Here is a 70,179-nt window from a genome sequence, read left to right on the forward strand (position 1 = left end):
GTGGCCCGATGGAGCCTCGCTGCCCCAGAGCAGGTGGTGGTATTTCTTTTGGTTTTCACACACGTTTCCAGGTTGCCGCCAGGGAAGCCCAGCCCCCTCCCACCCCAAGTGCACTAAAGCTCCAGAGGGCTCTGGCTGGCATAGATGGGCAGTGGCTGCACACGGTGGGGGGCCTTGGGGCCGCCACACAGGAATGTCGGGGCCTGGCGCAGGTTCTGAACCTGCCAGATGGCCCTGCATCCTGGGACCCAGGCTGGTAGCCAAGGAGGAGCCCTGGGGCTGGGTCCACAGCCCTCCAGGCCTCTGCACAAAGCCATTTGTCAAAGGTGTTTCCCAAACGTCTCTCGAAGGAGCTGCCCTTTGAGAGGCTGGCTTGGGCTCAAGCCAGGCAGAGCCGTCTGGGGCTCTTGGCAAGAGTACCAGCCGTCCTGAGATCCAAAGCCCCTCTCCTGCTTGTCCCCGCTTCTCTGGGCCAGGTGAGCGAGCCGCAGGGCACCAGGGGCCGGCGAGGCAAGGGTTGTCTGACCCAGATGACCACACGGGGGTGGGGTCCCCCGGACCCATGCAACCCCCCGTCACACAAGCTCCACGGCGGGGCCCCCTCAAACAGGAGCTTTCCCAGCACCCCACTCTGGGTGGGATCATTAGCTATTTGGCAGAGAGGCCCGGAGCGAGGGGGTGTGAAGCCAGAGGGAAGGGAGACCCTGCCGGCTGACGTGGCGTCGGCATCGAGAAGGAAAGACGGTCATGCAGGCAAGAGGGGTCCCATAAAACCAACAAAAAGTGAACTCCTCTCCACGGGGCCCCGTTTCTGAACAAGGAGGCTAGGTGCAAACAGATGCATGCTTTTCGCCATGCGGCAGGGGCGCTGGCAGCCTGGTGGTCACACTGCCCACATTTGTCTTCTGCTGGTGGACACCGCACGGCCCAGTGTCCTAGCAGCCCAGCATCCGAGGAGAGACTCTGGGATGTCGCTGATTCTGAGAAAGCCTGCATTTCCCACTCCCAGCGTCACCTGTGCCACCCTTCTAGGACAACTCATCTCTAAAGGTGTCTGATAATTATAATAGTTTCCCAGGTTCGTCCTGTTGGCACTCACCATTAATAATGCCAATAAAACCTATGCTGGACCAAAGCATTCAGGAGAGAGACAAGGTACGCGAGACCCCTCGACCACCTCCAGGGGCCGGGACCCAAGCCACACACTCAGCGAGGCTGGTCTGTGCTGAGCGCCGACCCTGGGCCAGGCACTGGGGGCCGTGGCGAGGAGGGGGCTTCCTGCTGGTCTCTGGTCCATCCTCACTGCAGGCCGGCCAGGTGGGCACGATCGTTATCCCATCCTGCAGATAAGACAACCGAGGTACAAGGGGTTTGTGCAGCCACCGGGCGGCAGGACGGGACCCGTGGCCGTTCCCGAGGACGCTGCTCCTGGTCCCACAGTAACCGTCTCTTCTCTGTCCTCTCCATTTCCTTCAGAGAATCAGGCACTGACGTCAGTGTGGTGGTGACGTCAGCAGACCCATTTTACAGATACAGACACTTAGGCCAAGCAGGCTCAGTAACTCACCAAGACCAAACAGCTACCAAACGGCAAGGCCAACATTGGAACCCAAACTGGGCACCAAACTCCAGCCCTGATTCCTGCAGCCCCTCCACGTTGAGTCCCCTTGTGCCCAGCATGCAGCCACTGGAAGTTCTGCTGGGTTCATTCACATCCCCCAACTCTGGAACCTCAGCACGTGACCTTATTTGAAAACAGGGCCTTGGTGGATGTAACTAAGATGAGCTCAGCTGGGTTAGGGTGAGCCCTAAAGCCAATGAGTAGCATCCTTATCAGAAGAGAGAACACAGGGCTTCCCTGGTGGTGCAGTGGTTGAGAGTCCGCCTGCCGATGCAGGGGACAATGGTTCATGCCCCGGTCCGGGAAGATCCTACATGCCGCAGAGCGGCTGGGCCCGTGAGCCATGGCCGCTGAGCCTGCGTGTCCGGAGCCTGTGCTCCGCAACGGGAGAGGCCACAGCAGTGAGAGGCCCACATACCGCAAACAAAAACAAAAAAAAAAAAAAAGAAGAGGGAACACAGACAGAGGGACACCCACGTGAAAACAAGGCAGAGGTTAGGGGGATGCAGCCACAAGCCAAGGATTGCCGGTGGGGCCCCAGAAGCTAGAGAAGGCAGGGAGGATCATCCCTCAGCGCCCTCGGAGGGAGAGTGGCCACCACAACACCTTGACCTAGGACTTCCGGCCTCCAGGCTGTGAGAGGAGAAACCTCTGTTGTTTAAAGCCACCCAGTTGTGGTGCTTTGCTCCAGCCTCCCAGGAAGGTAGTACTTCACCCCAGCACCCTGTGTTCCGGGGGGAGGAGTCATGCAGGTCAGCTTCCACGCTGCCACGTGACCTTTCTCTTCCTGCCACGTTACCAGTTGACTGGCGATGTGGGTGAGCTTGGTTCTGGAAAAAGAGAAACAGGTGCCAGAACTCTCCCCTAAGGAGCACGGGTCCCAGGCCACGAAGGATGGCCGATCCTCCCACCAGGACGCAGGAGGGGCCCTTCTCCAGCCTGGGTGGCCTCACCCCCATGCCCAGCCACCCTCCCCCGCTGCGGTCCACCCGACAGGCAGGGGCAGAGATCCGTCCTGCACACCTTCGCGGCCATGTGGTCAAGCAGTCACTGCCCTTGAGTTATGCGGCAGAATTACGTACCCGGTGGAAAGCGGGGCCATCCGGTCCCAAGCACCCCCCAAACACGTTCCTCGTGTCTCAAAACAGTGCCAAAGGCATCTGATCAGGGTGAGAGCCGTCCCAGAGCGGGGTCTCCCAGCCCTGCGAAACCCTCCTCGAGGCCCCAGTGCCGGCCGGTCTCCTGCCCCTGCCAGCGCGCGTCGGGCTCTGGAAGGGACTCGGCCCGTTTCCCTCAAGCCCCTCACCCCACGACACCTCTGGACACCTCTGACGGTAACAGTACCCCCCTCCTTCTGAGCTAAAATCAGTCTCACTGGGGTGACCTCTAACCCTGGACAATCCCCAACATAAGCAGCCAACACTTTGGTTTCCGAAAGCAGCCAGCCAGGCACACACAGTGGGTGGGGTGTGGATGTTGGGGGGAGGTGTTCTGGAATGTTCTCAGCCCCAGTTCCCTCCTCTATAAGACAGAAATGAGGACGCATGAGCCTCTGGGGGCAAAGAGAGACGCCCTTGGCAGGCACCCGTGTGCCCTGATGCTGGCCGAGCCCCCAGAGGTTTATTTAACCGTTTTTCCAAGGATGTGAGCTCGGGTCCCTTTCACTCCCCTCCGTGTTGATTTCCCTGGAGCACAGATGGCGAGCCAGAACCTCTTCCAGCCTCTGGGGCTGGACAGAGAAGAGTTGGGATCTGTCCCCTTGTTTCCTCGTGGTCCATCGTCCTAGCTACATCCTGGTACCTCCCAGGCACCACGGAGCCACGCCTCCAGGGCCTGGGCCCACCTCACGGAGCCCCATCTTTCGCTCCAGGGGGCAGGAGCAGGAGTTGGGCCAGAGACAGTCAGCCCCCAGGGGTCTCTGGGCCCAGAGTAGACAGACTTGAGTCCCTCTGCCAACCAGGTGTGACTCGGCCCCGGTCCAGGTGACAACAAGCCTCTCCAGCGAAAGGCAGAGCAGATCCCACATCTGAGCACAGGACACACGGCCCTGGCAGACGACCAGGGACCTCTCCCCGCCTGACCCCGCCTGACCCCACCCGGGGCCAAGTGGCCACACCTCCCACAGTGGGGGACCCGGGCAGGACAACGGGGTGCAAGGAGGGGGCTTCGTCCTCTCACCTCACCTCGCCCCCCTCCACCCAGCCCCGCGGCTGCTCAGAAGTGGGATGCGGCAGCCCTGAGGGCGGGGCACGGGGTCAGGCCGCCATTCATTCAGTCAGTCAACAGATGCTTACACAGCACCCACTACGTGCCTAGCAGTATTCTGGGCACCGGGGACTTGGCAGAGGATACAGTAAAGTCCTCGCCCTTGTGGAGTTTACATTCCGGTAAGGAGGGCAAACAACAGACAGATACCACACTCAAGACACAGTGGGGAAGGGTCCCACCGAAGAGACCTGGGGAGGCGGGGGGCGCCCACCCGAGACCCAGGATCCTGGGAAATATGGCTGCACGAACCGAGCATCCATAGAAGCGCGAGGTCTTTCCAGCCACGACAGTGGGCCCCTAACTGCCCACCTCCAGCACCCAGACTCTCCCTGTGGGCAGCTGAGGCGGACACCTCCGCTGCCCCTGCGGGGGAGACGGGGCTCCACGGTGCCACCGCAGCGGCCGGCAGGCGGGCCCGGCACCGGGGTCACTCCAGACCCATCCAGAGGGGTTCCTGCGGCCAGAGAGGCCTGGGCCACCACCCTGCGGCCAGACGGCGCCACCCGCCGAGCGTGGTCACGCCGTTCCCCCACTTTCAGGCCAGATTGCCCTCCGTCGCATAGCCTGCAATTCAGCAGGTGTTTACTGTCGGCCCAGACACATCACTGCCACCACCCGGGTCCCCTGGCGTCCCTCAGACCAGCTAAAGCAGTGACAAGTGAGCGCTAAAGGAGGTAATGCCCGCCAGAGGACGTTCCCAGCACGGGCCTGGGAGCCAGGAAGGCTGCAGGAGGAGGAGACCCTTTGCAGAGAAGGAAAGAGAGAAAGTTCCAGACTGGGGCACCTGGCCCCGGGCTGAGTGGGGCAGCGCTGGAGTTGGGGTGGGGCTGGGGGTGGTCTAGGCCAGGCCTCCGGGGACCCCCGTCGCTGGAGCTCTGCTGCCCTCTGCTGGCCAACTCTGGTACTGCGTACATGTCAGGGAGCGTCTCCGGGCGTGTCCTACCTGGCCCTCTACCGGGCCTTGCCTCTGGATGCCCAGGGCCTCTGTCTCCAGCCCCCACCTGTATGCAAATCACCTGTGGGACCCCCAGCCCACTGCCAGCAGGGGCAGCAGGAAGAACCTGCATTTCCTGTCACCCGAGTGTCTGGTGGATTGACAAGGTGCCCGCTCCAGGCTCACAGGCAGCCCTTCCATCCTATCTCGCACACCAGGCAACTAAGGCCAGAGGAGAGAAGGGGCCCCATCACAGAGCAGGGTCCTACTGGGCTGGGGTCAAGCCCTGGCCTGTGTGACCTCCAAGCCAGATGGTCACCTGTGCTCTGCCGTGGGTCAGCAAATCTCCCACTCAGTCAGTGGGCCTCCTGGGAGGTCCCCTAGACCCTGTGGCTTATGGGGCCACACTAGGATGGCTGGTAGCCCACGGGTGGCTGGAACGTCCACCTCCATCGCGCAGCCGCAGGCCTGACACGTGGACCCATGCCTTAGAGCCCAGGGCAGGCTGTTCGGATTATTCCCGTGGTACCTGGACCCCAAAAGTCACAACGTGCATCTTCTTCCCAGCTCACCCAGGCTTACCCTTGGGGCCAGACCCAGGCTGCTTGGGCCTAGATGTGTCCCAGAAGCTTCTTTGGGTCACCTCACTAAGAACAGCAGGAAACAGGACAGAGCGTCATCTGTTTTGCCTTTTTTCCCTTGAGCACTGGCCCCACTGGACGGGTCTGGGCCACCTGGAGCCTGTGATCTGAGGTCTCAACGAGCTTAGCAAAAAAGAAAAGCTGCAGCCGCTTCGCACACTGTCAGGGGCTGCGTGAGTGCCCTAGGGTGGCCATGACGAGGTATCACGAGGGGCGCTTTGGGGGCTCCTCCCAAAGGATCTAGGGGAGGGTCCTTCCTCCAGGGGCTCCAGGCATCCCTGTGCTTGTGGCCACGTCCCTCCAGCCTTGCTTCCGTGACCACGTGGCCTCTTCTCCCTGTGTCTCTGCATCCTCTCCTCTTCTTGTACAGACACCTCATCCTGTTCAGGGTCCACCTTCAATCCAGGGTGACTTCATCTCAAGATCCTTAATACAATCACATCTGCAAAGACCATTTCCGTATAAGCACACCTTCCCAGGTACCAGGGGTAAGGACTCGGACATATATTTTGGGAGGGGTCACCATTGATTTCCCTACAGTGGTGCCAGGGAAGGGAACACCCCCAGTGGCTCCCAGAGTCCTGCCCCTAGCCAGCAGCAAGAGCATCCCCTAGGAACTGGTTAGAAATGCAAATTCCCAGGCCGATCTCCCCAGGCCTGCTGAATCAGAAACTCCAGAGTGGAGCCCAGCAAGCTGTGTTCCGTAAGCCCTCCAAGCATCCTGAGATGTGCTCAAGTTTGGGTACCACCTAAATGATACCAGAAAACATCCCTTCCTGCCTCACTAACCCATACGCACAAGAGTCCTGCTTGGGGTTGCACTGGGTGCCATGTTTACTGGGACTCATTTTACTTACTGGGATTGAGGAGACATGAGACATCTCGTTCCCAGGCCCACACCCACCTGTGACTTAGGGGTGGGGTCAGTGGTGGAACAGAGAGAAAGGGCAGTAGGAACTGGGGAGGGGGTTCATTCCTGCGGGGGGACCAGAGAGGCCTCCCGGCAGAGGGGACTAGGACGGCCCCCCCAGCCACGGCCAACATCAGAACTGAGCTACTTTCACCATCCTAATTCAGCGACCACGGGGAAGAATCCTGCCACGGTTCCGCCTGTGAGCGTGCGTGGGAAATATCAAACTCTGAGGGCTTCCCTGGTGGCGCAGTGGTTAAGAATCCTCCTGCCAATGCAGGGGACGCGGGTTCAATCCCTGGTCCGGGAAGATCCCACATGCCGCGGAGCAACTAAGCCCGTGCGCCACAACTACTGAGCCCACGTGCCACAGCTACTGAAGCCCGCGTGCCTAGAGCCTGTGCTCCGCAACAAGAGAAGCCACCACAATGAGAAGGCCGCGCACCACAACGAAGAGTAGCCCCCACTCACCGCAACTGGAGAAAACCCATGCGCAGCAACAAAGACAAATAAATAAATTTATTTTTTAAAAAAAATCAAACCCCATTGTGTCATTCCCTTCTATATGAACACAGGCCACAGGCCAGGGTGACGGTAGGACCACCGGCCTGTCATCAGCAGAAATCACAGGCACATTTCTCACTGTGGCCACTGTTGCCCATGTCTCAAAACAGGCTGTGGGTCTGCTCTGTCACACGTGTGGGTCTGTTGCTGTTTTGTTGACAACTTTTCAATATCATTTCCTTGCACCCCGTGTTTTTTAGGTTATGTTTTTGGCAGGTGCCCAAGGGCCACTGGCATCACGAGGGCTATAGGCTTTAACCCTCTGTCCAATCTAGAACTTTCTAGTTCATTTTAAAGCAGTTTGCCCCTCCTTTTTCCACAATCAGGACATAGTATGGAGGGAAGGGTGGGCATTCAGTCCTTTCTTTAAACATCTCTCACGTTCCTGCCATCCAGAGGAAAGACCCACCAGCCCGAGACTTTCTGGGTTTGCCTCTGTGCAGACACACCAGCGGGGGATGCTACAGATGATGTTTCCACCTGCACCCGAAAGGCATGACATCCGAAGGTCGGAGCCCTTTGGACGTAAAAAGTATCGACAAAGGAGAGGGATAAAAACCAGCTCCCCGATTCTTAAGCCCCCTTGTCCACTTGAGACTAGAAAGCGCCCAGAGGGGGGAGTAGGTGGGATTTGCACCGCTGTGCTGCACCCCTTCCCCACATCGGACAACACCACACCTGTACTGGGCTCAGGGTCCCCTGGAGGGCTGCACCCCACAACTGGGGACCAAGCACCGAGGCCAAAGCAGCACGGCAGCACCCGCAGACTCCAGTCAGTGGGGCCAGGACCACCTGAGGCTTCCCGGGGCCAGGTGTGGGTGATGCGGGAAGGGGAGAGGATGCTGGGATGGAGCCGTTTGAAGACCTGTCCAAAGGGACCTCTGGGAGGACAAGGGTCTCCAGCGGCGAGTGACACCCCCAGGGATAGGCATGGCACCTGTCACAAGAGGCACTGGACGGGTAGGAGGGACCCAGCAGAGCCCCAAGGAGTCAGCTCTGAACTTGTAGCACCTTCATCCACCCGGGAAACCGTGTCCTTCACCTGGAGCCTCCTCTCCCCTGAGCCCCACTGCAGGGCGGGGCCTCCGTCCGCAAATCAGGGAGGAAGAGCCGGGGCGGGAGAAAGCAGTGACCACGTACCGGAGCTCCAGCACGGACCGCGGGACGTGGCCAGTGGAGCTGGGAGCACCCCAGCCTCCTCCCTCCCCCTTCCCTCTGCTGCGCACTTCTCCAGGCGATGCTATGGGGCAGGAGAAAGCAGGGCACGCGAGCCTGTGCTCGTCCACATCCTCGGACACAAGGTCCTCCGTGCCTCCCTCCCTTGAACAGTGGGACACCTGTGTGGACTTCGGAAACTATCAGAGCCAGAGTTTTACTTTCTTTTTGGTTTTTTTTTCTGGCTGGTTGGTTTTTTCTTTTTCTTTCTTTTTTTTTTTTTTTTTTGGCCGTACCACGCGGCATGCGGGATCTTCCCCGACCAGGGATCAAACCCGTGCCCCCTGCAATGGAAGCACAGAGTCTGAACCACTGGACCGCCAGGGAAGTCCTATTTCTTTTTTGTTTTACATTAAGAACCTGTGAAATTTTGGAGAGGCTAAATTGACCGTGTGCCCTGGGTGTGCCTCACGACCCCGTCTGTGTCCAGGGCTGGACCCTGTCTTTCTCCTAAGTGAGAAAGGGAGCTCGTGAAAGCTCACAGGTGGGGCGGGTGAAACTCCCAGACAGAGGGAGCCCACTGGCCTCAGTGACCCAGCCCAGGGGCCTGGACTCTGTCCCCAGGTGGAGGAGGCGGGGCTGACGGGGCCTCTGAGGATGCTCCTAAACAGCCAAGTACAGGTGATACACTAGGTATCACCGGGTACCCGGCACTGGGCGGGGGGAAGGGAGGGGGATCCCCAACGGAAGGTTCAGCCCTTCCAGGTGGGGCCCACCCAGAGACCCTCCCTGCCTCAGCCACTGCCAAGCTCAAGGTGACAAGGTGCTCACCGAGTGGCCCGTTGACAGCTGAGGACATGAGTACAGAGAAGCCAGTGGTCCACTAAGACCCACAGTCATTGTGGTGGAGCCAAGGGCTGGAAACCCAGGAGCCAACACATGGGGAATTCATGGCCACAGCCATGGGGACAGCAGGCTGAGAGAGCACCTGGCCTCCCAGACAGCCCTGAGCTCATACTCTGCCTTGCCGCCTGTGGGCTTGGGCCCCTGAATCTCTTGTGCCTCAGTTTCCCCACTTGCAAGATGAGGACAATGACCCCCACCTACAAAGAGCTCAGAAGTGCTATTTGCACATGTCTGAAGTGCAAATACTGCACCTGAGCCAGCACAAGGGCTTCCTAGATGTCATTTCTCCAGCCGCCTACCCATCTCCTTTTCCAGTGAGGGAACCAGTGCCCAGGAAGGCCAGCCACGCATCCCGGCGTGCAGAAGTCAGGATGCAGACCCAGACCTAGATTTCGGGTGCCCTGGGCTACTTTGGATAGTGGCTAAGATGGGAGAAAGTCACAAGAAGCCCAGCCTGCACCCTGAAGGTCACCTCATCGTGCGTGCCACCTCCCACCTCCTGTGGTGACACACGGAGCCCACCAGGGCCTCAGTGACTCTGCCAGTCCCGCAAGTTACACCTGATGCTCCAGCACGTGCTCTGTGAATTCTCCCACTGATGCACAGGGGGACGGAAACAGAGACAAGCCTGGGCCAGGAGAGAAGGCAACGCCATCACCAGCTGTGTGGCCATGAGCAAGTTACCCAACCTCTCTGTTGCCTCAGTTTCCCCACCTGTCAGGGGTGCCACAGCTGGGGACTTCTCAGGATTAAACTAGCCAGTGTAAAGTGCTCAGAAAAGCACCCGCAGAGAGCAAGCACTCAAACCGTGGTTTTTATTGTGACTAATTATCACTGTAACTATTATTCTCCCGAGGGTTCCCTTAAGGGAAATAAAATGCTGACACCTTCTGTGTGCGCTGCTTCACAGACTTGAAAGGAGGTGTTTTCACATCCTTACCTCGTGGGGCCCCCACGATGAGCCCTGAAACATGCAGATGACAAAACCAAGGCTAGGGAGGCTGCTGTGGGTAGGGGCTCATTTCCCTTTTCCCAGAGGCTGCCAGGAAGCTCGGAGCTGGCCTGCAGCAGCAGAAGGTCCTCAGGTGTGTTTGCAGTCCCTTCTCTTCCTCCTGGCCCCGCCTCTTCTGTGTTCACCCCCTTTCACTTCTCTCTCCCACTTCTCTTGTTGGCTGCCAGCTCGAGTGTGGCTGCCCAGGCTCCCTGCTGCTCCGTTTGTGTTCTGGTATATAGTGGCCCCCAGGACATATTTGTAGAGCAAATGCTAGTGTTTGACGCGGGACTCCTTGTGTCCTCTCCTGCATTAGATGGTGTGAATAGCTGCGGATTCTCTCACGCACAGATGTTGGCTGCGCGCCAGCTACACACTAAGCACCGCAGGCCCTGGGGACAGAGGAGGGAAACACCCCACTGTGGGCAGGGGGAGTGCAGGGGGGCAGCGTGAGAACACAGGACTGTGGGCCAGGGAGCGGGTGGCTGGACCCCCATCTCTCCCCACTTCTAGCCCGGGGGCCCTTGGTGCTGTCCCAGCACACTACACGCAACCCACCCGAGACTGGGTGGGGCCCTCAGGGTCCAGCCGGCTCTCCACAGCCAGTCACGCAGTTAGGGCACAGACCCTGAGCCGAGGATGGGCGGCACCGTCTGCCTGGACCCTGCTGACCAAGACGTGCGTCCTGCTGAGCTGACATCTTTCCCTGAATCCTCTTCCCAGAGCAGACAGTTTGGGCAATTCTGACCCCCCAGAAAGGGGTCCTTTCTGTCATAGCCCCCTCCCAAAACGTTACTTTTTAAAAATTTACCAACAGCAGCTATGTGTGCTCGTTACATACGTGCTAAAAGAAAGCAAACAAGGGAAGGGGTGGGAAGTTCTCTACCTGTGGCCTCTGGACCGGCAGCAGCATCACCTGGGAACTATTAGGAATGCAGGTTCCCAGGCCCCAAGATGCTGTGTGGTTGGGGCCCAGGACTAGTGTTAACAAGCCCTCCTCCAGGGGATTCTGAGGCTCCCGCAGGTCAGAGCCAATGGCAGAGACTCCTGCTGGATGCCCAGCCCTCAGCCGGCACCAGGCTTCAGCAATGGGTGCGGCTGTAGAATGGCCTCAGCCGTGGATTCTGGCGTCAGCAGCTCCCGTATCCCCACACATCTTCCTCACCATTAACTGCGATGAAAAAGCAAAGGCCAGGCAGGTCTGGCTCACCTGTCGACAGGTGTTGCAGGGCCCAGGCACGGATTAGCCAACTGCTGTAGGACCCAGGGGCCCAGGCGCGGATTAGCCAACTGCTATTGGACCCAGGGCAGCAGCCGGGCCGCCCAGGTCCCGCAGGTGTGGGCCGGCCGCCCTGGGGCGGCTCCGATTGTTTCCCAGGAGAATAGCTCGGCCAAACGTGAGCAGAGGGCCGGGGGGACGCAGCATCTGCCGGCCACTTTGATGTGAGGGGCGTTGTGAGCCCCACGCCCCCTTCTTCGGTTTTCAAGAGTGGCACAGCGTGCCTGCCTTCCACTTTTTTGGTTTAAGCGAGGAATTGTTCTCACGTTTTAATAAGAACCACCAATTAGCAGCAAGGCAGGAAACCAAACCCTGGCTGCTTTGGTGAAAGACAAGGTTCGGAGGAGACCACATGAAAGACCCATACCCGCTTGCTGGGACTGCTCCAAGGTCCCACCGACAGATCGGGCCCCGGGCCTGGACCCTGCCCGGCTGCCAGGGCTGGGGGGCGGCACGTGAGAGGGGGCCCGGGAAGGGACCTCGGTGGCCGCTGTTGCTCCCACGAGGAACCTGGGCCTGTGGGGCCGGCAGAAACCCCACACATAGATGCTGCTGGCTGCCTCTAGGACGCACAGAACCCCCCAGCCTGCCCCACGCCCCCGCTGCTGCCCACTGCCCTCGTCCAGGGGGCCGCGCCTGTCCCCCACTCAAAGCCAAGGCTACAGCCACTCCCCTTCTCACCCCTGCGTCCCTGGATCTTCCCCATAGTCCACACACTTTCTCCCACGTAAATAACCGACGTTGTCTGGACCCCCCTGCCTTCCAACCATCGCTCCCATGTCGCTGCTCCCCTGGGCAACAAAACTCCCAGGGGGAGCTGCCCATACCCTGTGTCTTCAACTCCCCTCCTCTTGTGCTCTTCCGTTAGTATATTTTAATATATTACATTTTGGTATGTACAAAAGAATATACGGTAAGTCCCCTACATACGAACGAGTTCCATTACGAGAGCGCATTCGTAAGTCCAATTTGTTCGTTAAGTCCAGCGAAGTTAGCCTAGGTACCCAACTAACAGAGTCGGCTATATACCGCTGCTTTTACACTTGCTTCTGGACATCCTGGGCTTGAAATAAAAATACTGTACTACTGTACTCTATAAAGTACACAAAAGCACAGCCACTTGTAGAGGATGCATGCACGTGACAACATACACCAGACACATGAACTAACTTATGTGATTGGACATGTGAACGCACATTCGCATCTTTGAAAGTTCGCAACTTGAAGGTTCACTAGTAGGGGACCTACTGTATGTAAATGTGTGTCCATTAGAAAGTTTAATTACACACCCGTGTCACCCAGATGGTCCTTCTCACCCTGGCCCCCTGCCCCCGTCTCCCCAGCGCTGACCCCTCTGCTGGATTACAGGCTGCCCCTGTGTTTCACTTTTAAGTAATCCTACTGCCATTGTGCACATGCCCACACTATAGGGTTTAACTGTGGTTTTGAATTTTATACATAATATGGTGCCACACGGAGTCTTCTGGAACTTGCTTTGTTCACTCGACATTGTGTTTCTAAGACTTGGTCATGTAGTTGTTTGTGGCTGGAGATCGTCCATGTTCACTGCTGCATAATATTCCACTGCATGAATAAACCTCAGCGTATGTGCATTCTGTTGGGGACATCTCTCTGCAGGGCTCACTTTGCTCTTTTGGACATTTTATCACCTGGCACACGTGGGCAGGGGGTTCTCTTGAGTGTGTACCTTGCAGGAGAAAAAGGTATGTCATATTCAACTACAATAAATAAAGCCAAATTGTTTTCCAGAGAGATTGAGTCCATTTAAATTTCCTTCAAGTATATATAAAAGTTCTAATCATTCAGTTGGTTAGACTTCAATTCTGACCTTGTAGTAACAGTGAAATTATTGCCACGTGGTTTTACTCTGCGTGTCACTAATTACTAGTGAGATCGAGCATCTTTTCACATACTTGCTGGACTTGGGAGTTTGCTTTTCTGTGAAAAGCCAGTTCAAGCCCATTTTTTTTTCGTTTGTCTTTTCCTTGCTAATTTGTAGGTGCTCTATATGTGGTCTAGATACAAGTCCTTCATCAGTTATATCTGTTACAAATATCTTCTCCCAGGTTGTGCCTTGCCTACCTCATGGCATCTTTTTATTTATTTGGCTGCGTCAGGTCTTCGTTGCGGCACGCGGTTTTAGTTGCAGCCTGCGGGATCTTAGCTGCTTCTCTCTGGTGTGGGCAGCCCCGGGCCCAAGGTCCAGGCCACGGGCACCCACACCACCCTGCCCCACCGGTGCCCCTGTGCTGCCCCACAGCCCTGCCCTCCTGCTCCAGCCATGCTCCCAGGTGGGTGCCAACCCCTCCCCCCTCCCCCCGGGCCTGCCCCCGCCACCAGGCCATCTGTCTCCAACCTACTTCCTGCCAACACCCAGCCCAGGGCTCCTCAGTCCCTGGAGACACAGGCCCCACCTCACACCCTAACCCCAGGCCCCAGGGCTCCTCCAGCCACAGCCACCTCCCAGCCCGCTTCCTTCTGTCTTCATCAGGGCAGACACAGCAGCTCCCGGTGTCCTCAACTCCTGCCACTGTGCTGGGCAATCCCAGGGTCCTACAGGGCTGAGCCCCCTGCACCTGGCACTCAGCCAGAGTGCTGGGGGGTGACCAGAGCCGCTGCAGCACAGGAAACAACAGGAGGCCTCACCAGGGCCTCAAGGGTGTAGTGAGACATGCGAGCACGTGTTCTTTGTCAAACGCATCTTTGGTGTGGCCGTGATATCTTCCTGAGCTCCACGGAGCGCCTGGCTGGGGACAGAGGACACCGGGAGCACGGCAAACCAGGGGACCCCCACCAGCCCTGCCCCCCTTAACGAGCAGCCGAGCCCCAGCTCAGCCTTGAATTCGGCCCTGGTTCTCGTTCAGACAAAGGTTCAGAGGCTGACATCACTTGACACAGGGAACTGACGCAGGGACGGGTGCCCCAGCTTGTGTTCAGAAGGCACAGCAGGCACCAGCACCGGCTTCAGTCGTGCCCCCCACCCCCCGAGGGCAGAGCCCGCATCTCCCAGAGCCCAGCGTGGGCTGTCCGGAATTATCTGCCACAGGACAGCATAATCAGAGGGGGCCTCTTTGCACACAAGACATGGAACGTGGACCCTCTGAGGTGGACCCTCAGCTGGGACCGGCACAAGGACAGGGCAGAGGGCACGTCGCCCACGAGAACCAGGCTCACTCTGGGTGGACAAGCTTGCAGCCCAGTGAGGCCGGGCTCCCAGCCTCGGATCACAGGTGGGTCACAGGGGAAGCAGGCCTCCAGGGGGCCTGGGAAAAGCAAGGAGCTATCCCCTGGGGATCCCGGGGTCCAGCTTACACTGAGTCAGGTCAACTGAACCTGAATCCACCACTAGATGGCGCTCAGACCTGGGTGGGGGGTGGACATACAGTCAGAAGGCACAGCAGCTGACCAGAGAGGCCTCACCCTTGTCCCCAGAAGAGCAGGGCCTTGCTGAGGCACGCTGGGTATCGACTTCTAAACCATGCTCCATGAGAGCCTCCCCACCCAAAACCAGCCCTCCAGGAAGGCAGCTTGCACAGGGGGGCAGGTCTGGGAGAGTCCTGTCTACCTCCAAAAGTCCCCAAAACCTGAGGAATATTGGGTGAATGCCCACAATTTCAGAAAAATTCCAGGATTAGAAACCCAATGTGCTTGGATACACAAAACGTTACCAGCAGTTAGAAAACCTCAAGCAGTTGGATTTCGTGACATTTTAGAAGTGCCGGTTTTTAGTTAAGCTGTCCTCTCATCCCATTTCCCAGACAAGCTGGGGAAGATTGAGATCACTTCCTGCAGTGGAGTCAGCATCTGTACCCTAATTTCCCCTTCGGTGCCCACAGCAGACATCACTAATAGATCCCAGCACCCCTCCCCATGAAGATTCCAATCCTTCTCAACAGAACCACCAGGAGCTACCACCAACCACTCGAACTGGCCCTTGAAATGAGAAACCCATTTATCAACCTGGAGCGATGGCAGACCAAGTGGCAACGTGGCCTGCCACGCACTGCTCACTTTCCCCTCCGCCCCACCCCAGCCTCATCTGTCACACACCCTGAGGACACACAAAGTAGGGCCACCGCTGACTTATACATGTCTTTATGCAAATTAGAAAAAGGTGTCCCCTCCTGAGGTAGACAGTCAATGCCAGGACACAGCCAGGTACCCTTGTGCAGTTCACAACCTCCACAACCATACCCAGGGTAGTGTTAAGCCCCGACAGTTGTTTTCTTCTTTTCTGTAATGCAAGTACCTGTCTTCAGCTTTGATTGCAGAGGCGTCCACTTCAAACACGGCTATCTCAAATAAACACATTGGCAGCCGCTCGATGAGATAAAGAGCCAGGCCACCTTCCTCCACTGAGGCTCCTTTATTTTAGAAATCTTGGTTGATTTTGATAACTGACCATTTGGACCACTTTTTTTTTCTTCCTTGGCTTTAAATTCCTGCTCTTATGTTTTCAATTCACCAATAAAGAGTGAGCCCCTGAAACTCTCGATCCCAGCAAAAGCATAACCCCAGGCCCACACTCTCTCTCTACCCGAGACCTCACTCTGTGGCCCCAGGTGTACTATGTAATTTCCAGGTCTTGTAAGTAATAAACCTTTATTTTTTCAAAGTTTCCTGATGGTGGTTGCTGAAAGGCATCTTGCTAACACAGTATGAACCACAAGGGCTGGTCCAACCACAGCACTGGCTTCTGACAGGCTGAGACCTGGTGGCCCCGTTCCAGAGCAGCACAGTCGTGTCGGAATAAGGACCACCTCCTTCTTTGCAAGACTTATTGATGAAGATGATTGGCGTTCTCACCCACAAAAACACGCACCCAATCACACTCACACGAGACATAAAATAGTAAAACACAGTCCAGATTCTTATCACGTAAAACCAGGATCCCAAGCTTAACGCCCTGGAAAGCTGCCGGTTGGCCTGTGCGGGCCTCACGTGGGCCTCTGGTCCCTGAAGGCCACCAGCAGTGAAGGCACCACGGAAATCACAGGGCACAGGGGGAGGGCTGCTGCATCTCCCTTTCACACTGTCTCAAAGGTCTCTGTGGAGTCACCCTCTTTCCACATTTAGAAAAATAAGTCTCAGGGAAGCAGCTTATAAAAGAAAGTGGTGTGGGGCTTCCCTGGTGGCGCAGCGGTTGAGAGTCCGCCTGCCGATGCAGGGGACGCGGGTTCGTGCCCCAGTCCGGGAAGATCCCACATGCCGCAGAGCGGCTGGGCCCGTGAGCCATAGCCGCTGAGCCTGTGCGTCCGGAGCCTGTGCTCCGCAATGGGAGAGGCCACAACAGTGAGAGGCCCGCGTACCCAAAAAAAAAAAAAAGAAAGTGGCGTGGACAGCGCCCGAGGGGCCGCGGAGGTGGTCCAGCTCGGCTGCCAACCAGGGCCTGCGCGTGTCCCAGCGTCGGTGCGCACGGTGGTTCTGCCCAAGGGAGAAGCCTCTCCGGTGGGCCACGGCCACCTCCTCCCCCAGCCGGCGCCCATCCTGAGGCCGCATCACCTGCCGCCGACCCAGCCAGGAAGGCGTCTGGACGTCACCTGCACAGCTGCAGGTGCGGGTGGTGGCTCAGCTTCTCTGTCAGCTCTTCCTCCGTGGGCTCCTCCAGGACATCCCTGCGGGATGGGGGACAGCATGGATGGGGAGCCCTGGGCACCCCCAAAGGAGGAGGTGAGCAGAGCTGATGCAGAAGGCCCGTCAGTGCTCGGGACGAGGGGCCCCTCGGAACCACCCCCCGGGGACTCTGGTCCACCTCTGGGATGCTTAACGTGGTGTCCCCCAAAGCCCGGGAGGACACCTCTCCACGTGGCTGTAACAACACAGCAAACGCTCAGAGACGGCAGTTTGACCACCCGGGGCTGACTCTGGGACGACTGTCACTTCTCTGCACCAGCAGAGGGACAATCTCCAGGTTACCGTGGAGAAGAGAAGGGCGAGGCTTCCTCGAGCCACCTGTCTACACCCACCAACAGAATCACCTGGAGGCCAACGGAACCTGAGGGTGCTTCCCTAAAGACGCTCACCGGAGAGCAGGACAGAGGCAGACCCCAGGCTCGTGGGGACCAACCGCCCGCCCGCGGCCCCTCCACCCTCCACGCACCTGAACAGGAGCTCCACGGTCACCTCAGAGGTGGGCTCTAGGTCCCCTGTGAGGGACTGCAGGTGACTGCGGCGGTCCCACTTGTGAAGGAAGTTCTGGCAAGAGGGAGGGAGGGACGGGTGGCCAGTAGGCGTGGGCCCTGCGTGGAACCAGCCTTGTCCCCCTAGCCCAACCCCACAGTGTCGGCCTGGCTGAGAAGCCCACCCTGGACACCGGGATGCAAGGCCACCAGCTCCTACGGGAGCAGATGCCTGAGAGCCCTCCTCCAGCCCCCCTCCCACAGGTCAAAGGTCAGGAGCATTCCAAGAGGCCCCCAGCAGCCAGGGCAAGCAGCCCCAAGGGAGGACAGAGCCTGAACCCACCAGGGCTGCCTGAACCCACCAGGGCTGCCCGAACCCAGCACGGCCTCTTTGGACCAAGCTCCAGGTGGGCCCCCATCAGCAAGTTAGCAACTCCGACCGAGAAGAGCCCAGGTAGGGTCGCCAATACCTCCAGAATCAGAGCCAGGAACAGGTTGACCCAGATGACGGACGACACCAGCCACCACAGCACAAAATAGATCTTGGACCACCTGCGGAGAACAAGGAGGCCACCGGGGCCGCCCGTGAACCGAGCGTGGCTGCTCCCCCGACCCTGCTGCCCCGCCTGCGACATCGCCGTTCCCGCCCTCGAGCTGGCCCAGCCTGGCCTTCAGGAGCGCTCGGCCAGCGGCCAGGCGGCACGGCCGGCGAGAGCGGGAGCCGGTCTGAGCTCTGCAAGCTGCAGGCTGAGCCCCGTCACCCCACAAGCCCCGCTGTCACGGCCCCCAGAAGCCACCTGCTCCTGCACGCACCCCGCCATCCCCGGGAGGTGCAGACCCAGACGCGCACCCCGCGCAGAGCCGCGGCCGGGGCCGCCAGGACGGGTCACTCACGGGCCCGCGTAGCGCCGGAAGGCGTCCAGGAACACCTGCCAGTTGTTCACGACCATCACGTCCCACAGAGTGACCAGGGCGGCCTGTGGGGCGGCAGACGCAGGGTCCAGGAGGCCGCGGGAGGTGGAGGCGGGGGTCCCGAGGGGCGGGGGGCGCAGGACTCACGGCAAAGTCGTCAAAGTTGTTGGTCCAGTACTCCAGCTGCTCGAAGCTCCCGCAGGGCGCGGAGCCGTTGTCAGGGGCCAGGCTGGGGGGCGGCACAAGCCGGGTCGGTGGGAGGCGGGGGCAGGACACACACCCGGGCGCCCTGGCACCGCCGTGGCCCCTGCTCGGCGTGGACCCAGCTGGGCCCCTGAGGAAGCAGGGGAAAGGGGAGACGGCCCCCGACCTCGGAGGCGCTGAGGGCGGCGAGGAGGCCAGCGCTGTGGACACACACGGCCAGCGGCCGGCCCGGGGGGGCCCTCGGCCCTACAGTTCAGGCCTGGCCCTGGACGCACCCCCCGCCGCCGGCGCGCGGCCTGGCCTGCAGGCCCAGAAAGGGGCACGGCTGGGGGCTCTGAGCCGGCACGGGAAACGCCCTCAGTACAGGCTGGAGGGAGGGCTTCGGTGAGGGGCAGGCGGGTGGAGAGGCCAAGGAAGAAAGGGGCCTCCTGGATCTCTCCTGGAGAGCTGCGCCTCACCCCTCCACCCCCCGCCCGGCCCGTCACCCGCGGCTCCAGCGCCCCCAGAGGCGAGGCGCTCTCTGCACCTCGGAGCCCCCTCACCTGCTGTTTCCAGGAGCCACGATGACACCTCGGAACAGGATGATGCCGATGACGGCAAAGACGTAGTAGACCACCTAGGGAGGCAGGCGGGGCCTGTCAGCACCCCCCAGAGGGACCCCCGCAAAGCCAGGCTGAGGCCTACGAGGGCGGCATGCCAGCAGGGATTCCCAACTGCGGGCACTGCCGGCCTCCCCGGGAACACTGGGGCTCCCAGGCACCTGCGCCAGAGGGAAGCGGGGAGGAGCCACTGTGGGGAGCCCCAAGATAAACCGGGGGCCCAGGCGTAAGAACGGAGGCTGTCCACCCCTCCTCCAGGACTGGTATGACAGGAAGAGGGTGCCACTGAGAACAGGGCAGTGAGGGCCAGGGGACAGTGTGCCTTGGAAGGGTGACCGGGGGCTGGCCGGGTCCCTCCGGAGAAGTCCCACCACTCTCCCCACGTCCATCAGGAGACATCTGAGGGCACCACTGGGCAGCCTTGTGCCACAGTCAGAGAAGGGGCTGCTGGCTGCCCCAGACCTGTCCCCAGCATGCCCGGTGTGGGGGGGGAGGGGTGCAGGGAAGAGGCGCACACCCCAGGCTAACCCAGCCCCCCTGAGCCTCAGTTTCCTCCACTGTGCAGATAGGGGTATGCGGGGCAGTGCCCGAAGCAAGGTGCCACCTCTAGCATCCCATGACAGCCCAGAGCACCACAGGAGCCCCCTCATTGTCCAAAACAAGAAGCAGCAGGGCTTTGTCACCTTCCCTCCTGCCCTCCAGGCCTCGTGCCTGGAGCAGCACCCAGGGCCCCTGCTCACAGGGCAGCCCCGCCTGGGCCACAGGGTAGAGTCAACAGTGGCGGCGGGGGAAGGGCTGACCCCGGGGTTGGGGGGACATCACGGCTCTGTCAGCAAAAGTGACTGTGAGTTCCCAAAATCCTTCTGAGCAAGGACGGTTGACCAAACCCCACTGGGGGCTCTGTGGGCCCTGAGGGGCCCCTGGTGCCTCTTACATCTTACATCTTCTCAGTGTGGCCCCTGGCCCAGGACACAGGAGGGATTCTGAAGTGACCAAGAGGATCTCTGGCACGAGAAGGCGTGTGGTCAGGCGGTGCCTCCAGGCGGACCAGCCCTGAGCTCCTCTCTCTGGCTTCCTGCCCCGCCCTGAGCTTCCTGGGCCCTGGTCACTCGATCCCCGAACACAGGGACCCTCCTTCCGAAGGCCACCAGAGCTTCCTGTTGAGCTCCGGCTCCCCATCCAACAGTCCAGCTCCACTGCCCCGAGGGGCCAGCGCAGGTGGCCAGACTCACCGCCAGTATCCCGCCGAAAGCCCGCATGTTTTTGATCAGGTCCAGGATGGTACTGGCCACCACAGCCATCAGCTGAGACAGGGAGAAAGCACAGACCCGGTTCCTCCTGGTCCCACTGAGGTGACACCAACCCGCCCACCACCCAACGCTGACCTGGAAAGGCAGGAGGAGACTGGTGACTTCCCAACCCACACACCTGTACACAAACCCCTCAGGCATCCAGACACACCTCACCTGTATATACACCTGTACACACCCGCAGCCCCCATACACACCTGTACACACACACCCAAGGCCTCACACACACACCTGTACAAACACCCACAGCCATCCATACACGCCTCACCTGTACACATACCTGTATACACACCCACAGGCCCCCATACACACCTGTATACACATACCTGTACACACACCCCACAGCTACCCATACACGCCTCACCTGTACACACACCCATACACACCTCACCTGTACACGCACCTGTACACACCCACAGGCCCCCATACACACCTGTATACCCATACCTGTACACACACCCCACAGCTACCCATACATGTCTCACCTGTACACACACCCATACACACCTCACCTGTACATGCACCTGTACACACCCACAGGCCCCATACACACCTGTATACCCATACCTGTACACACACATGCTCATACCTCCATGCCCACCCAAACATACTCACACTTGTATACACCCACCCATGCAGATGCATATACCCCCTTCCCTGCAGATACCTCCACCCACCCAGCCTCAGATGGGTCTAAGTCCAAGACCCTTGGTGAAGCCATGGTGTGCAGGGCCTCGGCCCACACTGCCCACCAACCTACTAAGGCTGGGTCAGCTCCTCCCTGGTCTGGAGGCTCCTAAGAAATGCTGACCTGGAGACGGCCAGGCAGCCCCGGGTGATAGGGTTTGAGATGGGGCCTCAGAGACCCCGTCAGGAATCCCGGCTACAGGCCACCCTGAGCCCCGAAGAAGGGCTTTCCAAGCAGCCTGGTTCCCCAACCTGGTAAGTCAGGAGAACACAGCGCTGGATGGTAGCAGGTGGGGACCATGCTGTACATGTGTGCACATGTGATCTATGTGCATGTGTGTGTGCATGTGTGTGCATGTGTGTACAGGTGATCATGCATGTGTGTATGAGTGCACACGTGTGATTATTTATATATATACAGTTGTGCTTGTATAAGCATATATTGTGTGTGCTCTAGTGTATGATTATGTGTGATTACATGCACGTGTGTGTACAATTGTGTGATTACACATATACACGTGTCAGTGTATGCACGTGTATAGTCGTGTATGTGTGATTGTGTGGATGTGTGATTACGTGTGCGTGTGTATAATTGTGTGTGCTTGTGGGTCTGTGTGTGATCACATGGCTGCGTACACTATGTGTATGCGTGTGTATAATCGCACAGGTGTGTGTGTGTGTGTGTGTGTGTATGAAGGCCTCAGGGCAGCAGCCCCCCTCTGCACCCAGGACCCCCGAGCCACCTTCAGATGGGAAATACCCCTGGGTGACAGGTCACTCCCCTGACAGGCCAGGAGCGCAGCTTGGTAGGAAGGACAGACATGCATAGGGGAAGGACCTGGACACTCAGAAAGGGGTCAGATGTCCTCCGTTTCTTTTCTCCTGAAAACTGCTCAGGAAAGCAGACGGGAGCCTCCGTGCCAGGCGGGAGCTGGGTCTGAGCACCCAACTCCCGCCTCCCCTCCCCTCAAGGTGGGTGTTACTCCGATGGGAACATTAAGAGAAACCGAGGCTCAGAGACTGTCACAGCCCGCCCCACTCCTGCTCTGGGGGTCCTGGAAATGAGCACCAGTAGCCACCAGCAGCCCGTGCCGAAGGCCTTTCAGAAACGCAGGATGCCTGGGAGCACACCAGTTCCTCGCAAAGGTCAGGGACCCCAAGGAGCACGAGGCCACCCCTGCAACTGGCCAACGGGCCTCACATGGGTCTCGCCTGCACCCCCTCACTGTCCTCACCCACAAAGCAGGGCTGGACACTCATACTTCCAACCGCCGCCAGCATGGCCCAGCCACAGTGCAGGGCGGGGCCGCAGCCCGAAGGGCCCCAGGTGGTGGGGGCAGGTGGGCAGGGTGGACAGTGCCCGGCCCGGGTCCCTGCCTGCCAGGCACACCCACTCCCAGAGCAAGGCCACAGCATGTGCAGGCGGGGGCGGTACCTCCACGCTGGGAATGATGCGCAGGAAGCGGAAGGCTATGAGCGTGTTCACGAGCCGGGTCATGTCCCACAGCGACAGCAGGCCCAGCATCTCTGGCTTCCTGCGGAGACACATGGAGACGGGTTGGGGGAGGCCGGGAGGCCAGCGAGGAGCACACGGGAGACACATGGTCCAGAGACAGAGACGCAGAGACTCAGAGAGAGCCACAGAAGTGCCGGGAACGCGCCCCGTAGCCAACACCAACCAGAAAAGCTCCATCGTGACAAGAGGGCAGAGCCTGAGCCGCCCACGTCTGCAGCCCCAGGGCGGTCACGGCAACACCTTCCAGGGCACAGCCCCGTGCAGTGCTGCAGGGCTACCCGACCCCCGTCCTACACGGGAGAACACTGAGGTTCCGGACACCCAGCTCAGGTCCCAGCAGAGCTGGGAGAGACGGGGCCCCGACCCATCCCCTATCCTGTGACCCTGTCCCCTAACCTCTGAGCCATCCCGAGCCCTGACCCTGTCCCCTTGGCGTCCCTCACGGCCTTACTGGCCTCTCATTTCTATTTAAATTTAAACCCATTCTCACCCAAGATGTTACCCCCCAACACCAGCCCACCCACCTCCCCAACGCAGGTTGTAGCGCACTTGAGAAACAAGGTGAGCCGGCCCCAAGGTGCCGGGCGGGGCAGCAGCCCCACAGCTCCCAGGGCACAGGTCCCCGCTGAGGGCCGCACGGCCCCCGTCTTCCCGACACAGACCCTTCCCGGGGCCCCATCCCCGTCTCGGGCAACTCCCAGCTGCTCCACTGAGACGGAAGCAGCCCAGGAGAGGGACCAAGACACCAGGGCTGCCCGAGGGCCTGAGGTTCGCACGCGTGCTTGCTGGCGGCTGTACTCTGGGCAGCGAGACCCCAAGGCTGCCACAAGCCACACTGCGAGGTGCCCTGGGACCCCTGGCCAGAGGTCCATCGCTCTGCGTGGCTAGAACTGGTGGCAGCGTGAGTTCAGCAAGCCCCGGGCCATCCCTGCCATCTACAGGGAGGTGAACTGACACCCAGAGTAGGAGGTGACGACCCTGGGTCACAGGGCCTCCAACCAGAGGAGGGCCCCAGCCCGATTCCAGTGCCCCCAGGACCTCCCTGCTTCTGGCCCCCAGCACACCTGGGGCCCGTGTCCCATCCTGGGGTGGGGGTCAGGGGTTGCTGAGCCAGCACTGCAGGCGGCACCTCCACAGCTTCCCGTCCCGGCTCTGGGAACGCTACCCTTCTGAAGGCGGCTACAAAGCACCAGCAGAGTCCCCAAGAGCGATGAGAAGGGGCCTGTCCCCATAGGCCTCAGCAGGGCAGGAGCCGCGGCCGCCCCCCATGACAGTCGGGCGTTTGGCTCTAGAACTGCCCGGGCCAGCGGCCGGAAGCCGGGTGCACACCCTTCCCCAGGGCGCTAGCCAGGCCTCCCTGGGCCCTCCACAGTCACATACCAGCCCGGGTGTGGGAAGCGGTACACAGCCAGAGTTGAGATCTCCAAAACCTTTAATCACAAAAGAAAAGAAGCTCGCTACGGCAAGGCTCACTGGCAGCTCTAACACGCTGTCCCCAAAGGGGGTTCTGGGGAGAACAGGACCAGGGGGGTCCTATCCCCACAGTGGGTGCCACGTGGGGACATCCTGCAGCTGAGAAAGACACCTGGCCTCAGGCGTCGGGCTGCACACACGAAGGGCGGGGCTCGGGAAGGGCCGGCCGAGTCCCGGGCACGGGAGAAGCTACTCGGTCAGCTGTCTCCCTCCTGCTCCCAGGGGCCCACGGCTCGAATCCATCAAATACGAATACGTGTCATGCCAATATCGCTGCCGTGACACGCACACCAGGCGTGGCCCCTCACTCCCCCAGGCCCTGGGCAAGGGTGTCCCGAGACCCGCGGTGCCTGAGAACCCCTGCCCCTCCCGCACCCACGTCGAGGCCCCACTGGCCAGCGGGGACTGCGGGTTCCCTCCGGGCCTCCCTCAGGGGTCAGGAGAGGCAGCCTGCCACCGCTGCACACCTCCACCCACGATGCGCAGATGCAGCAGAAACCAGCCTCCTGCAGCCACCCCGCCAAGCAGCTCAGCCGGGGGAAGCCGGCCCCTGTGTCACCGGAGGCGGGAGCCCCAGTGCCCGCGGCCCCCGGGCCCGGCCAGACGCCGAGCGCTCACTGCCCGCCCGAGAGCGCGCCTCGGCCCGTCTCAGACTTTACCAGCAGGACGACGGTGAGTAGCCCGTCGAACACATTGCTGGAGGAGACCAGGTACCCCTGCAGGCCCAGAGCGAACACCTTGAGCAGCATCTCCAGCAGGTAGTACAGGATGAAGACGCAGTTGAGAATCTGAAAAGGGAGAAGCGGGACCCGGTGTTCAGTCCCGGTGCCGCCTGGCTCCCCAGCCGCCCCTGCCCCCTGCCCCCTGCGCCCGCCCCCCACCGCAATGGGGCCCAGGAGGGATCCACGCGGCTTGGACGCCACAGGGCCCCTTGGGTGCCGCCCTGTGCCCCTGCTGCACACGGCGAAACCCAGCACGGGGGCTGGCCGGGGAGCAGACAGCCCCGCCCCCCCCGAGCCACGTGACCCTCTCCTCCCCCTTCTCTGCTGCTCCTCGGCCCCTCTGGGCTGCTCTTCCCGACGCCCCCGCACCCTCAGACACGGGCATCTTCAGAGCCCCCCCTCTTGCTCCATACCCTCTCCTCGGGTGACCTGCACCCCGTGCACAGCTTCAACAACAATTCGCACGTCTGCATCCCCCGACCCAGACTCCCCCCCCACCATCCGACGGGCCCTCAATCCCCCAGGCCCGGTGTCTCCCAACCCCACATCATTTCTATGCTGGCAGGGCCTGGGTCACCCACACCTGCCCCGTCCTGTTCTGCCCCATGGCTCCCTCCCCATGGCCACAGCCGGAGCCCCACCCCCAGGCCTCTGTCCCCTGGCCTCCTCGGGGGTCTCCGCCTCCAACCTGGCCCCTCTGGTCCAATCTCCTGAGGACACTGCCTCCCTAACGGAAACTCCTGGCTCTCAGCAGCATCCTCCCAGTTGCTGGGGGGATGTGTTTAGGAGGCCTCACCATTAAAGCTGGTCTCAGGCTATGGGGTCACTGTCTTTTTGAAGCCAGTAAGTAAAGTATCAAGTAGCTCTTCCCTTACAGGGGGGCTATGTCGGGGTGGGGTGAGGTGGGCATGGGGTCAGCTGAGCACTGCAGTCACCTTGCCCGGTGTCCAGTCTAAATTCTGTATTCTTAGCCAATGCTGTCTCATTCACACCTACACAGAGATCACACCGTGAAAGGCAGAAGAATAAACATCTCTGACCCTGCATTATGAGCAGTTATCGAGGGGCATAAAATGATGGAATTCTGCAAAGTCACCTCAAGAACCCTACGTGGCACTGATCTGACCAGAAGTCTCTCATAAGCAATCAAGCTGACTCGAGTGCTTTAATTATTGTTTAAAAAGATGAAATACAGGTCAACTGTAGCCAACTTGACATTTGTCAGGAATAAAAACCAGCCACCTCTGTGATATGTTATCCACACAGAGGAGACTGAACAATTCCTGTCGACTCCAGGAAAAAAAAAAAAAAATCAGGAAAGTAGAAAATTTGATTTTAAGTGTAAAATAGAGGAATTTCAAATAGCAGGTCAAGCAGCCATTTCTTCCATTTTGATGCTGTAAGTTTAACTCTATGTTTAATATACATGACCTAATGTGTCATTTTTTAATTGGACAAATCAAGCTTTTCTTTCTCTTTTCTTTTTTCTTTGCGGTACGCGGGCCTCTCACTGTTGTGGCCTCTCCCATTGCGGAGCACAGGCTCTGGATGCGCAGGCTCAGCGGCCATGGCTCACGGGCCCAGCCGCTCCGCGGCATGTGGGATCTTCCTGGACCGGGGCACGAACCCGTGTGCCCTGCATCGGCAGGTGGACTCTCAACCACTGCACCACCAGGGAAGCCAAGCTTTTCTTATATAATTAGAGAACATTCAATGGTTTTCATCAACTTAATATCATTCATAATATTTTTCATTAAAATAAACGTTAAAATACATGTTTTGTGAAGGTCTGGCATTAAGTAATATTTGGGGGGGGACAGGTACAGCTTTTTGCTTAAAATCCGAAACGGAGGGCTTCCCTGGTGGCGCAGTGATTGAGAGTCCGCCTGCCGATGCAGGGGACACGGGTTCGTACCTCGGTCCGGGAAGATCCCACGTGCCGCGGAGCGGCTGGGCCCGTGAGCCATGGCCGCTGAGCCTGCGCGTCCGGAGCCTGTGCTCCGCAAGGGGAGAGGCCACAACAGTGAGAGGCCCGCGTACCGCAAAAAAAAAAAAAAAAAAAAAAAAAAAAAAAAAATCCGAAACGGAAATATTGTTTTTAAGTTCCTAAGGAGTTTGACAAGACCTCAGAATGTTAGGAAAGGAATTCTCTCTACACAACTCTCCCTCCGCCATCTGGCCCGCATGCCGGTTCACCCGGGGCTCTGCATGGACTCCCGGCTGCCCTCCCATGGCCAGCACCCCGACCCCTGGGCCATCCCTGTGATGCACTAGAACAGCCCAGCCTCCCAGGGACCTGGGGCCCCAGGTGGGGAGGCTGTGCCCTCTACCCCCCTAACTCCCCATCACCCCGCACGGCTGGAAAGCTCACCCCCAGCACGAAGTCATCACGGTCCTCGGGCAGCACATCTGCATCCAACACCAGGAACACCTATGGAGCCAGAGTGGATGGCAACTCAGCCCCGAAGCCAGGAGGAAGGGCAAGTGAGAGATCTAGGGGGCGGGAGACGCCAGGGCAAATCTTCACTCACACAGATGGTCACGAGGTTTCCAAGGGCCATGAGGTTGCCCAGGTAGTCAAAGTAGTGGTGGCCGAAGAGGAACTGGGCGTTCTGCAGAAACGGAGACCGGTACTCGGGCCGCGGCGGGGGCTGGGGGGACACACTGGCTCAGAAACATGCCGGAGGTGGCCATGGCCACAGGGGCCCAACGATGCCTGTACCCCCTTATCCTGGGATTTGACCTCTTCCTACCTTACATCCTATCCCAGGCTCTCCAGCCTAAGGAAATCGTCTCAAACACAGTAACGGTTTTATGCGCAAAGATGTTCATCACAGTCTTTCTAACACCAAGAGAGGTGGAAATAACCCAGACGGCCATTGATGCTGTAAGTAACCCGTGACGGACTATCATACAGTCGTCTTAAATGCATGCAAAGCGCCATGTGAAAATACATGTATAAATTACAAGCGAATAACTACGAAAACTCAGCACAGAACGAAGGGACCTCACACACTGTGACCAGGCTGGAGTGGAACTCAAAGGAAGGCAATTAGGCAACAAATACTAACGTGAAGACACCCGTCAGACCCAGCACTCCCATGCTCGGCACCCCCCAGAGCCAGGACAGAGGCGCAGGGCGGTCACCGCAGCATGAGATGGACCACGCCTGCGCTGTCCCACGCAGGGGCCGCTCACTGCACGTGGCCACTTGATTTAAATTTAAATCCGATCAAATTAAACACTCAGCTTCTCTGTCACGATAGCCACATCTCAAGTGGGATGAGGACACCCAAGGAGCTCTGACCCAGCCTCACACTGAGACACATAGTCCCTTGGTGCCAAACAGCCACAGCCTGACCCGGTAAGAACGTTCCCTATCTTCCCACAGTCCTCCACATGGGAACTGGTGCCCAGAGGCACCTGCCCACACTAGGACGGTGCGGATGCAGAGAGAATTAGGTACCAATTCCCTCTGCACCCGCACCCATCCCTGCTGCACCCCAGAGGGTGGCTTCCTGCTTGCCCAGTGACTGCAGACCAGCTCCAGGCCGGGCAAACCGGCAAACGTCTCTGTCACCCTGTGAGCTGGACCACAAGTTCTCCAAGGGAGTGTGAACCCTGGCCTTGGGGAAGACGCCCCCTCCCAGCTCTGCTCTTCCTCAGGCATCTCCCTCACCCCTCAGGTACCACAGAATTTCCTCGTATCTTACAGTTACTTTTTTATCACAGTTGACACTTCTTAATGTTAAACTTCCCCTGCTAAACCCACTGTGTGGTTTCTGTCTCCTGCTTGGACCCAGACTGATATATTGGCCAAGAGAGATTTCAGCATTATCCATGATGTTTAAACGGTTACAGGAAGTATGGACTCATAGATTACCTTGTTATCAGGAAATAACAAACCTTGAGATGATTTCGGTGGTTGTCTCTGGGAAGGGGCACAGCTGGGTGGGTTTTTCTATTTTTCTCTACTACCTATAACGAAGGACTGCCATGCTTTTAACCCAAAAAGCTTCTTATTAAAAGAACAACAGACTTTCAGAAGCTGGCACAGTGCCTTCTCTACAACCAGTTAGCAAGAACTGACCAGTACTGGAGGCTAGGCTGATGGACAGGGGTTGACCACACACGGGAGGGCTTTCGTGGAAGGCTCATGTTTTCCTGGTATCAGCCTGCCTGGAGAATGCCTCTCTTCAGCAGCGATTCCAAATTCACAGGCTGCCAGGGCACCTGGGACAAGCCCCCACATGCTAACAATCCGTGAAGCACCTGCCTGCCCCCTTGCAATCAGCATTTCGGGGTAAGAGGCTGTCATAAAACCAAGGCAAGAACACCACAGGTACCCAAACCTCTAGCACCCAAACTCCCACCTCAAATCACAATTCTGGACTTTAGACCCATGGAGCTGTGGGAAGAGAGAACATCCCACGGACCACACTAGGAAAGGCCCAGTGGCCAGAGCAGGGGTGTGGTTAGGGCAGGGGCGTGGCCTGAGTGTTAGACCATCCCTGAGTCCGTGCCCAGCATGTGCCCTTCTCCGCCAGTCACAACCACAGCACCTCCTTTTTGATATCATCAGATCCTGATGCCAGAAAAGGAAGGAAAAGTCAGTTTTGGAAGACCTGGACCCAGCAGCATCCTACAGGCCAGCAGGCAAGTGCCAGGGAGAGCCTGGCTGGCCCAGTGGACCCCACCGAGCAGACCCTGAGAAAGGAGCCCGCCTTCCCAGACATCTTCCTGCCCAGGTCAGCCTGAACCCAGAAAAGGGCTGGATCACATGACAGCTGCCAAGAGCTGCGTCCTGGGCCCAGCAAACCTCCTGCCCCAGGATGAGGACCATCATCTAGAAAGGTGCTTCCTGATTTTCTATCGTTTGAGGGCCACTGTCACAGTTTCTGCAAAATCTGCATCTGATGGCACACACTTACTATTTCCTTCGAGTCACCTGGAAGCAGACACTGTTGCCTGGCCTCTTCCCAAGAGAGGTGCGATGTGCACTAACATACGAAGTGTCCGCCTGTGTGTCCCTACAACCAACTCCCATGCACCGAGGGTGCCACAATGAGGATGCTGCTGACAACAGACATGCCACGTACGCACCACCCAGAGCTCCAGGCCCAGCAGGGCCTGCCTCCAGGTGACCTGGAGAGACCTCAGGAAAACATGTTCCTAGGAAAACCACCTCTGACCAGGGCCTGAGGCCACAGAGGCTGACCACAAGACCTGGAGAAGCTGACGTTTGTTGTGGGCTAAGATGTATCCCCCACAATTGTATTTTGACATCCTGACCCCCAGAACCTCAGATGTGACTGTATTTGGAGTCAGGGTCTCCTAAGAGGAAATTAGGGGGAAATGAGGTCACTGGGGTGGGGCCCTAGTCCAACGTGACTGGTGTCCTTATAAGAAGAGGAACCAGGACACAGACACACACAGAGGGACGACCCTGTGAGGACACAGGGAGAAGACGGCCATCTACACGCCAGGGAGAGAGGCCTCAGGAGGACCCAGCCCTGCCCACACGGGGATCTCAGACTTCCAGCCTCCAGGACTGGGAGATAATAAGCCCTGTTACTTAAGCACCTCCAGGCTGTGGTATTTGTTACAGAAGCTGAGCTGACTGACTCAACGGTGACACAGAGCTGCTAGGAGTCCAATCAGCAGGAGATGTCCGATTCCACCTCTTCACTCCAATCCCCGTTCGAGTCCGGCTTGGCCCTCTCAAGGCCAGGTGGCTGCAGTGGCAGCCCCCTCCGCTGCCCCCACGGTCTGCCTGTGAACAGCTCGGCTGTCTCTCAGCACCTCTGCCACCCCCCTCACCCACCCCACCCCACGCCCCCGCCTCCCAGAAACCTGCTACATAAAATACAGGCGGTCCAGGGTCTTGTGGACACAGCACTGAGCTGGATGCTGAGGCCCATTTGGTAACTTTAAAACTCAGTGCCAAGGACAACAAACAAAGGTTTTAGACAAACTCAGGAACCTCCCAGGTTAGGACACATGGGAAGAGGATAAAAGTCTATCACGGAGACGGAGGAAACTGTTTGGAAAGTTCCTCTGGGTCAGGACAACAGTCCCTGTGGTCTGTGAATTTCATGAGGTCAACAAAATCTCCCCAAGAGCCACACCATCTCTGTTCCCACGTACCATCCTAAGGACCGGAATCCCTGGGAAGGCAAGTCCTGGCAATGGTCACTAAGCGTGACCCAGATGATCAATGCCAACAGACACCGAGGACTTCCCCCTAACCCCGGGTGGCCCTGGCACTGGGCAGGTGACTCCAGTCTGGCCCGTTACCTCTTTAATCACCCTTTTGTCAAACTCATCGAAGAGCTTCTGAAACTCGTCAGCTGACAGCAGGTCCCCACTGCGGGAATGCAGCTTCTGCAAATCAGGAAGGCACAGGTCAACCGAACAGCTGGGCTGGGGGCAGGAGCGGGGAGCTGCCCCTGGCCCCACCCAGACTGGGCCAGCCCGGCTGATCCGAAATGACACCCACTTGACGCCCGGAGCCCAGAGGCACTGGCAGGGGAAGGCGGGGGGCGGGGGGACCGGTACCTCCGTGATGGCCTGTTTGTGGTCACTGTCCAGCTGGACTTTCTGAAGCACCTGCAGGAAGTCCTGGGGCTTCACCCCGACTCTGTGGGGAAAACGCCCCACCGTGAGCCCAGCCAACTTAGCACCCTCGGGCACCCCAACCTCTGGCCTGAGCAGCCCTGGGCGATGACAGGGCCTCCAAGAAGGAGCGCTTCATGGTCTTCCTGTCTCCAAAACCCCGAGACTTCATCTTCCACCTTAGAGAGGAGCAGCTGAAGCTGGGAAAGGGGTGCAATCCGACAGGCCCCATGGCCAACAAGCAGGGGGCACTGAAGCTTCCCCAGTGACACGGCCTCCAAGCCAGGCGGCAGAGTCGATGTGTGTCCCAGGCCCCTCTGGTCCCAACACACGAGTCACAGCACCAGGGTGTGGGAAGGGTGCCCCTGGAGGGGGACAGGTCAGAGCACACGGCCCCTCACCAGCCAGGGATCTCCAGCGGGTCACGAGGACACACGAGTTAACTCAGACGCAAGGACCATGGAAAGAAACCCTGGAGCCCAAGGACGTCTTCGTGACCCCAAAGGAGCCTTGCAACCTGCTGCCAGCAGGGAGCTTGGCACAGAGCGGGAGCTCAGGAAACATCCCCCCCGTGAACACCCCCTCCCAGAGCAGCCCCAGGGGAAGAGGGCTGCAGCCCCACACTCACCCCTCGGGGTGGGCTTCTCCCTCTGCCGTCATGGACGAGAGGACCTTGTAGGCAGCCCGGATCCCCAGGCGCCTCCGCAACAGTGAGGTCTGCAGAGACTTCTGCAAAGAGTATGGCTCTGAGGGGCTCGGCTCAGCCCTCTCCCCAGCCACCCAGCCCCTTGTCCCCGGGCAGCCCCCGCCCGCCGGCAGCCTGGGGAGCAGCTCCTTGCCCTGCGGGCATCAGGGGGACAGTCCCTGACAACAAGGGCTGGTCCTGCCGATAGCCACTCGCTGTGTAATTCACTAAGGTATGCGTTTCTTCTCGGCAAATTTGGGGTCCCTGGACCCCCTGCAAGGTGGGTTTGGGGTCACTGCAAGAAGACTGCAGCTCCCTCTAGAGGAGGTGGGGCAGGGGAGGGACCCCAGGGTGGCGTTGGGGACAGCACTGCCTGGGGGGCAGGGAGGGAGGATGGGCCCAGTCCCCCTCACCCACAAGAGGGAGCCGGGGCGGTGCTGAGGCCACTGCGGACCCTGTGCCCCCAGCCCCCGCGCTGGTCAGCTTCCCGCCAGGCCTCCAGGGACAGCTCCCCTCACAGCCGGGCAGGGTGGGCAGCTCAGCTCACCATCAGGTAGCCCCGGAACTGATTGTAGATGATGGCCGTCAGCAGGTTCATCAAAAACAAGCTCCCTTGGAGAGGAAAAGGCCATGGTCAGTGGGGACCCCTGTCCGTGGGGACCACACGGGCAGGGGCAGAGTCTGGAAGGAGCACCGGCGTTGGGGGCCCAGAGGGGCGACACGGGCATAGCAAGAAGGTGAGCAGCGAGAAGGGCCCAGATGGGCAGAGACAGGGCCTGGGGGCCTCGTCTGCGGATGGGGGCGCCACCTGGCCTGCCCAGCAGGGGCACGGAGGACAAGTCATCGGTGGTCACAGAATGGAAACCACGGACGGGGAGGCCACGCCGAGGTGCGGTCTCAGGGTTAGGGGGTCCACTGAGGTGAAGTTGCGGGGTCTGGGGAGCACACCCAGCCCCCGAGTTTTCGGGATCTTGTCTGCCCCACGTGACCCTGCAGACCTGCCCAGACTCACCTATCAGGGTGAAGGCTATGAAGAAGATGGCATAGAGCCGGTTCTTGGAATAGGCAGGAATCATCACTGAAAGAAATTAAAGGAAATAAAACACACCCACAGATCCAGTGTCCAGTCTGATTCCCTTCCTTGTCTCACACCACTGTCTTCTCAACAGAAAGGAGGGCCCTGTGTTAGGAGAGCTGGGAGGTCTTCTCGTCCAACTCTGCTCCTCATGCCTCTGCTTGCACACCCACGGGGACAGGGAACTCACTACCTTTCAAGGACGCTCATCCTCTAGGCTTCCCCATGACCACGCCTCCCAGACTGAAAGTTCAGCTCTCCCTTGGGTGACTCGAGGACTCACAGGACACGTGGGGACGGTGCTCAGGGTCCCAAGCGCAGATCTCCCCAGGTATGAGAGCCAGTGGCTACCCTCCTGGGAGGGTCTCTATGGTCAGTGACCATCCGAGCCCAAGATGAAAGGCCTCAGCCAGGGCGGCCAGGCCACAGCTGAGCCCCAGAGGACCGTGACCACCCCACCCTGGCCACATCCCCGGCCCGAGCGAACAGAGGCCCCATCAGCAACCCTGACACAGTGAGTGTCACAGCCACCGGAGACCCCAGGGCCTCTCACACGCGGTGCGGCCAAGCCTCACCCCACAGCTGGGCCTCAAAGAGGAGACCACCAAGGCCCCCGCTGAGCACAGCTTGATCCATCACCACACAAAGAACACCGTCCATCTCTAGCTTCTCAGGACGCAGACAACAAGGGGAAGAGGAGAACGGAACAGAGAAAGAAAATTGGGAAGAAAAGGGAAGAAAAAGGGAAAAAGTAGGAGAGAAGGGAAACTAGAAAAAGAGAAAAAGAAAATCAAGAAGGAAAGGAAGGTAGGAGGGAGGGCTCCAACATCACACTTTGATTTCCCAGCTCTCGACAAAAAGGCTTTAGGGGCTCCCACCCCCTGAGCTGGGCTCTCAGGCTCAGCGCTGACTCCGCCCCCCCCGCCCCCACCCCCCGCCCTGCCCAACAGGGCCCCTAGCCCGGCCCCACCCTCCTGGTCACGCACCATCAGGGTTGTTGGCCGTGGTGAGCAACACCAGGAGGGAGGTCAGAGCCTCGGGCAGGTTGCGGAAGTAGGTCAGCCGCTCCCTGTCCCGCCTGTCGTCCTGCGGAATCAGACGTGGCAGCGCTGAGGTGAGGCCCGGGCCCTAGGCCACCGAAGCCCAGGCCCGGGACCCAGCAAGCCAGGACCACGCAGCGAGGCTCAGCAGCCCCAGACCCGCACCTCCCCATCACCTCCCAGCGGGCTCCGAGCTTGAGGCCGGACAGGACCTAACTCAGGACCTCGGGGCCCGAGGGCCAGCGTCCGGGAATGCCACACACCCACACGGTCACCAGCCACTGCAGCAGGTGAACAGCTCTTGGTCAGCCTGGCAGAGAGCATCACAGCCTAGACACAGAGAGGGCCCACGGCGGGGCCAGCCAGCCCGCTCTCAGCCAGACTGTCCACACGCCATGCCGTGTGACTTACACCCAGTGTGGGTGGAAGGCGTGGCGCGCAGACACACAGAACCACCTGATCACTTAGGGAGCCTTGCAAAGCCACTTTGCCAGCTGCCGCCCAAGGGCCAGCCCTCCAGCAGACACCCTGGAACCCTCAGCGTTCCCAGGCCAGAGGCCCACCCCAGTCCCCCGCACCCAGCGCACCCACCCGCCCTGTCCTGGGCTCCGCGAACAGCAGGGTCGCTGGACAGACACGCGGGGCCTGAGAGTCTGTTAGCCAGTCCCACACCTCACAGGCTAGGTGCCCCCGACACCCAGACACGCACACACACACAGCACCCACAGAGATATACAGACACACACACACACACACACACACACATGTGCATGCGCGAAGCGGAACTCCTCCCCGGGGTCTGAGGGACGGTCTTCGTCTTCCCTCACGGGCAGCACAGCCACAACCCCCAAGCGTTGCCACGAACTCACTGCAGACCAGCCCTGGCCAAGCACCAGGCACGATCCCAGGACAGAGGCGCACGACAGCCCCGCCCCGAGGAGGACGGTGACCCCGGCCGGGACACGAGGGAAGAACACGGGACGGCAGATGCAAGGCAGGCCCCACGGGTGACACCTCCGCACAGCAACAAGCTGCCGGGGGCCGGGCAGCAGTGAGGGGCTGGGAGGGGAGGAAGAGGTGGGAGGTGCCCTCTGGAGAGGCGGGCAGGGGCGGTGGGCGGGGCCATCCTGATGGCCAGACTGAGGGGCCTCCATCTAAGTGAGGTACGGAGAAGGCGGGTCAGCAACCGGCCCAGGAGAGAGGGGCCTTGGGAAGGGGAGAAAGAGGCAGCCAGGCAGAGCCGAGTAGCCAGAGCCCAGGAGGCCGGGGCAGACACCCTGGAGATGCGGCCGCTTGACGAAAGATGCCTGGAGTCCAGGTGGGCCACTACGGACCTCCTGGTGACGAGGCGGGCGGGTAGCCTAACCTGGTCCCCATCTCTGCCGGCCCGAGAACCACCTGGCAGATTAACCAGGGGCGGCGCCGTCCATCACCCTGCAGGGAGCCTGCCCGGCTGGGGACAGGGCAGAGAGCAGAGCACGGTACCTTCTCGCCGGGGAAGAGCAGCATCCCAAACATGGTGAAGAGGCACAGGTGGATGGCCAGCAGCAGCCCAACGCTGGGGGCGAGAGCGGCACTCAGCGCCGGGCAGACGGGGGTCCAGGACAGCTGACCTGGCCACGCAGGGAGCTCCCCGCAGCCGAGGCCCTGGGCCAGGTCCCTCCTCCGCCCCAGACCTGCTGCCCTCCCGCCCAGGGGTCCTGCTCAGGGGAAGAGCGCAACCCCAGGGGAGTGTCCCAGGGGCCTGGGAGAGGCAGCGTCCCAGGACCCCCGGACTCTCAGAGGGGAAAGGCCACTTCCATTAACCTGGGCCGGATGGGGAACGGTCATCCACGTGAGTCATGGGGGTGGGGTGGGGGAGGGCGGGGAGGGCAGGGGTCAGAGCCAAGGTGGGAAGTGCCCGCAGGATGCAGCAGGGGGCGGGGCTCAAAGCAAGGTCATGTAGGGGGCCGCCCTGAGTGTGAGACAGAGACCCCCAAATGCCCACCCACCGGCCTCCCCAGATCAGGGGAGGGGAGCCCCCGCCCCGCTCTGCCAGCCCACCTGACACCAGAGCCCACCTGGCCATCTCGGGCAGCGACCGCCTGATGCACTTGAGCGTCTTCTTCATCATGGAGGAGTTCTGCATCAGGAAAAAGGGGCGCAGGAGCCGGCGCACCCGCACGGGCTGGAAGACACCAGGACCCGGGACCCTGAGCACAGCCACTGTGGGCTGGCAGACGGCACGCGGGCCCAGAGGCCCGACGCTCTGCACGAGGACAGCCACGGCCACGGCTGTCTGCGGGCTCCCGGCGTGCCCGGCCTTGACCTCGCAGGCTCAACACCCTCCCTGCTCCCTCCCGGGGCCCGGCTCGGAACCCCAGCCCCCAGACCTGCCAGCACCGGGGAAGGGGGGCGACCAGCGTGCCTCTCCGGCACCCCGCTCCTGCTCTGGCCGCGGCCGGGCGCCCTGCACTTGTCTATGAAGCCAGCTGTCCTGCCCTCTGGGGGCTCTTCAGGCCTCCTCTCCGCAGCCCGCAGCCCCTCTGCTCGGCTCCAGGCCTCAGCCTCCAGCACAGATGGACAGAAACTGAGCAGGAACCCCACACCTCCACTCACATACACACGTGAATACACACACACACACACACACACACACACACACACACACTCCTTCCTCTCCTCCCTCCTGTCACAACCAAACAGCCCTCCTCCCCGCGCTCAGGACCCCGGCCCCTCAGAGGCTCCCCTCAGGGGCCCTTCCTCCCTCCCCCACGTGGACACCAACACCACGTGTTTCCACAACCTGCCACTCGCAACAAAAACGACACTCGCCCCTTTGTCCACCCGTTTCCCGCTCCCACCCCAGCCAATCTGTCCTCCTGTCCAAGGGCAGGGGACCCACCTGCGGTGACCGCCAGGCCTCTGGGCCCAAGGTCACCTCCCGTCCTCCTGCCTGGATTGGCAGCTGCCTCTCCCACCGCCCGGTGCCCTGGCCGCCTCCTCTGTGCCCGACCATGTGCTGGATGCCCTGAGCCCCCGCCTCCCCGCCCTCTGGCCTCACGCCTCAGGGAACATGTCCGTCCTTGGGATTTTAAGGGTCACAACACGTTCCATCTCCAACCCAAGCTCTCAACTCCAGACACATCCTAATGGGCATCTTGTCTCAGAAACGCGAGGCTGATGGAGTCGCCTCCCGGCCCAGACCTCTGGGGCTGCCTGGAGGCCCAGGGCACCCACCCCTCCCCGTCCCACTGGCTCACTGGCCTCCGCGCTCAGCACCGCCATCCCCCCCACCACCCCGCTCAGCAGGCTGCTCGCACCCAGCCCTTCCGTCCCGCCGTCAATGCCACCTCCGGCGCTGCATGGCCGACCTTCCTTCTCACCACTCGCCTCGATTTCTTTCCCCCCCGCACACATCTGGTGCTTCCTGGTACCGTCAGCCCCTCTCACAACAGAACGAGGCCCCACCAGCAGCAGCGCACAGTAGGCCCTCAGAATGTCTGCAGCGTGAGCGTCCCAAGGACTCACTCGGCCTCCCTGGGCTGCACTCGCCCTCAGAAGGGGCCCCGGCTGCCGACAGGACTGAGAAGGGAGAAGGAAACAGCGGTGAACGGGCGAGGCTCAGGGGTCTGCCCCACTCCCAGGCTGAGGGACCAGTGCCCCAGCTCACCCACGACCCGCTCTCTGCTCCTGGGCGAAAGCTCCAGTCTCGGGGCCCATATCGAGAGTCTTTCAGCCCGTCCCCCAGGCCGAGCAGGAGCTAGAGGTCCAGCCGCACCCACTCCCCGGCTGCTGAGCCCTCGCCTGTAGTCAGACACAGACCAGAGCACGGCTTCATCCAGACGCAATCACCCCACCCAACCCAAGCCACCGAGGGCCTTCCCAATGGCTGGGGCCACATCACTGCCACGGATGCAGGGAACACATGTGAAGGGTGGGAAAATGTTCCCACGTGACCTGCCTGCAAGGAGAGCCAGCCCAGTGCCAGCTAAGCCCCTGACGAGGCTTAAATCACACCGAGAATCACAGCCTAGGCCTCTGAGCCTTTAGAAAGAAGCTACCAACTAATCTGCAGAGAACTAGTCTCTTATGAGAGACAGCCACAGCAGTCATGACTACGGCCTATCACCTGACCAGTAGACCATGTGTGACCTGACCCTCCAGCCACAAGGCTGGGGAAGCAGGAGTCCATCAGGTGCAAAAGGACAGGAAAGACCAGACTGGAGCAGGTCAGAGGCCCCAGTCCTCCCGCAGGCCCCGAGGCCGGGGGAGCTCTTGAAGACCAGCCAGCTGGCCACGGAGCAGCACCTTGGGCTTGGTGTGCAGACAGTTCTGGGTGATGGGCCAGTCCCAGCCAGAAGTGGACGGCATGTGGCATTACAACCTCCACGGGAAAGTACCCTAGCGACGGTCCCACAGGGGGAGCTTTACAAAGGGCAGGGTCCACCCTGTACGGACCAGAAAGGTAATGACTCCCAGGGGGTCAGGGCCATGGAAAGAACAGTCTGGGTGTCTGGGGACGAGACCGTCCGAGAGGACACGTGTGGGTGGGCAGAGAGTGCCCCCACCACGAGGCAGGAGGAGGAGGCTCTCTGGACAGATGACACGTCTGTGGACGTCCTCAGCCTCTCCCCTGGCCACCCCGCACCGATCTCCACAGGCCACAGACAAAGTGGCCACAGAGCAGGGACAGGGGTGACTCCCGGGGCCAACCACATGGACCCCCCCCAGCCAGGCCACTACTGGGGGCCCACCCTGCCAGAAGCAGAGCCCAGAGCCGGCCCCCAGGCGGCCCCCACGGGGACCCACCAGCCCCTCCTCAAGCAAGGTCCTCAGCTGTCCTCAGCGGACAAGCAGGCGGGGGTTATGGGCTCTGCCTGCCCTGCCCTCCATGCCTCTCCCAGGACCACCATCTGAGCCTCAGGACCAATGCTGCATCCAACCCGGGCACGGCCCACAGCTCCTACTGGCCTTACCACGGCCCTACCCCGAAGCAGCTGGCCTGTGGGAGGGCCTGGTGACCCTGAGGCGGGGCGGCGGGGTGAGGGAGACAGCCCTTTGTGGGGTGGGAAAACCAGCAGAGGCTCTGAGCACTAGGACAAAATGGGAGCAGCAACACCTCCACTCCCCACGCCACAATCCCGGGGCCTGCTGGTCTGGAAGCATCCGCTCCTGAGATGCTTCTACCAGGGACGCACGCTGGGCCCACTGGGCTGGACCACAACTGTTCATGAAAAAAGGGTTGGGGGCCAGTGTGGGCAAAAAAGCTCCAATTACCAAGGACAGATTGGGATGTTGCTGCCCAGAGGGGCAGGGAGGTCTGCGTCCAACATGAAAAATTATCACAAGACTCCAGTACTAAAAAGCCAGGACCACCAAGGACCCAGGCCCCTCGGGAAGGAAAGTCTGGGTCCCCGTACGAGGGGGCCCAAGGCATGTGGGGCTGGGGCAGGGGGCAGCTGGGCTCCTGGGCCACTAACCAAACAAGGCCTGCGGGTCTTCATGGCCAGTTACACAGACACAGGTTTGTACACAGCAATGGCCCTCCTTCCCCTCCCCCTCTTCCTGACCTCACGCAAGGCCCCTTGGTGGTGCTGAGGGTCACAATCCAGCCTTAAAGTGACAAATGCTCAGGTGACATGAGATGGTCACTCAGAAGTAGAGCCGGCGGTGGTTAGGCTGGTGTCTGTCCCCTTTCTGGGGGCGGGTGAGGGCCTCCTCCTTGGTACGAAGAAGGCAGCGCCTTCTCAGGGAGAAGCACGTGCTGTCGCGCTCCTACACGGCCACGGCGGAGGCATGGGGGCTGCAGGGGGCACTGCGCCCTCCACCCGCCCTGCGGCCCTGCTGGGAGCTGGGCCAGGACCCGCCACTGACACCTCTCCTTCATCGGCCGCCCCTGCCTAGCGGGAAGGAGGCAGGAGGCACGGGCTGGGGCCCTGCTGGCTCCCGTCATCTTGCTGCTCCCGCCGGCAGCACCCAGGGTGTCCAGCGTCTCCCTCCTCCAGCATCCCCAGAACCAGCATCATGGTCGCGCCTCCTGGAGGAGCCAGCACCCCGTCCCCAGAGGGCAGGGTCCCAGCTCTCGGAGCCCCTCCCCTGAGCTTCCAGGCTCTATAACCCCAATCTCCTTCCCTTCCTCCCCTAGCCCCAGGTTAGGGGGGCAGCGGGGTTGCTGCCTGCAGTCCTGTGTTCACCGGACCCCCTTCTCGATTTCTTGCTTACTCAACCCCTGTCTGAGGCCCTATGTTAAATTCTCTCGACTAAAGCACCTGATGGGCTTCTGTGTCCCCGACCAGCCCTGATGGCTCAGGACGTCTCCAAACCAACTGTTCCCAGCTCTGCTCTATCAATTCACAAGGCGATGCTTCTGGGTGTTCGGGGGGAACAAAGATGCTGTCGTCAGCAAGGCTGGGGGCTGCCAGCTCGGCTGAGGCAGGGCAGGAACCCCAGAACTCGCCCCCAGGGCCCCGTGCCTCCCCTAGGCCTCAGTGTCTTCATCTGCAAGATGGGGACAAGGCTCCCTGGCCCGTGGGTGACTGACAGGCTCTGGAGGGCGGGCAGAGCCGGGCAGGTGGGCCAGACGGATGCAGGCCCTCGGGACTCCCGCCCACCGTTCACCTGGGCAGCTGCGTCCCCCCAGCCCCCAGAGCGCCCCGCCTTCCCCCTCAGAGTCGCCTCACCACCTACCTCCTGACACATGAGGCTCAGCGACACGATCCAGTCCACGAAAGACACGAGCAGCACCACGAGGTAGGCCAGCAGCCAGGGGTTCTTCCGAAACTGGGCCCACCCAACCAGGTAGCTCTGCAAGAGGGACGCGGCTGAGCCGGGGGGTGGCCACACAGACCGCAGCCGGGCAGCCGGTCTGAGGCCCGCGATGCACGCAGGCGAGGCTAGGCAGCCTCAGCGAGCAGCACAGTCCCCACGTGACTCAGAGCAGGAAGCTGAGCAACGGTCAGAAGGCCCACGGTCCTCGCCCAGCCTGCTCGTGACCCCGGGCAACCCGTGACCCCGGGCAGCTCGTGACCCCGGGCAGCCCGTGACCCCGGGCTCCGCACTGACCGGCTCCAGCCCGTGTCCTCACGGGTAACGGGGTCCCTGCCTGTCCTGCCTACCCAACCACCACTGTAGCTTGTGCCTAGGAATCGTTCCGGAAAAGACTAGGAATCTGACCAGATGCGCGGGGGACGTGCCTTGGGAAGGCGGGAGTTTGTCACCTGTTCAGCGCACCTAACTGCCCTTTCCCATCACTGACCCCCGCCAGAGGTCACAGCTTGCAGATAAAAACATGTGCTCTCTCTCACCTTTCGAGACTTCCCAAATGGACCAACCATTCCAAACAGGCTAAAGAGAACTTCTAACCAGTTTCAGTTCCAGTTTAAAAACCCCCAGACCTCCTAACCACATTATAGGCTAAAAAAGAAGAAATAAGAAACTGCCGGGGCCCTTAGTCACACACACATGCACCAACGCTCACCCACGTCCCTCGGGGTCAGGCCACAGAGGCCAAACCACCCTGCAAGGGGGTGCCCTGCAGGCACGGTGTGGACGTGCACATAGGCCCGGGGCTGGAGCAATGGAATCGCTGTTGTTTGTTAGAAGTGACAGAAGGCGTGGCCAGTGGTACACCCTGCGTCCCAATGGGAAGTTGCTACAGCTCTGAAGCCCTGACACAGCTCAGCTCACGCAAGCAAGGCAGGGCCCACCTCCAGCTTCTAGAAGGACCTGCATCACGGAAGCCAGAGCTGCACACGGCCGGGGGCGGGACAGCAGCCCCTCCCCTCCGGGCTTCTCCTCTGTCGGGGCAGGAACGTGGGCCATGGAGAAACGCCCGGTCCCCTCTTGTTCAGCGGGGGTCCCTCCCCACAGCGGCACTGCTGGACCCTCGGCCACTCTCTCCCGGGGTCCCGCAAGGCTGTGCGCCCCCGATGGCTCGGCCGTCCCCCATCGGTGGTCTGGGAGGGGGGAGAGCCATCCAAGAGGCAGCCTAGGCCTCTGCTCTATGGGTCGAAGCGCACAGTGGGACAGGCAGCTTGCTCCAGGAGCACGAAAAATAAACCCAGGAAGCAGCAGCCGGGCCAGGAGGGCGCGGGTCCCAACCTCAGCACCTGTGCAGCCCCCTCACCTTCACGGAGACGTCGGCCGCGAAGACCAGCAGGCAGAGTGCCTCGACGCCCTCGGTCAGGCCGCAGGGCGGCTCCCAGGGGGCCGGGCGGTAGCGCACATCAGAGGTGCTGGTGAGTGAGGAGGGAGTCTCAATAAAAGCCAAAGCCAGGATCAAGAAAATGGTGAAGCTCAGAAACCTGGAAAAGGGACCAAAACTGGTCAGAAGGCAAGAACCACCCACACTCTGGGGCCAAAAAGGCAGATGAGCAGGCGGGACGCCTGGAAGGCAGCAGGGCAGACTCCGCAGGTCCAAAGGCCGGAGCCCACACTTCCTGCTCCGTGGCCACTCGTGTGTGTGGTCAGATAATACGGATCGGCACAAAACTCAATTGCCGTGGCTGGCCGGAAGGTTCTAGAAAGGAACCGTCACCACAGAGGGGCCAGGCTCTGCTCCGATAAGGAGGGGAGACGGCGGGGAGGGGAGCCTGCCTGCCCCCCAAGACCAGCCCCCCGCCCGGGCCCGGCTGCGGGAGCCCCGCGGCGCACGTGCACTCTCACCACTGGCTCATGCTGGAGTAGTACCATCGGTACAGCCACAGAGACCTGGCGTCCACGCGGTGGTTGATGGAGCGATACTGCAAGTGAAGGTCACGCGGGGCACGTGAGGGTCCCCTCTGTGCCACACAGCACAGCCAGCCCCGTGCAGGGCACCCCTCTCACCCACGACAGGCCCGAGGCAGGGACACAGGCTGGGGATCGCAGGGTCCACCTCCACTCAGTACAGGGACGAGGGGCTCGTCGGGACCCAGCAGGGTCAGACCCTCCCAAGCTGCAAGGTTTCCCCAGGGCCGGCAGGTGGACAGACACTTGCTGGCTGGATGCACAGCTGTGCCCTGTCTGTGAGGCTCTCCCGTCCTCTGTGCAAGGCTGACCCCACCCCACCTCAGCTGTGTCACCATGCAGGACGCCCCCGGCCTCATCCCCCAAGTGGGGCACTGATGGCTTCTACAGTCTGTTTCCCTAATTAAGCCTGTGTGTCGTCTGCAGGCAGGGGAAGGTCTTGCCACCTTTGGGCATCTTTCACGGGACCGAGATCAGGGCAGCACACGACAGGCCCTCGGCAGGTGGTGAATCAGTGAAATGAGGGACGAGGGACCCAGAAGAGCACCCAGCACATGTCTGCTTAAGGGGGACTTGAGGGGACCACGCCCCAAAGCCCAGTCATCGCAGCTACAATGGCCACACGGTCCAGCAACCGCAGCCCTGGCCCCAGGATGGCAGGAGTGAAGGGGCCAGTGGGGCAGCCATCGTGCAGTCCCCACGAGCCCCAGGGACAAGCCGCCGGGAGCAGGCGCCGCCCACCTGGATGGCGTCTTCGATGAAGACCACAGCCTGGTCCAAGCACAGATCCCGCCTGGCCACGGCACCTGCGGGCGGAGGGGACATGTAGGGTGAGGAGGGGGCTCGGGAGGCGCTCACCCGCTACAGGGCCACTGGGAGCAAGGCAAGAACCCGGCTGCATTCTTTCCAAGGCTCTGGAACGAGACGCCTCTTGCCCAGCAGCGTGTGTGTGCACGCCCACAGGGCAGGACCCCCAAGGGCTGGGCCCCAGGTGGGGCACGGGCTCTGGGCCCAGAGGAAGAGCAGTTCCCACGGTCCCCACCCCCTGGGGTGGAGTGGCAGAGGGCACAAAGCAGCCAGTGAGCCGAAACCAGGCTCAGGGGGCTCAGACCCCGGCTCCCCACCTACTGGCTCAAAGGCTGAGGGCCGCGGGCTTAAGCTCACTGTGCCCATCTCCCCCTGTCAAATGGGGGTGTTTGGGCTTCCCTGGTGGCGCAGTGGTTGAGAGTCCGCCTGCCGATGCAGGGGACACGGGTTCGTGCCCCGGTCTGGGAAGATCCCACATGCCGCGGAGAGGCTGGGCCCATGAGCCATGGCCGCTGAGCCTGCGCGTCTGGAGCCTGTGCTCCGCAACGGAGAGGCCACAGCAGTGAAAGGCCCGCGTACCGCAAAAAAAAAAAAAAAAAAAATGGGGGTGTTAACAGCCACACAGCCTGGCCCCCAGTGCACGTGTGGGACCCCCAGGGCTGGCCCGGCACACAGAACGTGCCCACAGCCACCCTTCTGCACCGTTCTGCCACCAGCCTCCAGGTGACCTTTGTCAGGACGCTGCACCCCAGCTGACGCGACTGTAAGGTGGGGCAGCGCTACCGGCCTACCCCCTCATCAAACGAGATCACAGATTTGAGACTCACACAGGAAGATGATATCTAGAAGCCTGAGGCGCTGCGGGACCCTCCATCAAACACTGAGCGCTAAGAAGGACCTTCTGAGGCCATCGTGGCCCCCTGCTTGTGTCACGGGTCCACAGGGCCAGGCGACCGCAACCGAGTGACCCCGAGGGTGGGAGCCGAGGAAACCTTCACCAACCAGGGACTGGGGTCCTCGGGGCCATTGTGGCCCCCTGCTTGTGTCATGGGCCCACAGGGCCAGGCGACCGCAACCGAGTGACCCCGAGGGTGGGAGCCGAGGAAACCTTCACCAACCAGGGACTGGGGCCCTCAGGGCCAAGGAGGATGGGGTGGTGCAGGTTCCTGACTAGGAGGGGCCTTCAGGACAAGTCACATGGCTCAAACCTCTGGTCTGTCACCTTGGCCTAGGGTTCTGCCCACCGCGTGGTGGGCAGCTTTGCACAGAAGCCTGATGTAAAGGGCCAAGAAAGGCATGAGGAGCCGCAGCTCACAGGACAAAGGACCCACCCCCCCAGAGAGGCCCCGGAGAGGGCGCAGCCCAGGCCCCTGGGGGAGCACAGCCGGCACACAGCCCCCAGCAGCTCCCAGATCCGGGCTTGGAAACGAGGTGAACAGGCCTGTCAGCATTTCTGTTGAAGATTCTACTTTCACATCTGCCCTTGAGCCCAGCAGCTGCCCAAACCGCCCTTAACCGGTACCGAAAGATGCAGAGATGTCGAGGCCAGAGGCGGGGGAGGCTGGGCACCTGGGCAGAGCTCCAGGCCCCTGCCCACTCTGCCTGCCGACTCCAGGGACGCAGCTGCCGCTGTCCTCAGGGCCTGTGCCCAGCGGGGACGCGGGGGACCCTGGACAGAGACAGGAGGCTGGACTCTGTCCTGTCTCTGCCATCACCTTGCTGTGTCACCCAGAAACAGCACCCTCCTCCGTCTGGGCCACAGATTCCTCCCATGGACGACCTCCATGCTCACGTGAGGGGCCGAAAAGTTCTCCCACAGAGGCTCTGAGGGTGGCGACTGCCTGCTTCCCCTGGAAGCGTCCCGGGAATGCTGTGATGTGAAGGCACCCTGTTTTGTCCCCTGCTGTGCCCACAGGACAGCGTGGGGCTCGGCACACAGCAGCCCACAAGTCCCACTGACCGACTGAACGAACAGCCGAGGGGAGCCTGGGAGGGCAGGGTGGTCTGAGGGGCCGCAAGAGGCCCCATGTCACCAAATCCCCGGGTGAGAATGGGACTCAGCCTGGAGAGATCCAAGGAGACAAGCTTCCTGGATAAGCAGAGACAGGCAGCCAGGGCCCCCAGAGCTCGCTCCAGGACCAGGACTGGGTGCAGCGGAAGGGGCTCCCTCTGGCCACCCGGCCCTCAAGGCACGAAACCTCAGGAAAGCCATCCCACGCCGCCCTGCGGCCCCGACACCAGCCTCCCTTTCCCATCCTGCGGTGGCTGGAGGAATCCTGTCACAGACCCTCAGATGGCAATCACAGCTTTCCGTGGGTCCCCACTGCTCCAGGATGAAGTCCACACTCCACCCCCAGCCCGGCGGCTCGGGGGCACACCCCGCCCGCCTGCCCGCCTCCTCCCCTGCTGCTTCCTCCACCCTGTGCCCTCCGCGCCACTCACCCTGAACTTGGCTCCACCAAGGCCAAGCTCTCCAAAGCCTCCCAGCCTGTCAGCCCTACCAGGAGCACTGTCCCCCAGCTTGGCGTCTAGGGACTCATTGCCTCAGGTGGCGATCAGCTGTCAGTGCCCCCCCACCACTGTAGAATGTCGGAGCACAGAGAACCTAGGGGCTCGAACACCTCAGCCCTGCACTGGTCCCCCTGCCCCAAGCCTGCCCTCCCAACATTCCAGAATAAAGCCCCCTTCCCCTCTGACTCCAGCCCCTGCCCACTCCCCACTACCTGGGTGCGGTCCTGACTAGCGGCCTCTGTGACCCTGGACAAGCCCCTTACCCTTTCTGTGCCTCAGTTCCTGCAGGCCCTACACAACAGGACTGATGGGCAGGCTGAATGGGTTACTGTAGCTAAAGTGCTGTGCACAGTAAGCTCTTCATAAACATTTGCTACGATCATTATTCTCAAAGCCTCTTCTATGGCACAGTGACCCCTTGTCCTCTGACTTTTCCATAACCAGTAAGAGGGTAATTCCCTGACCAGGAACAGGAAGAGAAAACGAGTATCCCCACCCTGTGGTCATGGCCCACAAGGTGGGGCTGGGTCTGAACCTGACCACCGGGCCCACTGGGGTCCACGGGGCACCCAGCAGCAGCCCTCCCCCACCCTTGTCGGTAGGAGAGGCCAGCTAGCTGCGGACAGGCGGACCCTGAGCTCAGGGTCCCATCCAGGAGCCTCGCACGGGAGCTGGGCAGAAACTGAATGAGGGTCTGCAGAGCCTGGCTGGACAGCCTGACCAGGGAAATCCAGAACACAGAGTGTCCTGTCCATGTCCTCAGGAGCCCCCACCAAGGCCACGGCATTGGGACAAAAAGCCGTCCCCAGGCTCCCCCCTCACCAGCGACACTACCTGCCCCGGCTCCTGTCTCTAGGGTGGGTCTCATCTGCCCTCCATGCACTCTCCCGGGGCTGGACCTGCAGTGATCACAGTTCTCCACCCAGAATGGCCATCAGCACTGACGCGCACCAGCTCTGCCACCTGGCCGGGCACCTGGACTCTCTCTGATTCCTCACAACGCCCCGACCACCCCCCTTTTATTGAGACTCAGAAAGGTTAGGCAACCTGCCAAGGTCACACAGCCGGGAGGTGGCCTCCCGACGCAAAGGCTGCATCCCCTGAATGCCACCATGTCCAGGGCCACGGGAGGTCTGGCACGGACTGGACGGAGAACTTTCCCAGCACAGCCTCTCAGATGGGCAGGGGGGCATGTTTTCCATCTCCTGCCAGGGACCCGCCCCAATAATCCCAGGACAGGCACACACTGCGGACCCCTCCCCAACAGAGGAGGAAAGTGAGCCCAGAGACAGAAGGTGGCCTGGAAGGAGCACCCAGTGTGGGTGCCTGCAGCGGCTGAGACAGATCCCAGGTCTATGTTCTTGGACAGGTCCTGGACACTCTCTGGGCCTCAGTTTCCCCCTCTGCAAAACGAGGCTGAGGCCCTTCCATCCGTAACCCAGCACCCAGTGTCCTTGGGGTCTGCCAGGGACAGAAGACTTCACCCTCCCCGCCCTCCTTGGGATTCAGCAATCTCTCTGCGGGGAAACAGGAAGAGCAGGATGGAGCTGCAGAAAAGGAAGGACGGAAGCCGCCCCGGTCTGGGGAGGCCTGCCCCAAGCCGACGCTGAAGGAGGAGCCTCACAATTCACTTCCAGCTGGGTTCGAATCCCACCTCGGCCACTTCCTGGCTGTGTGACCTTGGGTAGGGGAACGCCCCTCTCTGTGCCTCACTTTACCCCTAAGAACTGGGGAAAACGGAAGTGCTTCCTCCTAGGAATCACCAAGGCGATGCACGGAAAGCACGAGGCCCCGGGCGCACCGAGGGGGCTGCAGGGGCCTGGCTGCCCCTGGGCTGAGCGAGGCGTCTCAGCCCGACCGGTCGGGGGCAGGGCGCGACCCCGCAGAATCTGGCTGAAGCCCGTGCCCTGGCCTGGGCCGGGGTCCGCACGGCGCAGCCGCCCCGCCCTCGGGAAGGCGGCTCCCTGGCGCGCCGCGCCGCCCGGGCCCGCTCGGACCTCGGCCGGGGGAGCGGGGCGCGCCCGCAGGGACAGCAGTGACGCGGCGCGGTCCGGCGGGACCCCCACGCGCCACCCCTGAGCGGCCCGGCCCCTCCCCAGGCCGCGGCTCACCAGGGCCGACTTGGACGCTGTGACAGGAGGGTACGCCCTCCGGGAAATCGCGGCCACTGCCGCCGCGGGTCCGGCTCAGAAGGGGCTCCGATTCCTCCCGGGGGTCCGCCATGGGGTCACAGCCGGCCACCCGGACCTCACACAAGCACAAGACGCGAGCTCCGAGCTCCACTGCGCAGGCGCAATGTCCCCGCCCCCGGGGTTCGGGAGGAGGCGGGGACAGCCCTGTGATGTACGGGACGCTCCTTCCTATCAGCCAATGAAGATGGAGATCTTGCTCTTGGAGGCGGGGATTAGCCGACCGCGCCTCCTGGTAGGTGGGGCTCAGCTTCCTTCCATCAGGGAAGGGCTCTAAGGACCCTCCTAGGGCTGGAAGGAAGGCCTTCTCAAAGGGTGGTCCCCGACCAGCTCCGTCAGCATCACGTGGGCACGGGTTAGAAATGCACATTCTTGGGCCGCCTCAGACCCGCTGAATCGGAAACTCGGGGCAGGGCCCAGGAATCTGTGTTTTGCATGTGACTTTTGGGTACATGGGAGTGACGCCAAAGGTCATCCCCCCAAATGGAATTTGAGTTTACCCTCTGATAATGAAATTCGGGAGGTTAAGTATAATTGAGGGTAAAGTTTATAATGACAAGTGATACATCTGAAAAAAATATTTACACTATATATAAAAAGTATTTCCAACATTAATATGTAAAGAGCTTTTTTTCTATTGCTGCAGTGACACATTACAACAAATTTAGCTTAAAACAACTCCCACTTATTATCTCTAAGCCCTGGAGGTCAGAAGTCCATTGGCTGGGCAGGGTTCTCATCTCAAGGCCTCAGGAGGCCAAAGTCAAGGTTTCAGCCCACCTGGGCTAGGCTCATCCAGGTGGGTGGCAGATTCACTGCCATGGGGCTAGGACTGAGGTACCCATTTCTTCTCTTTTTTATAAAGTTATTTATTTTATTTATTTATTTTTGGCTGTGTTGGGTCTTCGTTGCTGCGCACGGACTTTCTCTAGTTGCAGCGAGCGGGGGCTACTCTTCCTTGCAGTGCGCGGACTTCTCCTTGCAGTGGCTTCTCTTGTTGTGGAGCACGGGGTCTAGGCGCGCAAACTGTAGTTCAGTAGTTCTGGCACGTGGGCTCAGTAGTTGTGGTGCACAGGCTTAGTTGCTCCATGGCATGTGGGATCTTCCTGGACCAGGGCTCAAACCCGTGTCCCCGGAAGTGGCAGGCAGATTCTTAACCACTGTGGCACCAGGGAAGCCTTGAGGTACCCATTTCTTTCTGGGTGTTGGCTGGGGGTCATTCTCGGCTCCTAGAGGCTACTGCATTCCTTTATTTATGGCCCCCTCCATCATCGGAGCCAGGAAGAGAGCACTGAATCCTCCCATGCTTTGAATTAGATGCTTCAAGATGCAGCAAGGTGCTTCCAATCCTTTTGACCTCCCCCTCTGCAGCATCTCTTTGCTTTTAAGGGCTCATGTGATTACACTGGACACATGGGGTAATCCAGGATAATCTCCTTAGTTTAAAATCAGCTGATTAGTACCCTTAATTACATCTGGAAAATCTCTTTTGCCATCTAACTGACCATAACCACAAGCATGAGGGGGAGGGGGAGGTCAGGGGCCCATAATTCTGCCTCCCATAGAGCTCTTAAAAAGCAGTAAGAGATTATAAAGCAGAAACTAACACACCATTGTAAAGCAATTATACTCCAATAAAGATGTAAAAAAAGGAGAAAAAAATCAGTAAGAGGGACCTCCCTGGTGGCGCAATGGTTAAGAGTCCACCTGCCAATGCAGGGGGCGCAGGTTCGAGCCCTGGTCCAGGAACTAAGATGCTGAAGGGCAACTAAGCCCACCTGCCACAACTACGGAGCCCACGTGCTCTGGAGCCCGTGCACCACGACTAGAGAAGCCTGCATGCCGCAACGATGTTCCTGCGTGCCACAACGGAAAGACCTGAGGCAGCCAAATAAATAAATTAACTTTTTAAAAAAATCAGTAAGAGGGGCTTCCCTGGTGGCGCAGTGGTTGAGAATCTGCCTGCTAATGCAGGGGACACGGGTTCGAGCCCTGGTCTGGGAGGATCCCACATGCCGCGGAGCAGCTAGACCTATGAGCCACAACTACTGAGCCTGCGCGTCTGGAGCCTGTGCTCCTCAACAAGAGAGGCCGCGATAGTGAGAGGCCCGCACACCGCGATGAAGAGTGGCCCCCGCTCGCCACAACTAGAGAAAACCCTTGTACAGAAACGAAGACCCAACACAGCAAAAATAAATTAATTAATTAATAAACTCCTACCCCCAACTTCTTCTTTAAAAAAAAGAAAAAATCAGTAAGAAAAAGACTAAATTCCCCCTAGGTGAGAAAGGGGCAAAGGGTAAGAACCAGAAGTACACAAAAGAAGAAATATGAATAATGAATGCTCGAAGCAAAGCTCCACCTCATTAGAATGCAGGCATGCAGATTAAAATAACAATGAAATCCTTGAGCCCATCACTTGGCAAGTATTTAAAAGATGATAGCTCTGGAGGGCAGGAGTGTGGTTACCCCAGGAGGGTAGAGAGAAATCACAGGATGCGTTCATGGGTTTGGTTTGTTTTTTTCTTAAGCAATCTGCATGCATTTTAAAACCTAGAAAAGGCTCCCGCCCTGTCTCCATCTTGGAATTGGGAGGAAGAGGGAGAGAGACACTGGGACAAGACCGGGGCTGTGGTCAGGAGAGAGGCCGAGACTGAGAAGAGGAGAGGGGCAGAGGGCATCGGCACCGCCCTCAGCGACGATCTTTCAGCTGTCCTCGGGAGAGAGAACGGGAAAGGGAGGGGCTGGGGCGGGAGTCGGGGCTCTCACCCTCGGACTCCGGTGTGAGAGGGGCTGTGCCGTCGGAAGTCCACGGGGTAGGCCCCCTATCAGTGGCCAAAGACCTGGGGCTCAGTCCCCTCCATCCCGAATTTCCGGGCCTGACCCCACACTTCTCAAATATCTGGGTCTCAGCTCCTGAGATTCCAGATATCTGGGACTCCTCTCTAAACCTGGGGCTCTGTTCCTCAGGATTTCAAATATCTGGGGTTCAGGACCCTGCGTGCACCCTTATCTGGGGTTCATTGCCCACGAGTTCAAATATCAGATTCGGCCTCCCACCACGTTCAAACATCTGGGGTTCAGACCCCACAATCAGAAATCTGGGATTCAGCAACCGGCGCCCTCGAGGAGGAGGAGGACTGGACCGCGCACGAGGTCAGACCAGGTTGTCACTCCCTCCCCTCCAGGGGAAGCTTCCCCGCGGGCCCCTCAGGAAGGAGCGGGAGGATGGGGGAAGAGGCGGCAAGGGGAAAGCTCTCCTTAGCCCTCTCCCTGCTTGGCAGAGCCGTTGGCGGACCCCAGGAGGAGGTGGAGGCTCTGGGCACCAGAGTGACCCCAACAGGTCAAGCCCCACTCTCGGGACCCCCAGGGGCCACCATGCCGGGCCCGGAGCCTGAAGGACCCCGACGTGGCTGAGCTCTTCTTCAAGGACGACCTGGAAAAGCTCTTCTCTGACCTCCGGGAAATTGGCCATGGCAGCTTTGGAGCCGTGTACTTTGCCGGGAATGTCCGGAATAGTGGGGTGGTGGCCATCAAGAAGATTCTACAGTGGGAAGCAGTCAAATGAGAAACGGCAGGACGTCGTCAAGGAGGTGCGGTTCCTGCAGACGTTCCAGCATCCTGATGCCATTCAGTACCGGAACTGTTACAGGAGGAAGCACATGGCTTGGGTGGTGGTGGAGTATCGCCTGGGCTCAGCTTCTGACCTTCTAGAAGTGCACAAGAGGCCCCTTCAGGAGGTGGAGATTGCAGCTGTGAACCACGGGGCCCTTCGCGGCCTGGCTTACGTGCACTCCCACAACGTGATCCGTAGGGACGTGAGGCTGGAAACATCCTGCTGTCAGAGCCAGGCTTGGTGAAACTGGGGGCCTTCAGCTCTGCATCCGTCATGGTACCTGCCAACTCCTTCATGGGCGCCCTGTACTGGATGGCTCCAGAGGTGATCCTGGCCATGGATGAGGGGGCAGGATGATGGCAAGGTGGATGTCTCGGTCCTGAGGCACAACCTGCGCCGAGGTGGCGGAATGGAAACCACCGCTGTTTCACATGAACGTGATGGGTGCCTTATACCACATTGCAGAGAGCGAGTGCCCCGTGCTCCAGTCAGGACACTGGTCTGAGTACCTCCGGAATCTTGTCAACTCCTGCCTTCAGAAAATCCCTCCAGACAGACCAACATCAGAGGTTCTTCTGAAGCACCGCTTTGTGCTCCGGGAGCAGCCACCCGCAGTCATCATGGACTTAATCCAGAGGACCAAGGGTTCGGGACCTAGACAACGTGCAGTACCGCAAGATGAAGAAGATACTATTGCAAGAGGCGCCCAGTGGCCCTGGCGCTGAGGCCCCAGAGGAGGACGCCGAGCCCTCCATGCAGTGGGCCAAGACACGGGCCGGTCTAGAGAGCCCTCCAGCCAGAGCAGCTCAGTCAACAGCCTGGCAGACACCTCTGACAAGGAGGCACAAGGCCCTGAAGCCCAGGACACGGCCACGATGCAGGAGGGCGAGCACGCCGTCGTCTCCCACAGCTCCATCGTCCACCGGCTGCCGGGCTCTGACAGCCTCTGTGACGACCCCTACCCGCCAGCGATGAGCCCGGGCCCTCTCCAGCCACCTGCAGCCCCGGCTCCCACATCCACCACCGCTTCTGCCTGCCGACGGGCCTACTGCCGCAGCCGGGACCGCTCTGCCACCATCCGTGCTGGCTGCCTGCTCAGCCGTCAGACCCGGGAGCATGGGCAGGACTCAGCCCTGCGGCAGCAGCTGCAGGCAGAGGCGACGACAGCACCGGACACTGCTGCTGGCCTCGGGGCTGAGGTTGAGGGCTGAGCCTCGGGAGCAGGAGGTCGAGGCGCGGCGGGCTGGTTTTGGGGCTGAGGCCGAAAAGCTGTCAAGGCGGCACCAGGCTACGGGTGAGAAGGCGGCGCGAGCTGCCCAGGCTGAGGCGGGTAAGTGCCCGCAGCACATCCGTCCTCGGGCAGCAAAAGGAGGAGCCGGCCGCCCTGCCGGAGGCGCAGAAGCGAGCCTACAAGCTTCGGAAGGCAGGTCCAGCTGAAGGAGGTGGGCTGGGACTGCAGCGGTGGGTGGGGTTGACAGAGGGTGAGGCGGGCCCTGACCTCCTTGCTGTCCCGCTGCCCTCGCCGAGGAGCGCCAGAAGCCCAGCACTCCCAAGCCGGAGAAGCCTGGGTGGCTTTTGCGGCCAAAGGAGCAGCTACAGCAGCGCCAGGCGGAGGAGGAGGCTGGGCCGCTGCGGCGGCAGCACCAGGCCTTGGAGCTGCAGTGTCGCCAGTACAAGCGCGAGATGCTGCTGGCTCGTCACAGCCTGGACCGGGACCTGCTTCGAGAGGTAGGCCACCCCCTCCCCTGTTCCCCTCCCAGATCCCAGACACCTGCATCCTTTTCCCTTTGCCTCACTTGTGGTGGCCTTTCCCCTCTACCCTCATTCGTGTTACGGCTCGGCTTCTTTTCCACACCTCTTGCGCTTCTCATGCCCGCCAGACCCTGCTAGAGTTCCCAGGCCCGCCAGGAGCTTGGCTTCCTTTCACCTCTCATCTGCACCCCGCATCTCCCCACCCTCGGCTCCCTCTGCCAGGGAGTCCTGGGGCTCTCACTTCCTTGACACCAACAAGGCTTTCGGACCAGTTTCTGGGCCCTGCCTCTCTTTTGCCTCAGGACTTGAACAAGAAACAGACACAGAAGGACCTGGAGCGTGCATTGCTGCTACGGCAGCATGAGACCACACGGGAGCCGGAGCTACGGCAGCCCCAGGCCGTACAGCGCACACGGGCCGAGCTCACCCGCCTGCAGCAGCAGACGGAGCTGGGCAACCAGCTGGAGTACAGTAAGCGGCGTGAGCAAGACCGCGGCAAAGCACGCGGCCCAGGTTTGCCAGCAGCCCAAGAGCCTCAAAGTACGTGCAGGCCAGTGTCCCCCGGGCCTCCCACTCCCCCTCCTGGGACTCTGGGACCACCTAACACAGGCACCCTTAAAGAAGAGCAGCCCTGCTAATCTGGCCAGGAGGCAGACTAAAGAATCCTGGGAGGGCTTCCCTGGTGGCACAGTGTTGAGAATCTGCCTGCCAATGCAGGGGACGCGGGTTCAAGCCCTGGTCCGGGAAGATCCCACATGCCGCGGAACAACTAAGCCTGTGCGCCACAACTACTGAGCCTGCGCTCTGGAGCCCACGAGCCACAACTACTGAAGCCCGTGAACCTAGAGCCCATGCTCCTCAACAAGAGAAGCCACCGCAGTGAGAAGCCCGCGCACCGCAATGAAGAGTAGCCCCCGCTCACCGCGACTAGAGGAAGCCCGCACACAGCAACGAAGACCCAACACAGCCAAAAATAAAATAAAATAAGTAAATTTTTTAAAAAAGGAGAAGAATCCTGGGAGAGGAGGAGGAAGCAGTTCCAGAGAGGAGGATTCTGGGGAAGGAAGGGGCTGCCTTGGAGCCAGGAGAGCAGAGGATATTGGGGAAAGAATCAGGAACCCCTAGTCCCAGTCTACAAAAACAGAGGAGTTTGGTTGATGAGGAAGTTTGGGGGCTACCTGGGGAGGAGATAGAGGAGAGGAGAGTTCCATCCCCGGCACCCCAGGAGGGGAGCCCCATGGGCCAGGAGGCATCCGGGGAATGGAGGTTGTGGGGGAAGGAGGATGGTAGCCTCTTGGATGAGGAGTTGGAGCTTGGCTGGGTCCAGGGTCCAACAGTGACCCCAGTGCCTGAGGAGGAGGGGGCTCTGTTTAGGACCCCGAGGGATCCTGGAGATGGCTGTCCCTCACCAGACACGCCCCCTGAACCCCTCCCACACACCTGAGGCCCAGCCCTACTGGCCAGCTCCCTGGACTCCTGTCCCATGGCCTCTTGGCTGGACTCTCCTTGCAGCGGGGTCCTCCTCTGGCCTCCTGCCCCTGCTACTTCTGTTGCCGCTCCCACTGCTGGCGGCCAGGGCGGTGGTGGCCTGCAGGCAGCCCTGCTGGCACTCAAGGTGGGGGGCTCCTACCTACTTCTTTGTACAGCTCTGCACCTGGCCCCCTCCCCCGTCTATTCCTACTCCTGGCTCAGGGCAACGCACTGGGGGCCGTCCTCAGTCTGAGCTGGCGCTGAGGCCTCATGGGTGTCCCTCTGGGCCTTGGGGCTGCCTGGCTCCTAGCCTGGCCAGACCTGGCTCTACCTCAGGCAGCTATGGCAGCTGGGGGCAAATGGGTGCGGCAGCAGGGCCCCCAGATGCGCCGGGACATCTCTCGACTCTGGCTGCGCGCTCTGCTGCGTCTGTCGCCCATGACCTTCAGGGCTCTATAGGGCCGTGGGGGACCTGGGCCTATTCGCACTCTACCCCGAGACCAACGAGGATGGATGGCTTCCGCAGCCGTCTACCTGTCCCAGGGCCCCGGCGGGGTAATCCTCTCACTGCCCGACACCCACTAGCCCTGTTGGCAAGGTTTGGGGCCCCGTGCAAGGGCTGGAACTGGCGCCTGGCACAGGCCAGCCAGGGTTTAGCCACCCGCCTGCCCCCCTGGGCCATCCACACACTGGCCAGTTGGCCGTGAGCGGCCCAGCCGTATCCCCCGGCTGCTACCACGCAGCCAGCGCCGGCTAAGCCCCCCTGCTTCGCACCAGCCACCACCAGTGACCCTAGCTGCGCAGAGATCCCAAACCCGCCAGCCCCGGGGCCCCGCCCCCTGGAGGTGTGACCAACTCTAGCTCCTCCCCAGCGCATATCTAGAGCATTGGAAATGCACTTCATCTGCCACTACTCAGTGAAGTTTCTCCAGTCCCAGTCCCCTCCTCCCTCTCAGCGCTCCTTCCTCGGTACGCTTGCCCACCTCACCCCTAGCTGTTTGGGCCTCTAGACAGGCAGCGTCATCTGCCGTGGAGTCCGGAGATTATATCTGGGGTTCTCCTGATGCCCCCCCCCACCCTAAGTTATTTCTGTTCTGCCCCGTGTGCGCTCATCCTCGCCCGGGGGTGGCAGTGGGTGGGAAGAGTCATGTGTTTTTTTTTTCTCCCTTTGGTTTTGTTTTTCTGTCTCCCTTCCAACCTTTCCCCCACGAAAAAAAGAAAAAAGACAAACACACATAAAATACCTGAGCAGAACTGTAAAAAAAAATAAATTAATTAATTAAATAAATAAATAAAACCTAGGAAAAAGTAAGACATTTTTGTTCTGAAAAAGGAAATAATAGATGCACACAGCCCTTTGCAAAAATGGCCCATCCCCCAAGGACTTGTCTTTACTGCAATTAAAGAATCCCTTTGATGTTCGCACAAACTCATGAGGCCTGAGTGGAATGCAGCGCTGGGTAAGCATTTACATGGACTTTATGGAGTCAGTCAAGGCTGGTTTGGATGCAGGTGGGGTTAACAGAAGGAGTGCTCATAAAAGGGGAGAGAGAAACAAGGTTTCTCAGATGCCAGTGTATGCCCCTGTACCACCAAACTGACCCTGGGGTGCAGACAGATGGCCTCTGCGCCAAGTCCACTACTAGCTTTCAGTAAGTAAGCCAGCCTCGCGCTTGGAGGTGCCCGTGGGGAGAGAAAGGGCTGGCGGGGCCCTCTGGGTAGCCGGGTCCTCACGACAGCCTGGTGGTCCCATGTGTGGGTCTCCTGGAGCCCAGGGCACTGACTGAGGGGGACAGGGCCAAGGGAGCAGAGCTGGCCTGGGAGTGAAACCAGAGGGGCACCAGCCTGGCCTCGATGTGACCTCAGGCAAGTCACAGCCCCTCTGCGTGCCTCAGTTTCCTCTTCTGTGAAGTGGGATCATAACAAACCCAAGACCGCTGTGGGGCATGAAGGGGATGGCACTGGCCCCCAGGACTCTCTGGGCACACACAGCCCCCCTAGCGGCAATGTAACCTCCGCTGAGGTCCAGCCCCCAGGTGAGCTGCCTCCTCAAGGTCCAGCCGCTCTGTGAAGTTGACCAGGAGCCACCACTCAGCCAGTCCTGCCCAGCAAGTGTCTACTGAGCACCTACTGTGTGCCAGATACCAGTCTGGGCTCTGGGATACAGCAGTGAACAAAGCAGGTGCTTTGGGATGCCGGCATCCTGACCCTGCTGCTTCTGCTCCTAGGCTGGCCCAGCTCTGAAGCCGTAGGCATGTCATGCCCCTCTCTGAACCTGTTTCCCCATCTGTAAAGTGGGGGGAGAATTACACCAGCCTCACATGGCTGTTGGGAGGATACAAGCAAGGTGACACGTATCAGGCACTGAGCAGAGGGAGGCACTCAGTGTCAGGGGCCAGGTGGCCCTCAGAGCTCCTCATCTGTCTGGTCCAGTGGAAGACACAGACGGAGCTGGGAAAGAGGATGCTGTGACAGGCTTGGAGGAAGGGAGGCAGACTCAGTGGGCTCTGGCCACACCCCCCAAAGGCCATGGGATGGGGAAACTGAGACCAGAGGTGACAAAGGCTCTGCCAACATCTCCCCTTGTCTGTGGCTGACGTTGGATGAGGTCACCAGGCCTCCTCCCAGCTCTGCCCATGGGTCTTTCTGGTGCCCCAGACCAGGAAGCAGGCCTGCAGGAAACCCGGGGTGTGACAGTGACATCATCTGACACCCCTACCCCCATCTTCCTCTCTCCTTCCCCTTCCTCCTGTGGACCTACTGTCCCTCGTCCTCAGCCCACAGGCAGGTGACGGCCACAGCCAGAAGCTGCCCTAGGGACTTCCCTGGCGGTCCAGTGGTTAGGACTCTGCACTCTCACGGCCGAGGGCGTGGGCTCAATCCCTGGTCAGGGAACTAAGATCCCACAAGCCACGTGGTGTGGCCAAAAAAATTCTTTTAATAAAATAAAATTTTAAAAAAAAAAGAACCTGTCCTAGATCCAGGGTTCCCAGATCCTCGGTCCCCTCAACCCACTGGACACTGGGCAACAGCAAAGAGGCCACAAAGCCACTCCTTCCCCCTTGGGGATGCTGCACCCTGCGTAGGCTGTGGAAGGGGGTAGTAACCGGGGTGATCTCCTGTGCAGCCTCAGCCCCCTCAGCAGAGCAGAACTCAACCTGGGAAGAGGCAGCCCTTGCTGTACCCTGTAGACAGCTGCACCCAGACACAACCCAGAATTATCTCTGAACACACCTGCTGTGGCATCAGTGACCCTCCCGTCAATATCTCAGTGCTCTCAGAACTTCAGTCAGTCATCTTCCTCTTCCTCCCGATTTCTGCCGTCCCACACCCATCTGTACATTTATTTATCTTATCGGTCTCTTCAAACTGATTTAAATGGATTGCCATTCCCTGCTTAGTGTCATTGCAAGCAATAAATGTCCCAAACCCAATTTCGCGTGCTACTTATGTTTTTCCTGACACATTCAATGAAATCTTTGTATTGGTTATCTATGGCTGCATAACAAGTAACCCCAAAACATTATGGTTTAAAATGACATTTGCTGTCTCCCAGTTTCTCCCAGACTGGAATCCAAAAACAGCTTAGCTGGATGGCTGCCTGCGTCTCTCCAGGCTGCCGTTAAGGTGTGGCAGGCTGCAGGCCTCTCCAGGGACCGGGCTTACTCAGCCCCAGCAGCTGTGGGCTGGGTGCAGCTCCTCACGGGCTGATAGACCAAGGGTCTCCGTTCCCTGCCCCATGGCCTCTCCACAAGGCAGCTCACAACAGGGCAGCCGGCTTCATCAGAGCAAGAAAGTGAGAAAAGTCGGAGAGGACTAACGCGATGGAGATCACCGGCCTGTAGAACCTAATCTTGGAAGCAACATCCATCACTCCGGCAACGGGGCAGTCGCAGAGCCACTGGTATACAAAGCAGCTGAGAAAGGACATCCTTGGCACAAACCCTGTTCCCTGCCCTGCGCCCAGGCAAGGAAACAGACCTGAGATTCATAAGGGGCCAGCGTCCTCCTGTCTCCTGCCACCCCCTACCCCACATACACCTTAAACGAACGAGGAATCCACCCACCACCCCCCGCAGCTGCCTTTGCAGCGTTGCTCTTGTGGTCCTTGTCCCCCGGAACCTGCAGTGGAGGAAGATGTCCTCTTGGTGGGGACACTGGCTTTGAGTCAGCCTGGGCATCCTTCATGCCATACCAGGGCCACTGTTGGCGGCTCGCAGCATCAACAGAGAGCTTTCTCTCCCAAGATACCCGCCCGTGGGACGCACCAAACGTGCTTCGAACAACAGAGATACCCCCACGGCTCCCGAACGCTGGCCCCCAGCAGTGTTATTTTGGGCAACGTGCCAACCGTGTTGGCACATTTCTGCATTGTTTTATACGGTTATAGGGTTAGAGGCTGTCAGGGCATGGAGGAGACCCCAGAGGGGCCCAAACATCTTCCCAGCCTGGGCCCATGGCCGTCAGAGGTCGGCCACCCTGGGCCTGCTCGTGACGCTGCTTGATCTCATCCATTTCCTTCCTGGTCAGTTCAGGTCAATGCCCACCACGGGGCTGGGTCTCCCCTGTCACCTGCAGGAGCAGAACACATGTGCCCATGGTTTATGTGCCCATAAAGCCAACGTAGCTTTGTGGTTTAATTCATTCACTCACTCATTCATCCATGCATCTATTGAGGGCCTCCTGCGTGCCAGGAACTGGCCTAGGTACTACTGAATAAGACAAAAGATGCTCCTCGTAACAGTTTAAATGATTTCTAAAAGCACATGGAAAAAAATTTTAATCACCCGTCCTCATGGTTACAAGCGAAAATCATGGGCCTGGAATCATGCAGATCTGAATTCATATCCCCGCCCACAACCACCTTCCTGAGCTCGGGCAGCCCCACCCCCTTGCTGAGCCTCGGTCTCTGCCTGCATAAAACGCAGATAATGATGGCGGCAACTCCCATCTGCAGCGACAGGGGACACGCAACAGGGCCTCAGACCCTGATCCTGTTCTCCTGGTCCCTCCCTTCTAGACCATCTCTGGAAGAAACATGACGCAGTGTTTTAAGATCACCAAGAACTCTCAAGTCCCTTGTCATACTTCAGTCTTTTTTTTTTTTCTTTTTTTTTTTTTGCGGTACGTGTGCCTCTCACTGTTGTGGCCTCTCCCGTTGCGGAGCACAGGCTCCGGACGCGCAGGCTCAGCGGCCATGTCTCACGGGCCCAGCCGCTCCGCAGCATGTGGGATCTTCCCGAACCGGGGCATGAACCCGTGTCCCCTGCATCGGCAGGCAGACTCTCAACCACTGCACCACCAGGGAAGCCCACACTTCAGTCTTGAAATGACTACCAAGATTAGTGCAGCGACGATCCTCCTGTTGCACTTGGGGAAACTGAGGCTGAGAGAGGCCACGTGCTTTGTTCACAGTCACACAGCGAGTGAGGGACACAGTGGACATCAAGCCTGCCCAAGTGTGGGAAGAGAGCACATCGGCTGAGCACGGGGCCAAAAGCAGGGGCGTTTGTGAGCAAGACGTCGTCTGTGCCCTGGGGACCAACCCCTGGGAAAACCAGATCCTTCCCAGGCAGGGCACAGGCCTCACTGGCTATTTTGAGTTCTCCCACACATGACACAAGCAACAGGAATCTGGGGAGACCCGGATCACTGGTCGCATCGGGAACCGAGCTGCTCGTGTGGCGGCCAAGGGATGGGCTGAGGGTGACAAGGGTCTGCAGGGCGGGGGCTGGAGAGCAAAGCCCAGATGCCTTCAGGGTTGGGGTACCTGCTGGAGAGAAGGCCCATGGGGAGCTGGAGTGAGAGCCTAGGAGAGGCGGGGGCCGTGTCAGACTGGGGAGGAATCTGGGGCCTTCCCAGGTCAGGCAGGCACATCCGTGTCCTCCTGGGCTGTGATCCTGAGACAGGGTTTGAGCAGTGTGTTTGGATGGCAATCCCAGAAGCACGTCAGGGAAGGGAAGGAAGCCATAGAAGGTGCCCCTTCAACCCGTAGCAGCCAGGCTCAGTCCCCGTGGGGACCTCAGAGAAAAAACCTCAGGGTGTCCCCGCCTCCTCGGGGCAAGGAAGGCTCGGTGCTCCCCCAACTCCCCTGCGACAAGACCATTGGCTGGAGCCATTCCTAGGATGTGAGTTTCCCAGCACAGAAAGGCACAGGTGCTGGCAGGAGGGTATCGTTGGCCTGGCCTGGATCCGTGGGTCCACAGCTCTATCAGCCGGCACCAAAGGCATCCACTGAGACAAGGCTGGGCGGAGTTCAGATCATCCCACTCGGGGCGCCCTATTCTCCGAGCACCCCGGTGCACCCAGCCCTGGCCGCGCACCGAGGCACAGCCCGGAGCACACAGTCAGAGCCTCCCTCTCGGAGACCGTGTCTCATCAAAGAGACCAAAAGTGAGAAGAGCGCCGTGGGGAAATGAAAAGCATACACTGGATTCGTGCACAAAGGGAGTGAGGGACGGGTAAATGAAACGTGGCAGATCCATACAAAGGCATATTATTCAGCCATAAGAAGGAATGAGGTGCTGAATCTTGACGGTAAATGTGCTGAGTGGAAGAATCAGATACCAAAGGCCATGTAATGTAGGATTCCATTAATACGAAGTGTCCAGAAGAGGTAAATCCACGGAGACAGAAGGCAGGTTGGTGGTGGCCAGGGCCCGGGGGAGGAGAGGGTCGGAGAGACTGCCAAGGGGTACGAGGTTTCTTCTCTGGGTGAGTAGAGAGTTCTGAAGTTAGACAGTGGTGATGGTTGCACAACCTGGTGAATATACTGAAAATCATTGAATTTTATACTTTAAAGGGGTGAAGTTTATGGTAAGAGAATTCATTAAATCTCGATCCTAAAAAGCACACCCGGGGACTTCCCTGGCAGCTCAGTGGTTAAGACTCCACGCTTCCACTGCAGGGGGCCCGAGTTCGATCCCTGGTTGGGGAACTAAGATCCCACATGCCGTGCCGCGTGGCCAAAAAAAAAAGGAATAAATAAAATTTTTTTAAATGAGAAACACACACAGAGGGGTCCTCTTTACATGAGATGGTCAGGGAGGGACTCTGGGAGGAGGTGACATTTTAGCTGAGGTCTGAAGGATGAGGAGGAGCTGGCCATGGGGCAGGGCAGGAGGGGGCATGGCGTGTAGGGGGAGTGACGGCGGGCTGAGGACAGTGAGCTTGAGGGGAGGGGGCCGAGGTGCAGGCAGGGGGCGACAGCAGACCCCATAGGGTTTGACATCCGTGCTGATGGGTAGCTCGTTCTGACAGCAGCTGGAGGCAGCTGGAGGGTCTCAAGCTTGGGAGAGAAACATGATGGGATTTATGCTTTTAAAGTGTGGTGGCTGGACGGGGTGGACTAGAGGGGACAGGAGGCAGAACCCCTCAGGAGACCACATGCTTCCTGGGAATCCCTTGGGACTGGGGCTTACCCAGTACAAAGCTGTTGTCACCCCCATGCCCTAAGAGGGACTGTGGGTGGGGACACCTTGCACCGTTGTGTCCATTTGTATCCTGCAGTATCTTAAAGGCACCCTTGCCCTGAGATGATAAACCCCAGGGTGAGGGACAAAAGGCCACAGCACAGAAAAGGGGCTGAGCGGGCGACCGCCTCCAGCCGCAGGGAAGGTGAGAGCGAGACAGCAGGGCAGGGACGGAGGCAGACCCCCGGGGCGCCTGGAAAGCCATGCAGACTTTGAGCTTGCTGCCCGGCCAGCTGCTCAGTCTCCTGGGGGCGGGGAAGGGGGGTTGGGGGGAGCACGGGCCCAAGGGGCAGAGTCCACCAGGACCAGGAAACCTGACGGGGAGGAACTGGTGGTCTTCCGGGCTGCGGACGGCAGTCCTGCCAACGGATCTAAGTCAGGCCAGCGGATCTGGCAGGTCACAGTCAAGGTCTGTTATGAGGGCGGAGGGGAAGTCCCCACAAGACTCAGGAACACGTGAACTCCTTAGAGAGCCAGCGACGTCCCAGCAGCTGGAACAGGGAAGCATCTTGGAGAAGGATGTCAAGGGAGTTCACTGCCCTCCTGAGCTGGCTGAGGGAGTCACACTGGACGCATTCATCCCTCATCAAGTGTCTTCTGTGTGCCAAGTCCTGGCAGGGCTTCATGGGAAGGCTTCCTGGAGGAGGTGACATTTGAATCGGGCCCTGAAGGACAGTGGGAGTTTTCCAAGGAACAGCAGGTGGAGAGAACACACGAGCACAGACCTAGAGGTTGGAAAGGGTCTGCACCAACCAGGGAACTGAGCAGCCCTTGCCTGGACAGGGGTTGGAAAGTTGGGGGGACTCCTCCAGGAGGAGGGTAAGCCTGGGGTCTCTCCACCAGGAGCCCCCTCGAGCTGGGCCAAGCTAGGATGGGCCCGCGGCTCCCTACCTGGTTGATTCCTTTGACTCTCCCGGCTTTGCTTGTCCACCTGCCCCCCATCCCTGAGACCCTTCCCCAGGTGAGGAGGCAGGTGGCACGGTGACCACAGAGGTGAGGGAACCCCACATTTCTGCTGGGAGGGATTTGGTACAGTTCAGAGCCAAGAGGGTGTGCATTCACCTCGGCAACGGCTCCCACCATCTCAGGGAGAGGCCACTTTGCTGACCCCGTTGTAGGGAATCCCACTGCGGAAAGAGGCCTTAAAGACAGGCAGTCACGTCCTCCCTTTGGTCACGGAAACCACCAGCACATAGCATGCATTCTCAGGGCGGAGGCTGCAGCCCTGGGACGGGACCCAGGGCTCGTGCATGAGCTGGAATTCAGTCCCACTTGCCCTCTCAGCCAAGTGCACCAAGGACATGTGACCCAAGGACAGCGCACAGTGGCCCCGCTTGCAGCTCTCTCTGCCAGGCCTCAAGGTCTGGTGACAGGGGCCTGGAAAGGCCCAGATCCCCATAGATGTCATGCTCTGCTCTTTGGTGCTGCTTGTTTCTATTGACGAACAGCCCACCTCGAGCTGCCATCAAGCCTGAGACTTTCAGAACAGACACTTCTGCTGCTATTTCATGCTATTTCGAGAGAGCTTGAAAGCAGTCTGGGGAAGATGGAAGAGTGATGCATCTTTTCTGATCTCTCCAAATTCCCCTATAAAAATGGACAGAGCACCTAGGATAGCAAAACCCAAAACTCATGGGTTGAAGCCAGGATGGAACCACACAGCCAGGTGGCCACGGCAGGCAAGCAGGTGGAGATGAATCCCCAACAGGTGCAAGAGCCACGTGGTGTCAGCCTCTGCAAGAGAAGACGGGGAGGCAAGTCAACGGGGCTCTGATGGTCCTGAGAACTGAGGACCCCCCCACCCCAGTTGCCAACAGTTCTCACTGCAAAGCGTGGTGGTCCCATCCGAGAGCCGACGTCAGTACCTCACGTGCAGGCTTCTATCTGTGGTGACCACAGGAGGACGGCAAAGAGGTCACACGGTGCTGGGGCAGTCTGGACCCTGAACCCATGACCAAGTTATTAAAGTACCAGAAAACTTCCATGACTGCGCTTCAAAAGTCCACATCTCTTGTAATCACAGGGTCAAGGTTTTAGAAAACCAGACCCAAACTCTGACCCCCCGTGGGGTCAGCACGGCCGTTTGAAATCGTGGCCACACGGGTTCCCTGGGGTGAAGTCAGGATATCGATGGGAAAGAGGGGAACCCCAAACATTGGAACGGATCCCATTTGGAAAGACTGTGGTGCTGCTGGACCTCCACATCCCTTAGACACTCTGTTACCTGCAGAAGCCGTCCCAAGTCCCCCCTCCTCCATCACTCCTAAGGGAGATGCTTCCTCTAGGGCCTGCCACCACCTCTTGCTTCTGGATCTGAACTCGAATCGCAGGAGCAGGGGTATAAAATCTGACTGAAGGGGGACTTCCCTGTCAGTCCAGTGGTTAGGACTCCTCGTTTTCACTGCCGAGGGCGCGGGTTCAATCCCTGGTCGGGAACTAAGATCCCTCAAGCTGCACGGCACAGCCAAAAAAAAAAAAAAATCTGACCCAGGAAGATGTACTGCATACAACAAAAGAAATGACAGGCATTACCAGTTTCCATTGGCAGAAACCTCGGGAATAAGCACGGCAATGGCCCTACGGGTGTCAGACCAGCATGGAAGAAACGTAATGTTTTCTGATACGGATGCAATCGCCCATCCAGACTCAAAGTGTTAACCCAGAGCTGGGCGTGGCTCTGATAGAATGCTCATGTCATTGACTGAAGTCTGGATCCAGCGGTGTCTCCTCTTTTTTTTTTCCAAAATCAAAATTTAACTTTTTTGTTTAATGGAAAGAAAGATTCTTTAAATTCTACAGTGCTTTACAATTTTCAAAAACTTCACACACATACTCAGCCATAAAAAAGAACGAAGTGATGCCATTTGCAGCAACATGGATGCAACTAGAGAATATCGTACTAAATGAAGTCAGTCAGAAAGAGAAAGAAAAATACCATATGATATCACTTATATGTGGAATCTAAAATATGACACAAATGAACTTATCTACAAAACAGAAACAGACTCACAGACATAGAGAACAGACTTGTGGCTGCCAAGGGGAAAAGGGGGAGGGAGAGTGATGGACTGGGAGTTTGGGGTCAGCAGATGCAAACTATTATATTTAGAATGGATAAACAACAAGGTCCTAATGTACAGCACAGGGAACTATATCCAGTCTCCCGGGATAAACCATAATGGAAAAGAATATTTAAAAAGAATGTATATATGTGTATAACTGAGTCACTTTGCTGTACAGCAGAGATTGGAACAACATTGTAAATCAACTATACTTCAATTCAAAAAACTGAAAAAAAAATTCACACACATGGTTTCATATAATCTCATAATCCCTCCCCATCCCCTATGTTGCCCCTCCCCCAACCCTCTCCCCACTGGTAACCACTAGTTTGTTCTCTATCTCTGTGAGTCTGCTTCTTTTTTGTTTCATTCACTAGTTTGTTGTATTTTTTTAGATTCCACATATAAGTGATACCGTACAGTATTTGTCTTTCTCTGTCTGGCTTATTTCACTTAGTATAATGCCTTCCAAGTCCATCCATGTTTCTGCAAATGGCAAAATTCTGGTGGCTTTTTTTTCTTTTTTAATGGCTGAGTAGTATACATTGTATGTATATACCACACCTTCTTTATCCATTCATCTGTTGATGGACGCTTAAGTTGCTTCCATACCTTGGCTATTGTAAATAGCGCTGCTGTGAACATTGGGGTGCATGTATCTTTTTGAATTAGTGTTTTTCTTTTTTTCAGATATATTCCCAGGAGTGGAACTGCTGGGTCATATGGTAGTTCTATTTTTGGTTTTCCACAGTGGCTGCACCAATTTACATTCAGTGGTGGCCCATTTGAGATGGAGATGAGATTATGGGATTCCCTTGGTAAACTGTAAAGGACAGTTTTTTAACTTTGGCACTTTTGATATTTGGGACAAGATAATTCTTTTTGTGGGGGGAGGCTCTTGGGGGGGTGCTTAGTGGCATCCCTGGTCCACTAGATGCTAGTAACACACCCCTCCCAGTTGTAACAACCAAAAATGTCTCTAGACATTACTAAATGTCCTCAGGTTGGTGGGCGGTGTGTGGTAGCAAAATCGTCCCTACTGAGAACCCCTGCTGTAGAGAAAGTTCTCCAAACACTTGGGGAAATAGGAATATTGGAATGGATTCATTATATACAACCCACTCGCCCATGCCCTAACCATGCCCCAAGAGGGCCCTTCACCAAGGCTTTGAGAAATACAGTGGGGAGGGGAACACAGCGCGTGGAAAGTCTTCGTGGCTGTTCTCTGCGGGCTAGGAACGACCTTGGGAGACGCTGCCATTGAAACAGGCTTCCTGAATTCCATGAGGATGAAGGGATCCCAACACAGCAGGGGACAAGGAGACAAGAAGGGTGTAGTTACCATCATGGAAACCTGAGTAACCAGAGTAGCTCTTTGGTAGTGGCTAATTGCTCAGGAAGTACCTGGGACTGAAATGTTTGGTTTAACCCCATAAAATTGGTGATAGGCAACCATTTTTGACCTGAACTACCATTTAACATGGTTCAGACTCATAAGGGAGCAGCTAACTGAGATTTACTTGATTGGAATAAGCAAAGAAAACCCTCTAGATCTGATTCACAGGACAACAAACTGACCCACCACATCGATAACATCGGTCAGATTGGACCCAATGAGCCAGAAACATAAACCCTCCAGAAATCTTGGTCAGACACATGCATGTCAGGGGGTGGGAAGTGATCCCCACAAAATGCAATGAAATTTCTAGAAGGACAATGGTCTGGGACGTGTTGAGGTAGCCTCGCCAAAAGAAAATACAAGTTGCTAGACCAGCCAGCTCCTACTGCTACGAAAGTCCCACAATGCCTGGCGAGCCTCTTTAGATTTTGGACACAACATACATCTTATAAAGTGTGCTCATCCAACTTGTCTACCTGTAAGGCTGCCTGCGACCTGTAAGGCAGGTGTGAGTAGATGCCAGGACAAGAGAAGGCTCTGGGTTGCATCCAGGATGCAGTGAAAGCTACTCTGTTGCTCAGGCCAAATGACCCAGTAGAGCCGATGGAGCATAAGGTGTCAGGAGATGGGGGGATTCTGTGGGAAGTCTTTAGCAGGCTCCCACTGGGGTATTGCAGAACAGACCGCTTAAATTTTGGAGCAAAGCACGTCTTCTCCTGAAAAGAACTCTTCTCCTTTTGAGAAGACAGTTCCTGGCTTTCCTCTGGGCCCTAATAGAGACTAAACGTGTGAACACAGGTTGCAAATTTACCATCGATCTGAGCTGTCCATCCTGAACTAGGTGTTACCCAACCCAGCAAGATAGACACTGAGATGCCCACCATGGCACTCCACGGTCAAGGGGAAGTGAGACACAGCAGATCAGACCTGAAGGCACAAGTCATTGCAGAAGCAGATGCTAGACTCCCACGGTACCTCCTTTGCTGTGTCAGCCCCTCTCCCTCCATCCATGCAAATGATCTCCCGGGAGTTCCTTAGGACCAGCTGACAGGAAGAAAGACTTCAGGCTTGCACGATAAGCTGGCATCGTCTGAGGGTGGACTGCTGAAGCTCTGCAGCTCCAGGGAGGTGGTCCTGAAGGGTCTGGGGTCAAATTTTCAGACATGTGCCTGGTTGTTCCTTTTACCTGGAAGGAGAGAGGGTCAGAGGTACGGGTCTACACTGACACGTCGGCAGGGCCTAATGGATGGTCAGGGACCCAAAAGGAAAAGGATTGGGGGACTTCCCTGGTGGTCCAATGGTTAGGACTCTGCACTTCCACTGTAGGGGGCAGGGGTTCGATCCCTGGTCAGGGAGCTAAGATCCCGCGTGCCGCACGGCACGACCAAAAAATAAAAAGAAAGAAAAGAAAGGAACAGGATTGGATGATTGGTCACAGGAGGTCAGGAGAAGAGGCCTGAGGAAGAACCTCTCGGAGTAGGTGCAAGGTAGCCGGATAGAGATTAGCATCCCATGTAAATACTCACCAGAGGCCAACTTCACAGAGGAGGCTCAGTGTCATCAGATGGACAAGGTGGCCTGTCTGATGGCATCAGCCAGCCTGTGTCCCCAGCCACCCTGCTTTGCATGGGCTCAGCAACCCAAGCTTCCCTACTCCAAAGCTGACCCAGCTCAGTCACTGCTGCGAGCCCAGGAACCCCCGGGAGACACCATTCCCCAGGGGACAGCCAGCCACCTGGTTGTGGGTTGATTTCACTGGACAACTTCCATCATGAAAGAGGCCGTGATTTCATTTTCCTGGAATTATGACTTTGCTCTGAACATGAATTTGCCTTCCCTGCCTGGAAGTCTTCTGCCAAAACCACCACCCGTGGACATACGGAATCTCCTTGGTCATTATTACACCCCACAACACGGCTTCTCACCAAGGACCTCATTTCTCCACAAATGAAGGTACATCACCAGGCTTGAGCCCACTGGCTCCTTGGTCTCACCATGTTCCCCATCGTCCTAAGCATCGTTGAATGAAGGGATGGCCTTTTAATGGCTGGGTGATGATACTTTGCTGTTTCTAGGATACGGTCTAGGCTCTGAACCAAGACACGAAGAAGGGGGTTATTGTACCCGCTGGCATGACTAGTCCTGGTTCAGAGGGGGAATGCAGTGGAGAGACTATGCCCAGAGTCCAGAAGGTTCTCTGGGGCTCTAGGTACGCGGGCTTCAGTAGTTGTGGCGCATGGGCTTAGTTGCTCCGTAGCATGTGGGATCTTCCCGGACCGGGGCTCGAACCCATGTCCCCTGCATTGTCAGGCCGATTCTTAATCCCTGCACCACCAGGGAAGTCCCATGCATCTCCATTTTTGGAGGGAGGATTAGTGTGTCTTTGGTTGAACAGGGGACAATGGGGTTCTGTTAGGTATAGAAAGATATTATTGTTTTCTTTTTTTTTCATTGGAGTATGATTGCTTTACAACATCGTGTTCGTTTCTGCTGTATGACAAAGTGAATCAGCTATATGTATACATATATCCCCTCCCTCTTGAGTCTCCTTCCCACCCCCTCCCTGTCCCACCCCTCTAGGTCATCACAGAGCACTGAACTGAGTTCCCTGTGCTATACAGCAACTTCCCACTAGCTATCTGTTTTACACTTGGTAGTGTATATATGTCCATGCTACTCTCTCAGTTCATCCCACCCTCCCCTCCCCACCACTGTGTCCACAAGTCCATTCTCTACATTTGCGTCTCTTTTCCTGCGCTGGAAATTGGTTCATCGGGACCATTTTTCTAGATTCCACACACATGTGATAATGTATGATATTTGTTTTTCTCTTTTTGACTTACTTCACTCTGCATGACAGACTCTAGGTTCATCCACATCACTACAAATGACCCAGTTTCATTCCTAGGAAGACATTATTGTTTTCTTTATTTAAAAGTTAAGTG

General features: G+C 58.9%; 1 protein-coding gene and 1 pseudogene across 2 annotated transcripts; one reads left to right on the top strand and one right to left on the bottom strand.

Moving 5' to 3' along the window:
• Positions 1-15,875: 15,875 nt before the first annotated feature.
• On the bottom strand, positions 15,876-48,497 carry TPCN2 (two pore segment channel 2; the record flags this gene model as incomplete). Its single annotated transcript, XM_079708101.1, has 25 exons — positions 15,876-16,905; positions 17,391-17,485; positions 17,880-17,961; positions 18,304-18,386; positions 18,469-18,550; positions 19,068-19,141; positions 20,357-20,428; positions 22,557-22,656; positions 24,018-24,067; positions 24,770-24,898; positions 27,204-27,263; positions 27,364-27,483; positions 31,130-31,216; positions 31,391-31,472; positions 32,076-32,176; positions 32,680-32,744; positions 33,145-33,210; positions 34,194-34,293; positions 35,733-35,805; positions 36,308-36,414; positions 40,917-41,033; positions 42,355-42,532; positions 42,894-42,970; positions 43,698-43,762; positions 48,386-48,497. The coding sequence occupies 25 exons, from the start codon at positions 48,495-48,497 to the stop codon at positions 16,827-16,829; spliced, it is 2,256 nt and encodes a 751-aa protein (XP_079564227.1). The 3' UTR covers positions 15,876-16,826.
• Positions 48,498-48,569: 72 nt separating this feature from the next.
• LOC307055473 (serine/threonine-protein kinase TAO2-like) lies at positions 48,570-56,162 on the top strand (annotated as a pseudogene). The gene is made up of 6 exons: positions 48,570-48,698; positions 51,548-51,619; positions 51,834-53,521; positions 53,616-53,807; positions 54,134-54,371; positions 55,057-56,162. The product of its transcript is annotated as a serine/threonine-protein kinase TAO2-like (transcript).
• The last annotated feature ends 14,017 nt before the right edge of the window (positions 56,163-70,179 follow it).

The sequence above is a fragment of the Hyperoodon ampullatus genome (genome assembly GCF_949752795.1).
Source record: "Hyperoodon ampullatus genome assembly, chromosome: 7".
In the NCBI taxonomy this organism is placed as follows: Eukaryota; Metazoa; Chordata; class Mammalia; order Artiodactyla; family Ziphiidae; genus Hyperoodon; species Hyperoodon ampullatus.